The following is a 72,089-nucleotide window of genomic DNA, read 5'->3' as shown; positions in this document are numbered from 1 at the left end:
TGTTAACTTGGCAAACTACAGGTCACCAATTATTGCTTATTGCCTAGGTCCTGTCCTGCATTTCCACACACACAAGCATACCCCGTAGTGCTTGAATCCTAACATTAATCCAAATGGAATATTGAAAGCTACAGCAAATGAACCTGAGGTGATTAGGAGGCGCTGCACAAGGTCATTTTATTTGCTAGGGCAACGGGAGTTATTTGGGATTTTATTGTACTTTGTGTTTTCAAACTTGAATTTGTAAGCTCCCCTTGCAGGAACTTGGTAGCCCTACAGCAAATTTAGTGTGGCAAAGGCCTTTAAAGGGGCAGCAAAGAGTACTTAACAGTTAGGAACCAGCCTCTCTCTCATATTTTTTTCCGTAACATTAAAAATACAAGCCCTCATTGGCAATTGGCCTGATGGGAAGAAAACTGGTCCTGCCTGTGGAGAACCAGGCAACCTGAGGCAACATTAAGCTAGCTCAAAACATAATCAGGATTTTCTACCAACCTATCCCTACTCCCAGCATGACAATGTGCTTTTGGCCTTTGGAAATTTTCATGAGCAGTTTGTAATGTGACATAGGGGAGACCTTAAAAGAAGTGATCATGGGTTCATCTGCACACATAAGTCCCTATATGTTCCAAAAAGAACTCCATAGAACACCCAAGCTTCATAACATTCCATGGAAAATACAGGGGGCCCTTGGATACACAAACTATATATTATTTTCAGTAGGGGAAAACTAAAAATGCAGCTAGGCAAAATGTGAGAGGTATATTTTAAGGTTAAAAAGCAACTGCCGGGGCCCACAACAGAAACTCCCTCAAGGTGGTTTGAGCCCTAATAAGGGGAAAAGATGGGTCCCCATATTATAATAGTCTTTATTCCTTACCAGAGTTAACACGAGTTCAAGGAAGACAATTTCTATCAATAAAACAGCTTCATGGGAAATGCTGTCACCCCAATCCAAACAGCTGCCATTTAATTTTACAAAAATTCTGGAGAACTAATTAAAGATTTCCCACATTTCCTGTAGATACACCCAAACTATATGTCACTCTCAACATCAGGGCTGGCGCGCCTATGGAGGCCAGGTAGGCGGTGGCCTCGGGTGCGCGGGCACTGGAGGGGCGCTGGAGGGGGTGTTGGGGCCAGAGGCGCGCGCAGCGAAGCTGGCATGACTGGGCTGCAGCTACTGCTGCAGCCAGCCAGCCAGCCTCTTGCTGCCGCCGCCGCCGCCATACACCCCAGCCGGGCGCAGCCTCTGTGCGCCGCTCGAGCAGTGGCTCGCGCCTTCTGCACAGGGCCGGCACGCTGCCGCCGCCACATGCCCCAGCCGGGCGCAGCCTCTACGCACCGCCCCAGCAGCGGCTCGCAGCTTCGCTGGGGTGCGTGGTGGTGGAAGCACGGGGCTGGCTGGCTGGCTGCAGCAACTGCAGCCAGCCACGCCAGCTCTGTTGCGCGCTCCTCCGCCCCAGCGGAGTGCAGAAGCTGTGAGCTGCTGCTGGGGCGCACACCACTCCAGCAGCAGCTCACAGCTTCTGCGCTCGGCGGTCCTCCGCGCGCTGCCCAGCCCCACTGTGGCGCGTGATGACATCTGCGATGACGTCATCACGCAGTCCGTGGCGTGCGGGCACCCAAACCTCTGGCGCCGGCCCTGCTCAACATTCGACTACCCTTCATGAATTGTACATATGCAGAAATAAAATAGGAGACTGTGAGGATTTCCTAAGTTGCTATTCTCTGCTTTTATAGAATGCACTTAGATATATTATCTCTGCTTGCACATCCTTATAGAGACATGCATTCCAATGTAATGTGGGTGGTCAGGGCAATTACCCAAACAAAAGCCAGTTTTAAGAAAATCTAATGGGAGTCAGAAGGTCTGGCCACCTAACAAGAAGAGGCCATCAGAAACAGAGGCATTCAGCATATAGTACAAAGTTTACCCTTCAGACAGTACAAGGGCAGACTGTGCAGCAGAATTTAAAACTGATTGAAAGAAGAGCTTTTTCATCTCAAAGATCCCAGTGCTTGGGCAATAGCCAAGAACAAAAACTGACAAAGCATTTGTTTCATGTTTACATATATTTGTGGTATTATTTACATAACTGCATCAGCAAACACATTGAAGTATGTGCATACTTCACACACCCTTCCGTCTGTATATTCTCTTAAGTCATAATAATAATAATAACATTTGATTTATATACTGCCCTTCAGGACAACTTAATGTCCACTCAGAGCGGTTTACAAAGTATGTCATTATCCCCACAACAAACACTCTGTGAGGTGGGTGGGGCTGAGAGAGTTCCAGAGAACTGTGACTAGCCCAAGGTCACCTAAGCTGGCTTCAAGTGGAGGAGTGGGGAATCAAACCCGGCTCTCCAGATTACAGTCCTGTGCTCTTAACCACTACTCCAAACTGGCTCTCCATGTTTCTGTCTACAAGTATAGGTTGGCATAGGTACACTAATACCTTCACAAGCATAGCACACAGAAACAATTCATATTACATCTCACATGTAAAGATGCACATACATGAACAGATGTGTGTATGCATTTGTGCTTGCAGAAACCAGCATATAAGATCCATCTTTACTTCGATGTACAGGGGTGCACACACATGCTCTGACACACATATGCATACACATTTTTTAAGGAATGCTGGTCTTAAAAAGATAATACTGATAAAAAGTGAGGACTCTACATCTTTGCTCCCCGCAAATCTTCTATGGATCAGACCCAAGCGCAACAGGCTTTTGAATCACACAGTGCAGGAAAAGCTCATGTGTTGTGCATCAGCCCCAGTCCCTAGGCTGTTTCCATGCTCACAAAGTTTCTGAATGGAGCATGAAAATTCCTGAGCACTGCTTGTTAAGGACAAAGACAGAGGGAAAAGTTGCTGAAAGGGGAACAAATTACAAATACACGTACCACTTTTGTTCCTTCTGCCTAGAATGAAGAGGTAGTCCTCAGTGCTTCTCTAGTATCAGTGTGATGGGTCTGAAAAGCTTATAATGAGAGTGATGGGTAGGAAGGAAGGACATAAATATGTAAAAGAGATAGGTTGCAGGAGGGGCAAAGCTAAAAGGTGCAGCCAATCAGGGTAACAATTTTACCATCTGTCACAAAGCCGCTCCCTCCCCCTCTGCTGCTCCTCACAAATAACCATGCTCAATTAAAGCTTTTTTGCAAGAGGCCAACTTTGCTATTAGGATAGGATGCAGTGGGCCTTAAAGTAGTGAGTCCCCCACCCCCCACCATATGCTGTAGTTAAGCTCACTTTCGGGAGGAGGGGAGGGAGAAGGTGAGTAAAATGTGGAGATTATTCAAACCTACATTGAAAACCCATGTATGGGTTCTGCTCCTTGGAATCTTCTTCTAAGTTTCAAATGGGACTAGTTTATTAGGCTCCCGTTAAAGGCAATAAAGTGGGGTATGTAAAACTGTTTTCATCTTTGCTTTATTCAGTCATTTTTTACCATCAGATATACCAGTCTTTTAAAAATGAGCAAATTAGATTAGTTTAACATTACAAAAATAGAATTCCTCCTTCCTTTTTGATAGTTTTGAGTGGGTAGCTGTGTTGGTCTGTAGTAGAAGAGCAAGATTTGGGTCCAGTAGCATGTTAAAGACCAATTAGATTTTCAGAGTATGAGCTTTCAAAAGCCAGAGCTTTCTCTGACTCTCGAAAGCTCATATTCTGGAAATCTAGTTGGTCTTAAAGATGCTATCAGACCCAAATCTTGCCCTTTCTTTTTGCTTACTGATTTTTGAAATGTTAGGCATCTTAAAACTTATATCCTTCAATATCAGGATAAAAAGAGAAATAACATTAACTATCACATCTTGGGCAGTTGGGAAATCTCCCCAGTTCAGTATGTGCTCATATCCTACAACTGGTCATGACTCACGAAATGGGACAGGTGAGTCTCTCTGCCCAGATCCAAAAAAGGCCAGCCTATTTTGTGTAGGGCCTTAGCTACTTTCTTAGCAGTTTTAATGGCCATTCTTTTTCATGGAGTGTGCTGTTTTTCTTCAATGACTATTATGCAAAGTGACCAATTTCAGGAGCCATGTATTCTATTGTATTTGCATCTGGTTCTTTCTGTACCTTCTCAACTATTTTGGGGGCCAGGTCTTCCAACCAGTACCTCCGTTCACAGACTTGTAGAAGAAAAATAGGGGGCAGGACAGGGTGGCATGTATTGTCACTTCTGGTGATACATCAGAAGTGGCATCATTGCATCAGGGCAATGCTCTAGGATTCACTCAAGAGGCCAACTTGCCCCAGTCAAAGACAGCATGTATGGCAACATTACTTCCTCAGAACTTTCTCTTTGTTTTATTTAAGCCATGGCCTAGACAGAATATCAGCAAATATTAGCTCTTTCTCTGGTTTATATAACTGTTTGTGGTTGATATTTCTGTAATGATAGTTTTCATCTCTGGACTCTTCAAAGTAAATTATACAAAACCTGTGCTTTGCTGATGACAGCAGATGTAAAGAAATGGGCCACAGGGTCTATTTAGCTAAAAATAAGGAATTGCCTCTTACACTTTTGGCGTTGGATATTTATAAAGCGTTTGATTCGGTGGATTGGACGTATATGAAAAATATATTTCAAAAGTATAAATTTGGGGAGAAATTTCAAAATATGATTAAGACTATATATACCAAGTCTAAGGCGATGGTAGGAATTAGTGGAACAGTAGAGGGGTATGCTCAAGTCTTGGGTGGTACGAAACAGGGATGCCCTCTATCTCCTATGTTATTTATTTTAGCACTGGAGCCGTTGGTGCTTAAATTAAAAAGGAATAAAGGAATAGTTGGTTTTGAAGTCCCAGGAAAAGGGAAAGTAGATGGGAATTTGTTAACATTGTATGCAGATGATATGATGGTGACAATTAAGGATTTGGAGTCTGCAATGGCCCCGTTAAAAAAGGTATTACAAGAATTTGAAGAGGTGTCAGGGTTGAAAGTGAATTTTTCAAAATCTTCAATGATGTGTTTTAACGTTAAACCGAAAATACAATTAGCGGCTTCTAAAACTTTGGGGATCCCCATAGCAAATAAAATGGTGAAATATTTAGGGGTTAATATTCCTAGGAATGATAAAAAAGTATTTGAGTATAATTTTAAAAGAATTTGGAGTGGAACTCAAGATAAAATGAGAACTTGGGGAAGGAGGAAAGAATCAATTAGTACAAGGAATGCGATGGTTAAAACGTTTTTAGTTCCTAGGTTGACTTACCTCTTCTATGTACTACCTTGGCATATACCAGGATATATATATTGAAGAAGTGGCAAGGAGCTATAGATAGATTTGTGTTTGCATCCAAGAAACCAAGGACGGCTGGTAGGTATAGATATCATGGAATAAAAAAAAAATTTTTTATTGGGTTAGAACATTTTTATTTTTACATTACAATCAATTTTCCCCTAATTTTTCGTTTCTAACCCCCTCCCTTTCCCCCCCTTTTGTTGACTTCCAACAGCTTTCCCACCCTCTGTCCCTTTTCCCTTACTTCTATTAAATTCCTCTGTCTAAAACAGATATACATTCTCCATTATATTAAGCAGTGCATCATTAACTCCTTTAATTATTATACACCCAAACTATACGTCTTTAGATAAACAATTTATCCCATTTTCCAGTTTTGAATAATTCTATATAAACCTATATATCATAAACCATAAAAATTTCCCACATTTAAATCAAACAATTTGATTTGTTCTCTATATATTACTCATTTCAACTTTTTATGGTAATTCTATATAACTCCTCAGATACTCAATCAATTTAACTCTTCTATACATTCAGTTTGGTGCATATAAATCTTGTCAAAGAAAGAAAATATTGTTAGTTAGTCAATCCTCATGTTTAAACCTTATCATTAATTATTCTCTATCAGTTGACCTATACATATCTATATATATCTCAATCAATTAATCTAACTGCTTATAAATTCACATTTCTCTTCCTCCCCCGGTAAAGTCACCCCTCTCTTTTATACTTTTATTATATTTCAGTAGTTCTCAAACTGCCACAGTTTTCCTCCCACCTCCCATTTCTTCTCCAGGTATTGTTTCAGCTTCTCCCAGTCTGTGTTGAACTGCCCTGAGTCCAGATCTCTCAGTTTTCTTGTCATCTTGTCCATTTCAGCCATATACAGCAATTTGTAGATCCAATCTTCAATAGTTGGTACTTCTTGTACTTTCCATTTCTGCGCATACAAAAGTCTAGCTGCTGCAGTCATATAAAAAATCAACGTCCTATGATGGGCTGGAATTCCCTCCATTCCCAAGTTTAGCAGCAGGAGTTCTGGGTTCTTATTTATTTGAAACTGTAAAATTTCACTCATTTCTCTTATTATTTCCCCCCAGAACTGCCTAGCTACCTCACACGACCACCACATATGATAGAGGGAGCCCTCATGTTTCTTACATTTCCAGCATTTATTAGAAGTATTCAAATTCCCTAGCGCAATCTTCTTTGGTGTCATGTACCAACGATAAATCATTTTGAAAATGTTCTCTTTAATATTAATACATGTCGTTGTCTTCATTGTAGTTTTCCACAAGTATTCCCATGCCTCCATTGTTATTTCTTTATTGAAATTTATAGCCCATTTCACCATCTGTGTTTTAACTATCTCATCCTCAGTATACCATTTCAGCAATACTTGGTATACCTTGGATATTCTTTTCTTGTCTTCTTTAAGAAGGGTCTGCTCTAGTTCCGAGTTCTCTGTTCGTATGCCCCCTTTTGCAAAGTCTGAGTTGTATAAGTCTCTAATCTGTCTATACTGAAACCAATCATAGTTAGGTGATAGTTCCTCTTGCGTCTTTATTCTAAGTTTAGATACTTCAATCTTAGTTATTTCTTTATACGTTAAACATTGTTGTTCATTATCCACAGCTCTCGGATCTATCACCTCATATGGAACCACCCACAAGGGGGTTCCTTCTTGTAAGTAAGTTCTATACTTCTTCCAGATTGTAAATAGACTTCTCCTTACAAAATGATGCAGGAACATCGAGTTGACCTTTACTTTGTCATGCCATAGGTATGCGTGCCATCCAAAAATTTTTTTATATCCCTCTAGGGCTAATAGTTTCTTATTCTTTAATGTCATCCACTCTTTTAGCCAAACTAGGCAGATTGCATCATGGTAAAGTCTCAGATTGGGCAGTTGCATTCCGCCTCTCTCCTTTGCATCTTGTAAAACTTTTACTTTCACTCGAGGCTTCTTGCCTGCCCAAACAAAATCTGATATTTTCCTCTGCCATTTTTCAAATTGTTTAGAGTCTCTGATGATTGGTATTGTCTGTAACAAAAACATTACTCTTGGTAACACATTCATCTTAACTGCTGCAATCCTGCCCAACCATGACAGGTTCAATCTATTCCATTTGATCAAGTCTCTCTCTATCTGAATCCATAATTTTTCATAATTATTCTTGAACAAATCTATATTTTTTGCAGTCAGCTCAACTCCCAAGTATTTCACCTTACTAGTTACTTCACAATCCGTTGTTTCCATTAACAATTGTTGTTTCTGCTTAGTCATGTTTTTGCATAATATCTTTGACTTCTTTTTGTTAATGAAGAAACCTGCCAAATCTCCAAACTCCTTGATCTTGCCTATCACTTTTGGCATGTTCTCCAGTGGGTCTTCTACAATTAACATTATGTCGTCTGCAAATGCTCTGACCTTATATGAGTAGTCCTTTATTTTTATTCCTCGTATTTCCTCATCTTGTCGAATTTGTATCATCAGAATCTCCAATACTAAAATGAACAACAATGGAGATAACGGGCAACCTTGTCTTGTTCCTTTACTAATCGTCAATTTTTTGGTCAATTCATCATTCACTACAATTGCTGCAGTCTGGTCTCTATAGATTTCCTTGATTGCTCTGACGAATCTTTCTCCCAGTTGTAGCTTTTCCATAGTGGCAAACATAAAATCCCAGTTTAAATTGTCAAACGCTTTTTCAGCGTCTACAAAGAAGAAACCAACCTCTTTGTCACAACGCTTGTCGTAGTATTCAATAGCATTGATCACTGTCCTTAAGTTGTCTCTTATTTGTCTGTCTGGCAAAAAGCCTGCTTGTTCCTCCTCTATGACTTCCGAGAGCCACCCCTTCAATCTCTCCGCCAATATCTTCGCAAAAATTTTATAGTCATTATTGAGTAGTGATATAGGCCTATAATTTTTCACGCTAGTCAGATCTTGGCCCTCTTTTGGGATCAATGATATATTCGCTTCGCTCCAAGTGTCTGGAATTCTTTGATCCCTAAAAACTCCGTTCATCACCTCTTTTAGGAATGGTGCCAGTTCATTGGCCACTGTCTTATAAAATTTAGCCGTAAGTCCATCTGGCCCTGGCGCCTTTCCTAGATTTGCGGATTGTATTGCCATATTTATTTCCTCATCAGTTACTTCACTGTTCAACTTATTTCTCCAAGCTTCCGAGATCTCTGGAAGTTTGGTTTTCTCCAAATATGATGCTATTGATTCTTTGTTTACTTCTTTTTTATTATACAGCTTAGCGTAAAATTTATAAAAGGCTCTGCTAATGGTAGTCTGCTCCAAATACGTTTTGTTTTCTTCACAAATTTTATTTATTATTTTCTTTTCCCTTTTCTTCTTTAATTGCCATGCCAAATATTTCCCAGGTTTATTAGCACCCTCAAAAGCTTTTTGATTCAGTCTTTTAAGGTTCCACTCCAATTCTTTGTTACTCATTGCTGTTAACTGTTCTTGAAGAATTTTGATTTCCTGATGTATTTTCTTTTTCCCTGGTCTCTTTTTTAACTGTACTTCTTTGGCCTTTATTTTCTCCTCAATCTCTTGTCTTTTCTCCTCTTTCTTTTTCCTTGCTCTACCATTTAAGTCCATTAGTATGCCCCTTACAACCGCCTTGTACGCGTCCCAAACTTTACTGGTTGGTACTTCTTTATTCACGTTGTATTGTATAAAAAACTTAGTCTCTCTTCTCAGTGTTTCCATATTCTCACTTTCCTGTAACAGGTCCTCATTTATTCTCCAGGCTTTCCTTTTTCTCCTTTTTCCAAATTTCCACATAATTGGGTTGTGATCTGAGCCTACCATCGGCATTATTTCTACCTCCTTAGTCCATAGCGCTAAGTCCTTTGAGGCCCAGATCATATCAATTCTTGATAATGTAAGATGCCTTGCAGAATAAAAAGTAAACTGTTTGGTTTTAGGATATTCTCTCCTCCATACGTCTTCGAGAGTCTCTTGTTGAATCAACTCAAAAAAAAGCTTTGGCAATAGTCCTCTTTTCTTTTGTGCTTTTGTAGTCTTTTTGTCTAATTCCAAATCTGTCACTCCATTGAAATCTCCAGCAAGAATTATCTGGTCATATACAAGATCGTCTAGGTGCTTCCTTAAGTCCTCAAAGAAGCTTTCCTTTGCACCGTTAGGTGCATAAAGTCCGACTACCAACACTCTCTTTAAGTTCCAATTACATTCCACTGCTACAAATCTAGCTTCCACATCTCTCATAACAAATTTTGGCTGCAGCTCCTCTTTTATATACAACACCACTCCTCTTTTTTTCTTGTTGGAAGCCGCTACAAATTCTTTGCCCAATTTTCCAGATTTTAAATATTTTACATCCTGTTTTCTAATGTGGGTCTCCTGCAAACAAACAATATCACATTTTTGTTTTAGTAGCCAATGAAAAATATTTTTTCTCTTATTCGGTGAGTTTAGTCCATTTATATTCCAAGATAATACTTTACACTCCATATTCATGGTTTTGTTGGTAAGTCTTTTTCATTGTCCTTGATAAATCTCTCCATCTCCCGCTCAGATCTGATACGTTTTTTTGCCCCTCCAAACTCAAAGGACACTCCTTCCGGTAACTCCCATCTGTATCTGATATTCATGTCCTTCAAAGTCTGAATTAGCACTCTATATTTTTTCCTGTCCAATAACACTGATCTGGGCAGTTCCTTCATTATAATAATCGTCTTGCCATCAATCTCCAATGGATCTTGAAATTGTTTGGTCACAATCCTCTCTTTCATATTTCTAGTTGTAAACTGCACAATCACATCCCTTGGTAGTTTCCTCTGGGTTGCAATTCTCGAGTTCACACGATACGCCACATCTAGGATAGCCACAATTTCCTCCTCCTCCTTCCCCAGGTAATCAGCCAACACCTCAGTCATCTGTTCTTGCGCTGACTTCCCTTCCACTTCTGGCAGACCACGAAAACGAAGCTGCTTCTCCATGTGTTTAGTTTCTGCAACTGACATCCTCCCCTTCACCAGCCTCATCTCTGTTTGTTGCGTGTCTATTAAATTCTCCATCGCGTCTTCTACTGTTTTAACTCTCTGCTGCGTTCCTTGTAATTCACTGCTAATCGTTTCCACACCTTTTTTCACTTCTGACAGCTCCGACTTTACTGTCTGTGTAACTTCCTTGACCTCTTTAATAAGCTCCAATTTCGTGTCCTTAAGTTCTTTCATCATGTCTATAAGTTTTTTGTCCAAGTTTTCTATTGAGATATCATGGAATAAAAGATGGGGGATGGGGGATTCCCAATATTAGTCTTTATTACGATGCATATCAATTAAGGCATTTAATGATTTGGTTGTAGGGAGAGTCGGGAGAAGATCTTGGTTGGATAGAACGGGAAAATTTTGAGGTAGTAGGGGGAAAGTAAAGTCTGTTTGATAGGAGGAAAAGGAGGAAGAAGTTAGGTGATAAATTATCAACCTTTCATGGACCTTGTTGGGTATGGGAGAAGTGGAAAAAAGAGCTTGCCCCGGGGATATCACCTATTACCAAAATATGGTATTATGATAAATTTGCCCCGTTGAGGGGATCAATGTCAAAGGAGTTAGGAGATAAATTAAAGAAGATGACGATTATAGAGCTGAAAAAGGTGTGGGGAGCAGAAGGGAGGGTGGACGAGGAGAAGAATATTTTGAACAGGATTAATTGGCTGCAAAAAAAACCAAATTTCCTCATTGTTGAAGGAGGAAGAAATTAACAATATTGGTAAAAGATTAGCCACTCCCTTTGAAAAATTGGTGAAAGAGTATGGAGAAGATAAGGCAAAAATAGTTTCAAAACTGTATAAGGTCTTATTAGGTATAGGGGAATCACTGAGAGAGTTTTTGAAGGAGTATTGGGAAACAGATATTCAAAGTAATATTAGGGATGAAGAGTGGGAAAAGATCTTTAGGCTACCTCCTTTTGTTACTACTTCTAGGTTAATGCAGGAGCAAGGTTTGAAGATGATACAGAAATGGTACTATACACCGGTCAAGTTATATTATATTTCAAAATCGGGGAGTAAAAATTGTTGGAGGAAGTGTGGAGAATTGGGAACGTTCAGTCACATGTGGTGGGATTGTCCCTTAGTAAAGAAATTCTGGGATCAGATTGGGTTGGAAATGTCGAGGATAGTGGGAGGAAGGGTAAGAATATCTAAAGCAATGGCACTTATTAATTTGGATGGAATAGGGTTAAGGTCAAGAGAGGAATCTAAGTGGATAAATTTGATGTTAGTAGCAGCAAGACAGGTGATAGCAAGGAATTGGAAAGAAGCTGAGGAACTGATGATTAATCACTGGAGGGATAAAATGAATAATATAATAATTTTAGAGTACCTTACGATGAAGATACATAGAATGAATGGGTTAAAGGTTAGGGAACAAGAGGAGAATTGGTTTAGAAGGATAGTGAGGTATTTAGAATCGTTTCAACAATTTGGGGTGATTAGTCGGTTAATAGGAAATTGAGAAGTATATTTGATTGTAAAGTTATGTGGAATGATGTATAGGGCAATAGAGTTGTATTGGGAGTAATTGTGAATATGATACAATATGGTATGGAATAATATTTATGTAGCTACCACCTGGCTGTCCCTACACGGGTGTTGTGGTGACGGGTTTTTTTCTTGGAATATAACAATAAAGATTTTACAAAAAAAAAGAAAGAAATGGGCCACAGGGGCTAAAGGCACAAAGGTAGGGAGCGAGGGGAAGAGGAAAAGGGCTTCACCTTGTACCCATCTAGAGCCCCTTTGGACACCATCACAAGCATCAGCAGCACTAATAAGTGCCAAGTTTACCACAGTGGCTATTGAATGGTGCTAACCTGAAGAGCTGAACACTAGGCTTGTGGAGGGACGGGCGCTGACTCTCAATCCGGGCAATCGAGCCGCCGTCAATGGCCTGCTAGCCCCACTATCCGCCTCCCACCGTCCCTGGTGGGCGTGGCTCACACTCTCCGTCGCTGCCACCATTCACTGATTTGTACACCGCCTGACTGAGGGGCAGTGAGACCCCTTTGGCTGAATTTCCTTACTGGGAAGTGAATTACCCAATCTTTGGTTGGGCCCTGGAGAACTGGCAACCCACCAAGGTCTGGCCTGATCCGTTTCTCCTGGGCTCCCTCCCTCCTGGTAACGTGCCAAGTGGGGGAGGTTATGTAGTCAGAGCACCACAAGGTTCTTTATATTCAAAAAAGTATAATGTAATAACTATATACAGAGCACTATATACAAAGCAGGTAAAGGCACAACACATAGGGGTAGGACCCCCCCCCCCTGTTCAGAACTCATAGGGCAGAAAATCAAACTGAAGAGAACCGCTATCTGCTTTCCCTACCTCACTGTTCCCTACTCTACCTTGGGGTGGTAGTCTTAGGGAAGGTTCACCCTTTACTTCCTTTCTGCTGCCTCCCAGGCCCTCCACATTTAGGGCCCAGGCAACCAGGTTTCACCCAGCAGCAGGAGCCTCTCCTTCTTCAACCAAGAAGGCGACTAACTTTTTATTTCCTTTCTGCTGCCTCCCAGGCCCTCCACATTTAGGGCCTAGGCACCTGGGTTTCCCCCAGCAACAGGAGCCTCTCCTTCTTCAACCAAGAAGGCGACTCTTTCCCTCAGGATCGGCTGAGTATTTCCTCTTCAGGCTCTACCACTTATTTTTCCCGCACTTTCTTGGCCCCGGGGCAGCTGGGAGTTGTAGTCCAGGAAGAAGGGCGTCCCACACCAAGACTCGGGCAGGCCTCTCCCTGGCCCTACAGCCCATTAAACCTCATGGGGAACATTTTTCTCTTTTCTCTTTAAGACCGATTAATTGCTAGCAGCACTCATTTAACCCTTGGCAACCATTTTGTTACACCCTAGAGCCCCTTTGGACACCATCACAAGCATCAGCAGCACTAATAAGTGCCAAGTTTACCATAGTGGCTATTGAATGGCGCTAACCTGAAGAGTTGAACACTAGGCTCATTAGCTGGCCAAAGAACTGATATGGCTGATCAATGCTACTTTTGTCAGGGCTGCACTGTGAATTGTGAGGGATAAAAGGATGTGACAGCAGTGGGTAGGGCTCAATGGGGGAGGGGCTGGAAGGGGAATTGGGAAGAAGAAGCCTCATATTAGCTGTGCTGGCTCACCTTTTTTGAAGGTGTTATCTTAAGTTTGGGATCATCTTCATTTCAAGTAAACACAGTCTGAATTGGGTGGTGCCTCCAAACATTATTGCAGCACAACTTTCTTTTCTAAGCATACTTCTTTTCTGGGATGCTTCAAACCCACTGGCTCAGTTTGTGTCCCGCTTCCCAGTTATGACTGGATTGCAGTTGTTCATGTACATCTGAACAAATTCAGATATGTCTGTATGCAAGGAGTGGACTGGGAGGGGAAAACATCCTGGGAAAAGAGTCCTACCTCCCAAAAGGATGGGGAAAGTGTCAGCTGGGGAGTCACTGGCCCATTGGGTCTTTTTTCAGTGGCTTTAATGGCCAATCTGCCCCTGCTGTTTGCACAATTACAAAGTGATTTCTTGCAGCTACTGCCAAGATTCACACTTCAAATTCTGACTGATAATAAATAGTTGAAAGGGGGGAAAATCTGGGAGTTCTGCATAGGTATTTCTATGTGCCTTTTGTGCCTGCCCATGAACTCAGTTAATCTTTTAATCAGTTCCTTCAAGCACTTCTTGATAGATGCTGCTGATTGTATAGGGTTAGTTAAAAGATGCATCTGACTGAAAAGGCAAAAAGAGTGGGTAAACTGTGAGTGATTCCATGTTTTAAAATCAAAAAGAGTTTTTAAAGTATTTATTTTATTTAGAAAATTCATATTCTCCCTTTCCAGAAACTTCTCCAGCAGGTCAATTTAGTGACCTGACCATGAATCTGGGATATAAATGTATCTTCTCCACTAATCAAGAAGATTTAGTTTGCAGATTGTGTCGTGGGTCTGTATATCATTTTGCATACAGCACTACCAATACCTTCAAATTGTGTTAGGTCACCCTTTGACACATTCTAGAACTGAATAGATACCATAACATTCAGCAAACCTTTCTTGCCAAAAGGCACCACCTGGAATCTTTGTCATCCAGCCAAATTTTTCCAGATCAATTTCTGCTACTGGCATACAGAACTGTAGACTCCTGGAACTGACTTGTAATTTCACTTGCTTCTGCACTAGCCATTTAGTCTGGAAGAGACACCATTTTAACACTCTATTTTTATAGAAAATCCAGATGATGCCAACTTGATGTCTGGGAGCTTTGATAATTCTACGGCTTCTGGTTGCATTGGGCAGTCTTCTACAGTGCAATCCTAATCAAGCCCACTTAAATCTTACTGAAGTCTACCCAGCAGGGCTTATTTCCAGATTGCACTGTTAATTTTCAAAAAGTACTTTTCCATGGTTAGTTATCTCCCCCTCCCCTTCCCCTGCTAACTCAGCCTTTCCAGCTGCTTTCTAGTCACTCACTGTCTCTTAGTGTTGCCATTGCCAGCTCTGGGTTGGGAGATTCCTGGAGATTTGGAGGAAGAGATTGGGAATGCTGGGGTTTGGAGAGGGGATGGGCCTCAGTGGGATAGAACACCATAAAGTCCACCTTCCAAGCAGCCATTGTCTCCAGGTGAACAGACATGTGTAGTCTGGAGGTCACTAATACCAGGAAATCTCCAGGTTCCACCTAGAAGTTAACAACCCATCTTCTTCTATCTTGCATATATTTATTGTCTGCACCAGAGTAAAACCATTCATTCAGTAATCTGGATCTCAGTCTTTGTGATATCTGTGCCACATATTACAAGATCTTTAATAAATGATTCATGCAGCACCCCAAGTTCACTGGGTTGTGCTAGCAGCATTAAATCAATCACCTGTTTGTCTATGTTTCTTCTTACCTGAAGTCTGATGAAGAATGCATCTTTCATATGAAATATTTCTTCTGGGGAACACAGTATGCTTCAGATTTATTCATCAAAACTTCAATTTTTCCTTCTCTGCATTGCCATCAAACTGCCACATGAAGGATTTGTGCTGACTGAAGCCTCTCACCTTTCTTATCTGATCCATTTGCAATGCAGTACAACTCCAATATTTTTTCCACCTCAATTACTCTGCAGCATTTCCTTCAAACATTAGAATTCTTAGAAGCTTTGCTTTTCTATTTTACTTTCTGGGTTTTTTTCATGTAGCTGTTATAAACTTCATAAAATGACTTTGCAGGACATTAAAAGGTGGAATAAACAAAGTTTATTCAAAACTATGCAGTCTTAGAATAACTTGATGTAAGCATGGCTCTACCCTAGGTTTTATATTCTTACTTATGTTCCCAAGAACTGCTTCCCTCTATGCATTCATTCACCGGATACATTCCTATTATCTTCAATTCCCTTTCTGTGGCCAAATGAATATCCAACATGGTATCTTATCCTGAAGAACTTTGCACTGTTAATATTTTGTAAAGTGAATTGAGGAGGCATCCAGATTATGAATGCTGTGTGCATAACATGGATAGAGTTGCCGGATCCCCTCTGCCAGCCAGCAGGAGGTTGGGGGAACTTACAGAGTGCACATGATGATTTTCCTTCTGGCATGACCTGGAAGCTACAGCATCAGGCTGGGACCAATTCTTTTAAAAATAGCCCCAAACATAGAATTTTTGCTATGTTTTTGGCCAATTTTTAAAAAATTGCCCCCAGCACAACACCATCACTTACAGGTTGCATGCTACTACATATGGATGATGGGCACATACCCCCATTTCCCCAACCTGCCTCTTCCCACCAATCAATTGGTGATTGGTGGGCGGCGGAACAGATTGACAGAAGATTGGCTGTCATAAGCAGGCTCCTGGCAAAGCTATGGATGCATCTAGGTAAGCTGTGAACTCTTGAGTGCATCAGAGACAGGGTGAGGGCATTAATGGCATTAAATATATCTTGACTGTTTTTGGCTGCAATCCTAATAACACTTTCTTTGGAGTAAGCCCCAAAGAATAAGATGGGACTTAATTCTGTGTAGACATACTTAGAATGGTTCCCTACATCTATTTGTAGAGTTAATCAGTCTAAGTTCATTCACATTGATGGACTTAGACTAGAGTATCTCTTCATAGAATTGCATTGTTGTACCTTGGGCCACTTGGCTATGACAGCAATACACAAGCTACTGCAAACCCTTCTTCCCTAGATCACTCTCCAGGAATTATAGCAATTACAAGAGAGGCCAGCTGGTGATTACTGCTAGTAAAAGGCCTTAATAACTTTGAAAAGGCAGGTCAATCTCTGCCAGTCTACTTGTGGCAACAGATGGTGAAAGAAGTCTGTGCCAGCCAGTTCCTAAATAGCTATTCAGGTTTTGTAGATCATCTTCAATAATCCTGCAGACAGTTTCATACTTTGCTTTATGAACTCAGGTACAAAAAGTACTGAAATGTGAATGGCAAGGTGCACTAGAGCTGTCATCAATTACGGATGGTGTACATGAGCATGAAAGGGCAGTGTTTAATTGTACGGGGCCCAATTGCCACATCTGTCTTAAAAGCAGGAAAATGTTGTCATTTAACTGCATGCTCTACACCATTCACAACTGATAGTACTTCATGTGTGTTTTGCTATATCTTTTCTCAGGTATCTTATAAGAACTCCTGTTTATCTTGTAAGTTGATTGTGATTGAATTGCTGCACAAGCAGTCCATGGAACAGCAAAGGACACCCGAAGATAATTCACAGATACAGATGCTACCTCCGCGCCCCCCCCCCCCCAATATGGCTTCTATGCCTTTGACAGATGCAATGCAGGTAGAAATTCAGCAGGGAAAGCTTTACTCATCACTGCCATCTCGGTGCCAGGAAAAATGCTAGGTTTCTGCCTGCCAGGGAGTTCTTAAAGGCACAGAAATCATGCCAGAAAAAGATGGCAACCATATTTATGAGTCATCTTAAATTATCCCTCACCATCCTGAAGACAACCACCTTGAGGTATGGAGCATTATATAGGCAATGGAATATGACTGGATCACTGAACTCACTGGGACTTCTGAGGAAAAATACACAGAACTGGGCTGTTGGTTTTGAAAGGAGCTGGTGAAATAGTGTGTGCTCTGCTATCTCTGTAGTGTGTGGAACAGCCCTGAGAAGCACCTCATGCAGCAGAAGACAAGTGTTGCAATCTTCCTTGAGAGGAGGAGAATTTCTTTGAAGACCTCTTGTCTCTTTACAGAACACAAACAAAGGAATTCAACTCTGTTTCCCTTCTCTTGGATGAAATCTCTCTGGCATACGAAATACTAGAAGCTAAAGAAAAAGTAGAGAAATGGACAGTAATGTACTTTAGGTAAAGGTAAAGGTAGTCCCCTGTGCAAGCACTGAGTCATTACTGACCCATGGGGGGATGTTGTATCACAACATTTTCTTGGCAGACTTTTTCCGGGGTGGTTTGCCATTGCCTTCCCCAGTCATCTACACTTTACCCCCAGGAAACTGGGTACTCATTTTACCAACCTCGGAAGGATGGAAGGCTGAGTCAACCTTGAGCCGGCTACCTGAACTCAGCTTCCACCAGGATTGAACTCAGGCCATGAGCAGAGCTTGGGCTGCAGTACTGCAGCTTACCACTCTGTGCCACAGGGCTTTACCTCCTTAAATTTGTTTACATTTTATTTCTTTAAAAGAAAACACTCTAACATATAACCACATAAGTACAAAAGAACAGACCAACGGTCTATCTAGTTCAGCATTCTGTTTACAGAAGTGGCCAATGAGATGCCTGTGGGAAGGAAGTCCATGCATTGGCATAAAGGCAATACCCTTTCTCTGGGGGTTGCCAACAACATAGAGAAAAATTGTCTTACCCTTTTAATTGAGGCTTAATATGTAGAAATGGGCAACTTTTCATGGCATGGAGGTAAATAACACCAGCAGGGGTAAATAATACCCCATTGAGTCTCTGTTAAAGGGACATGACTTTTTTCCCCGGGCTGTTGGCAACCCTACTCTTCTATGTTGTATGGTTCCAGCATCTGATGGTCAGTGGTATACTGTCTGTAAACATGGAGGCTCTGTTGAACTTGCAATACTATTGTCCATTAACCAGCTGGGAACTCATGAAGAATCACAGGGATGCAATAAGCAACTTGGAAATTCCCTCCCAACCCCGTTCTCTCCCTCCAGGATTCCTGTTCTTAGGGGCTCAAACAGGTCGAAATCTCCATCCCATCTCACCCATCCCCTCTTTCTATCTCCAAGGCATGCCCAATATTCTGGAGGCAATAAACATGCTTGGTCAACGAGGGTTGGGGTGTTCTTTTAAAATTCACAAAATAATATTTTTCTGCATGTCTAGAGAATCTCCTGAGTATGCAGAAATCCTAACTTTCTCTGCAGATGTATTTTTCTGCCTTTGTCATAGGCATTTGCCCATGCAATTTGCCATTAGAAGCAACAAGATGAGCTGAAGAAATCACAGAAGGAGAAAAATAAGCAATTCAGAAAATTCCCCATGCTCACTTCCCTCCACAATGATATTATGTGTGTCTTAAAAGCTGAGGAGGACTGTTTTCCTATCCTCTATTTTTTTTACTTTAACTAGTTTTCTTCTGCTGCCAACATTCCGTGCCACCTGCAGCATGTTCAGTCCTGTTGTACTGGAATAGGTTTTGGAAAACACAGTCACATTAAAATTAATTTTTCCCAAAGAACTTTGCTTACATGACCTAATGTGACACTTACTGTGCAAAACAGAATTGAATAAAAGAAGATATAAATGTGAATGCTGTAGATATGTGCTTGATCATGTTCTCTCCTGACTGCCTACTAGAATGCATGGAAAATTCAGCATCAGTGCAAGTAACATCCTCCAGAATACATGACCAAATAATTTCATGCTTCATGCTTTAAAAATGGCATGCATCGAATGTTATGTATATACTGAATTGAGCTGTGATTCAAACGCCTGTTGGGATTCTCTAAGATGCAAAAAGGCCATTGAAATGTATTGAAACAGGATAGGGGAGACTGCAAATTAGTAAAACCAGTTTCTCCCAAAAGTCCTGTTTACATGACTAAAAGTGCAGTCCTCTGCAGAGTTATTCTTCAGGGCGTTTCTATGCCACTTTCCCCCAAAGGGAACCAAAGTGGCTTACAGAAATTTCCGAAGAACAAAATAACTATTTTAAACAATACAGTTTATGTAAGCAAAATAATAAAACCCCAAACACAGCCTGGGTAGGCGGTGATTCACTGGGCTGGCTAGTGCAAGGCCCAAGAGCCTTTTAGCTTGTGTCTCTGGCCACATCCAGACTTAAGTACTTGTAAGCAGAGGAAAAAACAAACTCAGCCCAGATGTGTTGAGCTGCTGCTGCTTGCAAGTTGCAAGATATTCCATGCTTCCTCCCCTGCTAGCTACTCCGCTCTAAGCCCATTGTAAAACTTGCTGGGAGGCTGATAATTCTATAAATGGCAAAATATGTATTAAATGTATGTGCTAGATGATGCTATGGGTCCATTCAAATGCATCAAAACAGATTTTGGACATCATGACATCAACACATCTATTACCTCACCCAATACCTTGTTTTCTTGGCCAGATATGTTTGTTTAGGTGTTTGTAACCTGTTTTTCCCCTAGTAGAGAGTGGCTTATTACAACATCATTCTCCCCTTCTGCATTTTATCCTCTCAAAAATCCTTTGTGGTTAGACAAAGTGGGAGAGTTACAGTGCAATCATAAGAACCCTTTCCTGGGAGTAAGCCCCTCAGTAGGATTTTTTTGAGTAATATCAACAACAAGAAGAAGATTTGATTTATATACTGCCCTTCAGGACAACTTAATGCCCACTCAGAGCGGTTTGCAAAGTATGTTACTATTATCCCCACAACAAAACATCCTATGAGGTGGGTGGGGCTGAGAGAGCTCTGAGAAGTGACCCAAGGTCACCCAGCTGGCTTCAAGTGGAGGAGTGGGGAATCAAACCCGGCTCTCCAGATTAGAGTCCTGCAGCTCTTAACCATTATACTAAACTGCCTCTCTTGAGACTTGCTTAGGAGTGCTCTGAATATGACCAATGGGAATCCAGCAAGCTCGCATGGCAGAGTGGTGATTTGAAACTGGACCTCCCAGATTGCAGTACAGCATCATATATTCTAATAGTCAAATGCAGTCCCATCTGTGGATGTAAGCCACAGATTGGGGCCACACTAACACTAAACATTTAGTTCAGCAAATTTGGGGGAAACCCACAGGTTTGCAGAAAAATCTCAAAGCCTGAAAAAAAATACATTGGGGTTTTAAATCCCCCCCCACAAAAAAAAGAGCATCGTCTGTGCTTGTTTACCTCATCCTCTGTCAGTGAAACTGCAGGTGGGTACTGGAGTTGCCACCAGGCCCTGTGGGGAAGTGCCAAGGCAAAGTTGGGGGGTTTAGATGGGGGGATCCATTGCTGTGACAAATCTGGTGGCAGGCTGGACAGGGGGGAGAGGAAGAAAAGCAGAGCAGAGAGAATGGAATCCCCCACCCTTGCAGTCCCCCCCCCCCAACTTGTTCTATCTAATCACTACATCAGGGTGGCTGAAACTTGCTGGGAGAGAACTCAATAAATGGGAAAATATAAGCCTAGTAGGTTGTATGTATGTGCTTATTTGTCATGATTTTTAATCCTTCTTGAATTTTTATTAAGGTTACCCATTTGGAGATAGCCCCTAAAGATGACCTTGCAAGCAACCAATCTCCTTTGTTATGTATTCCTATGATAATTCAGAAGGAACCAGTATATCCCAACACCCATTCTCTGTCATTCCTTTTTAGCATCTCCCAACAAAAAGCTGACACTTGGAAACATGTTTCCTACTTAAAGCAATGGAAATAATACATACGGTGTGGAATGTGGATGAGTTCAAGTTGTTTTGCCTGAATTACATAATTTTTGGACTACATCCAAAGTATATCGTATCAGTGGTTAGCTTGCTATTGAAGCACAATCATCAAATTTACAACACACATGGTATGTTCTCCCCAAAACAATCTTAGGGGAATTTTTTTTCTTCCAGTTTAAGCAGGAGCTGGATTTATACTGGGCTGATTGGCCAGTCATTAATTACAAAGCCACTTTCCCCATTTCTCAAAGCAGGGCTGAGTACAGCACTGATTGGCTAGTGCTTTTGTCAGTCACAAATGCTTCCTCCCTCACTCAGAAGATAACCATGCAATGTGAGTATGTAAGGTGCTATCAAGTTGCAGCAGACTTATGGCAAATTCTCATGGGGTTTTAAAGGCGAAAGACAAACAAAGGTTAGTTTGCTATTGCCTACCTCTGTATAGCAATCCTGGAGTTCCTTGGTGGCCTCCCATCTTAGTACTAACCAGGGCCAACCCTGCTTAGTTTCTGAGATCTGACAGAATTAGGCTAGCCTGGACCATCCAAACCAAGGTAACCATGCAATAGCTTTAAAAATGGCAAAACAGACAGCTTGCTTGAAGTAGGAAAATGATCATTGTACAAGTATCAGGGCAGTAGCTGCAGGTGGTGAAAGCAAAACACCCCACAGCAAAAATTCCTACCATGCCTGTCTGTTCTTTTTCACATCAGTCACTAGTTATTGCTTTTTGTGTTTATGGAGGTACAGTAAGACATGAAGCAATATGGTGATAGCTGCTGGAGTCTGCAGACAGTCTGAAATGCTCTCCCTGATAAGGGTAAACACCCCAGTCTCATCTGGTTTCGAAGCTACTCATTTAGTTCTCCCTGACTCTACATGTAGCCATGAAATGGATTCTATGTATTTTAAAGGGAGTGAATGAAAAGAAGTTAATCCATTGTAAATGGTTTACAATCTATGCATCTTTGAGTTTTTCCCTAGAACCTCTTGCTAGCCCTGGGAAAGGAGAGAAAGTGTGTGTGGGGGATGGGGGGGAATCAATTGGCTGCTGTAGTATGTCTATTGATATACCAGGAAATGAAAATTGCATTCTACAAACACAGATGAATGTTCTAGCTACTACTGGCACCCTGCCCCAGGCTACAGCCAAGCCAAGCTTAAAGATGCAACAGAATTCTCACACCAAGATTTTATCTTCTGTACAGTTTGGTGTACTCTGTGCAGGAACAGTGACCTCTGTTATTAGGTAGAATTGTGACCGGATGACTATTAATTGCAAAAAATATTACATTGTCAGAGCTATCTTGTAATCAATGTAATTTAAACTGGGGGTATAACAAAATTCAGTTTTCTGAAAGTGATAACTTCCACAGTAGCTGGAGAAGCCATGGACATAGGCATTATAGGCCAGTAAAGGATGGAATCAGTTTGATCACATTATTAGGAGCTTTCTTTTTATTTGAAGAAAGTCTTTTTTTAATTTGACAACTATTTTTCATGCTTGTCCTTGGTTGAAACACTGGAAAATAGCTATCAATGATAGCAGAGAATAATTGTACTGCAATTAATGAATTAATATCAATTTATGTAATGTTCACGCAGACTTTTCTGCTGTTAAGTAGAGGAGGAACTAAAGGTTTACTATGAGGGCTTGCATCTCTTACTAGGGCTGCTTCCTGTACCTTTAAGAGCAGCCACCTAGGGCCAAACTAGATATAACAGCTGGCACAGGTTTAAAGCATGTCCTCTGATGCCATTTTTATATTGATTTGTAGCTTTTTAAATACAGAGCTGTGAAGCCCCATATAGAACAGGTGCATAGTGAGGCTTGCCTGAAGCCACTGCAAAGCCAGAGAAGAGCAGAAAGAAGAAAGTGGCAGCAGAGCTGTGCGACCAGCTCGCCCGGTGGCTTAGACTCGCCCCAGCATGCCAGGTGGGAAGAAGGAGAGGGATTGCCCCTCAGCCCTCCACCTGGATGCTGCTGCCTCCACTGGCTGTTTGCCTATCTCCCCCACCCCCCCACCCCCACTCCAGGTGGTGATGCAGCAGTGGCCATGTGTCTGGTGGTGCAGGCAATCCCCCACCGCTACCATATTCTCCCTTGCTCCTTTCTCAGAAGGAAGATGGCGACCTGGCTGGTGAGTCTGAGCAGTCCCACCACCACTGTCTTCTTCTTGCACTTGCCTGGCTTTCCACACCTTCAGGCAGGCCGCACCTTTTCTGGATGGGGCCTTGAGGTTCTGTGTTTATAAAAAAACACCCTACAAATCCATAAAAAATGGTGTCAGAGGACACTGGTATAAACCTATGCCAGCCATCAAAACTAGCTTGCCCCTACTCAGCTATTGAGCCAGTGAATTTCATCCTGCCTTTTAATATCTATAGGCTAGGAGGAGCTTAGTTTCAGAGTCAGACAAAAGCAGAGGGAGTAGGACCTACGGTTGCCGTCCCCCCGCCTGGGGCAGGGGATCCCCCGATCCCACCCTTCCCACCCGGCTCCCACTTACCCACCTGGCGGGGGGGGCACTCTCCCTGGGGTGTCCCCTCCCTAGGGGGCGCAGCATGCCCCTGGGTGAGGGGCGCGCTTCCACACCACGAGAGCAGGTGATGGTGGCAGTGAAAGCAGGCCGCTCTTGATGCCACTGCTGCTGCCAGTGTCTCCTGCTTATGCCGCCGCCACTTGCTCTCGCGGTGCGGGAGCCGCAGTGCTGGCAAAACCAGCTTGCTGCGGCAAGAGCAAGCAGCGGCGACAGCAAGAGTGGCTCGCTGTCACCAGCACCAGTTCCTCTCACTGCCGCAGCTGCTTGCTCTTGCTGCTGAAGGCCACTTTCGCCAGCATGGCAGCAGAGGCTGCGGGTGACGCTGGCGACAGCGAGCCGTTCTCACTGCTGCTGCTGTCACTGCCACCCCTGCTGCCACAAGCGAGCTGGGAGAAAGGGGACACAAGCACCCTGTCTCCCGTGCGCACGGTAACGCCAGTCCCGGAAGTGCCGCCTTCACGCACCTGCATGATGACATCACTTCCGTGAGTGATGTCATCATGCACACCCAGAAGTTAAAAAAGAAAAAAAAGGTAGGGTGGGTGCCAGGATCCCAGTCCCCTGCTGGGGGACACGAGGTACCTGGCAACGCTAACAGGACCAGTAAAAACGCTGACAATCTCACAGTCCGATTAGTGGTGCATCCTTCAAATAATCTGTTTCTCCCCAAGATCTTTCTCACTTGCATGCATGTGTGCATGCACTCGCACACACACACACACACAGACACAATCTTGTTTTCTATTCATCGGCCAGGCTGCTGCCACTGGGGATGCCAACTTTTCTTTGGCAGAACTCCTGTACCTGTAACAACTACATGATGAATCAAATTCTATTGATCAATTTTTTTATCACTTCCTTTTAGGAAAGGTTTCTCTTACTAAATTTCTACAGCTGTTACAGGAGATCAAACAGATAAATAGATGACAATCTTAAGAGGTCCATCCCCCTGGGGCGCAAGATAAAATCTTCGGGGGGGGGGGAATCACTCACAAAATAGAAACATGCAAACATTTTGAGATTTTTTAAAAAAATCAAACAAAATAGACAATTACACAACAGATTTAATAGGATATTAAAAGAACCCAGCAAACAATATTCCAGATAGCATAAATCCAGAGTAATTCAACTCTGGTGTAACAGAAGGCCAAATAGGGCCCACCAGATATATAGATAGATTAAATTAAAAGCAAGTTTCATGCCTGCATTACTATTAAAATGTGATCCCAAGTATGCCCAACCCCAACATGGGCACCATGGGATATGCTGAGTTTTATCAGGGAGTGTGTCCAATGGACTGAGGTCGTTTGGTCATTAGGGATATAATCATTCCAGAGTCGCCTGCTGACTTCCATGGGTTATGGATCAAAGCCCCACCCGACCCATACAGTGGTTTGAAGAGAACAGATTGAGATCTCAAAGGGGAAGAGAATAAGTTGTATATGTTGTTGGTTACAGAGCTCCATTTACTTCTAGAATGGTTGACATCAATGGTGGTTTTGTAGAGCCAAAGGCAAAAGTGAGAAGAAGCAGCAAGAGAAAATCATGCAGGATTTTGAGAATGAAACACTCCTGAATTTTCATGCCAAAAGAAGAGGGATAAAGAGCAAATACCGCAACAGTTTTGTTCTAGAGGCTTTAAGGGAAAGAGACAGACCAGCACAAAGAGTTTCTTTAAAGTCAAAACAGCCTTGTATAGGGAACTTGGAATCAAAGAGAGTCTAGCTATATATCATCTACCCTCCAGGTGGAAGAGCAAGTACATTGCTGTCTTACAGGGAAATCCTAAGTGGAGTTGCACTCTTCTAAGACTATTGACGACATTGGTTTTAGAAGGGTGTAACTTTGCTTAGGATGGCATTGTGAATTACTATGAATGTCCAACTGACGAGCAGTCAGAGTTTTTAATACATTCTCAATGTTCCTTAATATTTTCCAGCTAGCTGAGCATCTCTGTGCAACAGCTGAATGTAATGCCAATAGGGATGTGATGCCCTCATGGCTAAGGGGAGTGACAGAGAAACAGTTTGGAGCCGGTTTTGTAATTTGAATTAGGAGAGACGGGGGGGGGGGGGGGGAGGAGACAACTGTGGGTTGTCTAAAGGAACAGGGTTAAAAGTTTTGTTTCCTGATGCAGGAGTGACTATTTTCATTATGTTCTGCTTATAAATATTACAAAGGCACCAGAAGTCTCTAGAACTCTTATCCAAAATAAACGAAGTGATGTGGCAATGCCTTTGGATTTCTCAAACCTCAGAGAAGGTACCTTCAAAGCAGAGAGAGAGAGAGAGAGAGAGAGAGGAGAGAGAGAGAGAGAGAGAGAGAGAGAGAGAGAAAGAAAGACCACAAACCAAATCCTCATCCCTTCTGAGTCAGCAGAAGTTCATTAAAGCTCTTAGAACTGCAGGCAGAAACGTGGAAATGGATTAAGGCCTCAGATGGAGAAATTACATGTTAGTAGAGCCCAGTGTTCTTCCAAGAAACTCTCACTGAGCTTCACTTAGCTGCAGACATACAAACAATAGATTTGTTTAGCAAGAAAGGATTTTTCCAAACATGCAGCGAGGAACCCGACTCTTGAGGCAGAGCAAATCATGAGCCTTCAAAAGAGCTTAGAGTAATGGAAGTGACTTGACCAAATACAACTCAACAGGTATCAAGTGATCAGGCTGTGGGAACAGGGTTCATCATGAGTCACACAGCTTAAGGGAACAGAAAAATCTGGCCACCATTTACTCAGTGGGATCCCTTTCTGATTCAATGTTCTATGCTCAAAGATGGATATTTTAATATGAGCACTTACACATGGAAATGTTACCTGGGGACAGTCACAAAATCTTAGCTTCATGTTATGCTCCGTTCATGGACACAGCTCTGGAAAAGATGTATGGATGACTAGAATAATCATCACAAAACATTTCTACATGGGAAATCATGCAAAAATCATTTTTAAAAGGCTTCTGTTCTCATAGCTAGACATGTCAGAAGAAGTTGTCCTGGGAAAAAGAGAGGCCCATGCTTGCCTCTCGACTTCATAGGTGAGGTCCAGTGACTACAGTATTGGAGGTGAGTGGCCACTTGTCAGTTCCTCATCTGTAAAATGGCAATAATGATCTATCTCACGTTTGTTATGAGGTTATGAATTTAAAACACTATGATCACTAAAACTACTATTGAGCTACTAATAAATATTGGTACTTAGTGCAAAAACCCGTTTCCGTTGAAATGTGGAGTACTAGACAAGGAAACCCATTATTAGCTTGGATGGAAGAAAGGTATGGTAATGTGTGGGGGAAAGGTAAAAAGGACCAAAACACTTGTTTTTAAAAGGGGAGTCTATAAATTGTTTGCATTTCCAGAGCAAATGATGAGGGAACAAGACAGATGCTCAAATAGTAAATGGGGGATTAGCTGAGGACTTGAGCAAATGGGTGGAATCAACGGGACAGATTACATGAGGCACACAGTAGCTATGTGGGCGATGGTTTTGTTGTGAGGCACAATGAATTTAAAACTCTATCAAGGAGGAAATAATCAGGCACAGAAGTTAATGGATAAATAACACTACAGGAAATAAACTACAGATATTTGGAAGTAGAGCAAAAGAAAACTTGTTTAGAGATCTCACCGTTCAATTCTGAAAGTGGGGTGCCTATTTTTCTTAATAAAAACAAGTCACTTGTAGCACTTTAAGAATAAACAAACATTTTCACAGATTAAGTCTACTTCATTAGATAGATGAAACATTTAACTGGCATATAGAGAAAAAATTAAAAACAGTAGGGCCATAAACTATCAGTTGTGTTTCATTACCTTTTGACCTCATTGCTTACATTTTTTCACCTTTTATCCTCATGTACACACTTCTGCCAACTGAGAACACACTTCCTACATCTGATAAACTGGGCTCTAGTCCATGAATATTCATGCTGCAATAAATCTTTAAGATGTCAGAAGACTCCTTTTGGGTTTTGCTGCAACTATTCTGAAGATTATTTTTCTAACTCAGTTCTGCCTCAAGGCAGTTTCATATATGCATTTTTTATTTCAAGGCTTGATATCAATAATTTCACGAACCCCCCCCCCCTTATATTAAAGTGTTTATGTTCTTCTGGACTCTGTTTTATGCAATATACTCACTAGATCCTGAGAAAGAGGCCAACATATTGAACCAGAGATGTCCAAGGCAAGGTGTGGTTTGGTTTGTGCTTCATTGCCTCTTATTCAGCATTCCTGTTCCTTGCTGCTCTTTGTATGTTCGCAACAACCAAAGTGGACAACCACAACTAAGGGGCAAGACAAAAGCCAATGAAAAATTGCAAAAGTATATTAGGTGATTATTGGTAATATAAAGTGGCACAGTGTCAGATTTGGCCGCACAGCCAAAAAGAAAGGGGTGCGTCAATCTGCCGCCTGAGATATTGTAAGCGGCAATGAGGCTTTGGAGATGCATGGGGAGAAGGTCTGTTGACCCCTGATGCAGTCTGGAAACAAGTGTTAGCAATGACCGGTTCCTTGTCGGGTCTTCGGTCCTTTGAAGTTCACCATCTCCTTGTTTCATCTGGAAAGAGAAAGCAACATGCAAGAGACTATTTAATGTTTACAACAGGAACAGTGTTGTTCCGTGCTCTTCTATGCACTGACTTTGTCATCTCTGTTTGAGCTTCCACCTTGTTGAAAGAAGCAAATTTACTACAGTTGACCAGATATTGTATAATATTGTATACGAGAATTGGATATATATAGCCTGGAAGTGTTTAGAATTAGGTAAGTCATGCACTGTGCCACTTTATATTACCAATATTCACCTAATATACGTTTGCAATTTTTCATTGGCTTTTGCCTTGTTCCTTAGTTGTGGTTGTCCACTTTGGTTGTTGCAGTTGTATCTAAGGGCACTTCTCCTATTGGTGGTGACAGCTCTTTGTATGTTTGCAGAACAAAGAACAGTACAATGACAGAAAAGATTATGAAAAACAAAGCAAAATAATGGAGCTGGAAACTGGCTTAAGTGTGTGCTTCTAAACATCTCCACAGTGAAGGGGCTTATAAATCCTTCAGAGCCATAGGTCTATTGTCGAAGGCTTTCACGGCCGGAGAACGATGGTTGTTGTGGGTTTTCCGGGCTGCATTGCCGTGGTCTTGGCATTGTAGTTCCTGACGTTTCGCCAGCAGCTGTGGCTGGCATCTTCAGAGGTGTAGCACCAAAAGACAGAGATCTCTCAGTGTCACAGTGTGGAAAAGATGTTGGCAGGTAATCCACACTTTTCCACACTGTGACACTGAGAGATCTCTGTCTTTTGGTGCTACACCTCTGAAGATGCCAGTCACAGCTGCTGGCGAAACGTCAGGAACTACAATGCCAAGACCACGGCAATACAGCCCGGAAAACCCACAACAACCATAGGTCTCCTTGATACCTTTGCTGGTTGCTGCTGCTTAGAGATTAGGTGAGGCAGAGTTGCCCCTTTAAACAGGGAGCCCCAGTGTGGGAGCTATGGCACTCACCAACATCTTTCCTGCCACCTGCCAAGTGATTTTAAAAGTTGCCTCATCAACAGTTGTCACCATAGCTCAAGGATCTTCATGGTGTTACTCTTTGTGTGTGTGTGTGTGTATAATGTTCATTTTAAAAGGCAATCTGTTAAACAGAGTTTAAATGTAATGTTGAAGAGCTACTTAGAGCTATGTATCACCTCAATATTTTTAGTTGTCTCTGCCTCCTGTGGCAGTCATTTTGTGGTGGCACCCATCACTCTGTGTTAGAATTCCAAAGGCTCCAGCAGCCTTGAAAAGGTTGGGGTCCCCTGTCTTAAAACATGCCTCTCCTTAAGTACATTTTTATTCATTCTTGCTCCTCTTCTCAGTATTTTGGCTGCGCAAACATTATCTTCTAAAATTAATTGGCTCTTCTTACTTAAGAAGAAGAGTCTTTCACATCAGCTGCTATCTGATCCTTTTAGATGCAGATGGCAAGGATTAATCTAGAGCCTTCTTTCACTGTTACTGATCCAGAGACTCTTATTTGAAAGCTTCAAGGAGCCATATCTTGAAGAACTGGAGATGCTTTCCCTTGTGACATCTGCACAGAAATCGCTGAGGCACTACTCATTTAAAAAAAAGGATAGTGGAACTGACACAAAACCATGATATGGTACCAGTTGGGGCATATCATGCAAAAGAAAATGTCAGAACAGCTTTGTCTAGCCAATGCTAACCTATCTAGTGCCAAATTCTCTCTAATTCAAACAAACTGTTAAGTGTTGAAGACGCAAAATGATTCACAGCACCATAGTGACTCTGGAACTCAGTTGTGGGAAATAAGTTGAACAACAATTTCCCTTTGACTCAGTGCTTTTCAAGCACTCTGGGTGCTGGAGCTCACATTAATTCTTATTATTCAGTACATTCCTGCAGTTTTGTTGTGGCATCATCATCTGTACTATGCCAAAGAGCAAAACCAGGAAGAGTATCAATTCCTAATCTCTTTCCATTGTATTCACAATATACCTTGCCCGATTCCATGGGATTTATGTACTCAATAGTACTTCATACAGGATAGGGCTTCTACTTATGTTGCACTTACAATTGCCACCTAACAAGTCTGACTATTCCTTTTATCAAAATCATTGCTAGACAAAGGGCATTCTGAAATGAAATTGCATTTACTTTTTCTTTCCGGGAGTTATGCAAAACATAATTTCTTTTATAAGCTTGTTATCATCATGGTGGGGAGGCAATAATTCTATGTAAAGCTCAAGACAGCAAGGCAATATCACAAACGCTGCAAATGCTGTGTATATGCCGTTCTCTACATTTGATATCAGTTAAAAGATAGGAGGTGCCAGATTTACTGTAACTTGTGGCTATTTTGTGGATACAAGTTGGGCAACATCCTAGGACATTTATAAGATGCTGCATAGGGAGGGGCTGCGCTGAAAACAAAAAGTTTCTGCAGCCAAGAGAGTAAGAAGCAGAATGGAGGAGAAAAAAGAAGGCACTGGTGAGGTAAGGTGAGAGAGAGATGACAGAATACATTCCCCATGTCTAACATAGACTGGAATCAAGTCACTGCACAAAGCCAAAGTCCCAGGAGAGTAGCAATTGCTACAAGGCTTAGAAAATAACAGACTGCAACAGTCGGAAACACATCATCAGGTCCAAGGGGATGGGTGGCTTCAGGTGGTTGCCATCTAGGCGCAGGTAGCGAAGATGGGGCACCTTGTCGAGGTCTGAGGATGGTTCTCGGAAAGCAAACAGAGAAATTGGGCATATCTGAGTTCCATTGACAGCTATGGGAGGAAAAGAAAGCATGGCATTAGTTTTGGAAAATCTGCATATTTTTTACCCTGTGGACATCCCATTGTTCTTTCAACTGCCAGGTTTATTAAAATATGAGGCTGTGTAACTGTGGTGCACCCTTGAAGCTTTAAGCTGTATGGATCTATCCATCAATGCAAAACAACATAAGAAACTTCCAGCCCATTTGGAACAAAAGCCTTCCTTCCTTGCTCATTTCTCAACTCCTGCAGTATGCTATCATCAGCTAGAAATATATCTATACAACTGGGAGGACCCGTATGTATTTGTAGGGGGAATTTCATCCCCCCTCCCCCACTATTCTTTCCCTACTCTGAAAACCCCCATAAACCGGCCCCTGTTTTTTGCTTCCTTTTCTCCTGTCAGCCACCCTTTGGTTACCTGTCCCCAGCTTTCCCTCCCACCCCTGCCCCCAGCAGCCTTTACCTGGGAAAACTATGGTCCTGTTACATGGTTCTAGCCAGGCCCAGTTGCACTGCAGGGAACCAGCAAGGACTTAGGAGCACCTCACTTTCCCCTGTATCCCCTTCCCTACTCTTTCCTCTTTCCCTCATTCTGGCAACCCCCATATCCCCACCTTTCCCTGCCTCCTTCTCTCCTTCTCACCCACCAACTAGCCTATCTTCTAAGCCCCCATCTTGAAGTATATTTATTAACCCCCATCTTGAAGTATATTTATTAACTTCATTTATCACATGACTTCCTCCACAGTTGGGACTCAAAACAGCTCACATCATTCTGCTCTCCTTCATTTTATCCTCACAACAATCCTGTGAGGTAGGCTAGACTGTGAATGTGTGACGGGCCCAAGGTCACCAAGTGAGCTTTTATGACAGAGTGGGCTTTCAAACTTAGGTCTGCCAGATCCTAGTCTGAAACTCTAAGGACTACACCACACTGGTTTTCAAAGGATGACTACTGATGAACAGTAGCAAGCAGCTGGGCCTGGGCAAGTCATGCGAATTGCATGGTAACAAGTTGCCTGGTGGTTCGTGCCAGGCCTGACCCTGATTCGTCCTCCATCAAATTACAAAAGCGGCCTCCCCCTGCCTCTCACTGACAGAAATCAAATCTTGAAGTCTAGTAATAATGTGGTTGCCTAAGCATGGCCCCCGAGGGCATCCTTTTCTTAAAGCTACAGGCATTCATTTTATATTGTCGAAGGCTTTCACGGCCGGAGAACGTTAGTTGTTGTAGATTTTCTGGGCTGTATGGTCGTGGTCATGGCATTGTAGTTCCTGACGTTTCGCCAGCAGCTGTGACTGGCATCTTCAGAGGTGTAGCACCGAAAGACAGAATTCTCTCAGTGTTAATGTGTGGAGAGGATGTTAGCAGGTAATTTATATCTACTCAGGAAGGTTAGTTTGAGCTGAACCCAAACCCACCTTCCTGAGTAGATATAAATTACCTGCTAACATTTTCTCCACACGTTTATATCTACTCAGGAAGGTAGGTTTGGGTTCAGCCCAAACCCACCTTTCTGAGTAGATATAAATTACCTGCTAACATTTTCTCCATACATTGACTCTGAGAGAATTCTGTCTTTCAGTGCTACACCTCTGAAGATGCCATTCACAGCTGCTGGCAAAACATCAGGAACTACAATGCTGAGACCACGGCCATACAGCCCGGAAATCTACAACAACTAAAATTCCTTTTATAATTTGAGGTTTTAAAAATCCCCCTAATTTTTCTTTTAGAATCCAGATTCTTCTGCAAACCTGTGCCATCTTTCAGGTTTGTAGAAAGATCCGTCTTGTCTGTTCATAGTGCCAGTCTCTGGACTGAAATATGCACAGATTTGGCCACATTGAGAATTAGATATATTGAAAACTGATGCAGATCTTCCAAGGGACTTTGATACCAATTATGTTGTGTTCCCACACTATAAGACTAAGTATATCACTTTAAAGGCATGTAGAAATGAAATGTTAGAAGGGGTGGTGTGGTACACCTAACATTGCGGGTTGCCTAGCAAAGTAATTAATATAACCTAACCTGGGTCCTTTAGTACTTGTTAGCTACCGATTTCAGTCTTCTACAGGGTCATATCCTCATCATCCCTGTATTATTAGACAAGTACAGAATGCCTTGGGTTGTAGGTTATATTGCAGCATTGAATGGCTGTGATGTAGTTAGATGCTTGTTAAATGTGCAACATTTAAATGGTAGGTGTATAGATATATAATTTCAGTCACATTTAGTTATTGCTTGCTATAATTGTGAGATGTCTAACTTTGTCTCATTACAGTAATTGCTAATGGTGAAGGCTCTGAAACACAGCAATCTGCATTTGGTTTCCTGTGTGGAAGTCAAGCAGACCATTGTATAATAAACTAATACCAACTTGTAGTTTCCATTGTGCAGTTTGGGGCAAATAAAAGCAGTCTCTCATGAGAAACCCAGGCTGGGATCTGAGATTTTTCTTCATGGGAGCTATGTTATGTCAGTTTTACTATAACATCAATATACAATCTCTTACAGCCTTGCCTTTTCATATGCATGCATTATTCCTCATGGAAAATTTGCACTAGTCCTCCAAACTATTTGATTGTGGGCAACCAGTCTGGTAAGAGAAGCTAATCTACAATGATTTTTTAAACTATTTGACACTTGATGGGAAACATACCAGATCTGAAATTTGGAGTAATGAAGTTTAGTCATCCACAACAAACCCATTCAGCAACCATGGGCTAATCAAGGCTATTATTCTCATTTTTTAACATCACTAATCTCACTTTCCACTTGTTTCTCAGACATGGATATGCAGTAAACACTGTAGAGGAATTTCCTGGCAGGCCATCTCAAAAGGGGTGGATGAGGCAGAAATCATGTAGCCACCATTATTTTTCCCTGAAAGACCATACTTGAGATGTTGCTAAGCAGAAGTTTCACTGTGTTCAAATATATGACATCATATGTCTTTCCTAAGCTTGGTTGGCTTTGTTCAAGCTCCAAGCCCTCCCTTTGGACTTCTCAGCCAGCTAGGGTCGCCAGCTCCAAGTTGGGAAATTCCTGGAGATCTAGGGGGTAAAAGCTGGAGAAACCTGGAGAAAGTGGGGTTTGGGGAGGGAAAGGACCTTGTCATGGCATAATTCCATAGAGTCCACCCCCCAAAGTAACCATTTTCTCCAGGTGAACTGATCTCTGTGGCCTGGAGACCAGTTGTGATTCCAGGAGATCTCCAGCCACTACCTGGAGGCTGGTAATTCTACAGCCAGCTATTGGTCTACATCACAGAAAAGGGAGATCTTCTGATTTCTCACTACTGAAAGTTTTCAATATTAAAGAGCAGAACTTTGATTCCCTTGAAGATCCACCTTGAGTTTTCTGATGAACTAGATTTAGGGTTTGTACTATTATAAGAAAATATGCTGATGGCCAGCATTCTAGGCTCTGGCTGCAGCACCAGGGAACGGAAAGAACAAACCTCCTGAAATTTTGTAACAATGCATATAAGTATGACCTTTTAAAACCATCTTTTATGCCCATGGAGTTGGATCCCATGGAAACAATCTGCTTGTGCAAGGGTGGAAGGCAACTTTGGCTAATTTCCCCTCCTCTGTAGCAGCTCTTGAACTCACCCCTCATGCTGTCACCTAGGAGCAGTATTGCGGGGAGGGTGCATTTCAGGATGCAGTGGGAAGGGGCAGGCAGGGAAGTCACACTTCTTTGCATGGCATATGGACAGAATCCAACTCAAAGAAAGCATGTTCTAAATCAAACCTCCCTTTTCTTTTGTGTATGAATGCCAGCTGAATCTGACGGCTTATCAATAAACTATTTTTCCGGTTTTATTAATTTTTTATGAATATTTCTATATTACCTCTTCATCTGCTCAAGGTGGCTTACTATTAAAACCACCACACTATGGCTGTTTCCATACATCCTTATATGCACAGCCCACCCATGGAACTCTGGCAGCTTATTCTCAGGCTTCCTCACATCTACGTTCACAAAACAGATGCATGCTGTTTTGTTACTGCCTTTTCTCTAGTGCTTTCTTCTGCTGCAGGTTGACAGAGCAGTTTCCCCCGTTCTTTGGTATATGAACACTTAAAGCACTCTAAAGAATCCTCCTATCTCTGCCCAGTCCCTCCCCCAAAGCTCTTTCTCTTTCAGTTCAGCCATGGAAGCCTCCTTTCAAAATGAGATGAAGGCACTCATGCAGGTGCCAAGTTCAAAAGAGACAAAAACGAAAGCGAGGCTGGCAATTTCAGGCTACAATGACGAAAGTGCCCGACCTCCTCTCCAAAACTGTTTTTCTTAGGGACTGTTTGGAGGCTGTCCTGCAATCTCACAGTGAAACATAAGCACTTGTGGGGAGTGTGTGTGGAGGATGAGTTGTCAGGGCAACTCAGCAAAACAGACACCTAAAGGGGGAAAAGGGTGGGAATGACGGGCTCTGTGGAAATGGCCTATTACAGAATTTACTGCATCACTGTGTGGATTTAACTTATTTGACTGCCCATGCTTAACTATTTTGTTCTCTGTATACTAATGAGATGTGTTTGTCTTTTGTAACAGATGTTGAAGCACCCTCCCAATGCCTAGAAAATTTGGGATGGCTTTTTGTAAGGACTTTCTAAGGGAATAAGCTGAGCTGGTCAAAAACCTTTACCTGCCCCAGTGCTCCAGTTCTGCAAAAAAGCATTATAACTTTTGTGCACATTATAAGAACTGCAGGTATGTTTAGTCTTAATAATAAGAGTTCATGAATCAAAATTAATATTCTGTTGCAAAAGCACCAGTCACATGCACACTATTGATCTAGGTGCACTTTTATGCTACTGTTCCTTCAAGAATTTTCTGTACAGGAAGTATTCTGCCTTAAGCAGCAAAATCTCCCCCCCCCCCCAGTCATTTATCATCCCACATGCTGATGCACAAACTCTACATCTTTCGTGTTCTTGCATATCCTAACTACAGGCATAACTGGTATTTTGTTCAGCCAATTCCTTATTAGCTGCACACAAATTCTGATCCTTCTGTGTGTTTACAACAGAAGTTTACAGCACTTTTGGAAGCTCCTCATAGAAACTGGAGATCTGGTAGACTTATAGTTTAATCCTAAATAGATTCACTCTTGTAAGCCAGGACTTAAACGGATGTAATTCTGCAACAGCACAAGATCAAATCGACAGGTTGTTAGAGTATAGCAATCTCTAGTGTACACAGAAGAGAAGAACGTCCTGTGCCCGGGGGGGGGGGGAGCAGGCTGTAAATAGACAAGACTGTAAAGTATACTTTCTTTCGGACTTTTCCTCTCCTGTCTGCAGAATGCTATTCTTAGGCTTTTTTTCTAGGAACTCTGAACACACACTCTCAGCTAGCAAGGCAGCTAATTAATTTCATCTCTTTCCTATCCTGTGTGTTAGTTCTATTAGGAAAGCTTTTGTTACTTTCAATCAGTTCAGACAGTCATTATCCTGACTGTCATGTACACACTCTGCCAACACTGGTAACACCAAAATCTAGCAAACTCAGCTTCAAAGTAACAAAGCAAGCCCAATCTTAAATTAATAAACCCTCTTCCTTCGTTCTAGTCACAATTAAGGAAGGCTGAAAATGGACAAGAGGCAAGTACCCTTACACCAGTATGAAGCTGTAAAGAAGAGTTCTATGCTTTTCTGATGGTCAGTGCTGTCGCTGATGGGCCCAATGATATCCTAAAACAGATGTATCACTAGTGCAACTATCTTGCACCTTGCTGTATATGAGCTGGGAATTGGATGACCATGGAAGCTGAAAATTATATTTATTTTCTTGCTATTTTCTTCTTTATTTTTTCTGTTATTTTGAGACTACTGTGGGAGGGATCTAGGATGCTTTCACATGCTAGACAACTCACGTTCAACAGGCTAAACACCCATGCTGGCATGCCACATCAGTGGCCTCTTCCTTGGAGTGCCCCTCTCACTGAAATAACTGAACTGAAGATTTCCCATTTCCCATTAGTTATGGGCACACCCACAGGCATCATGCTTTTGCTGAGAGGAGATGAAATCACTGAAGCACAGAAACCCATGCATGACTTTCAAAATAAATGTTAAATCTTTGAAGTCTAACTCTGAAAAACATAGGTCAGATTTCAATATTAAGTCGTGGGAGAGATAACCATCATTTTGAATGTTGTAGTGTTAGCAAGGAAACAATCTAAATGAAGCTCAGCTTCATGGTTTGCCCCTGGCAGTAGGTCTCCTGCCTTTGTACTTGCAGAGAAAAGATTTTCAGTCTGACCTTAGAATAACCTCAGACTTGATAGTGTGAATCTAAGTGATTAATTTAAAAGAAAGCTGTATAATTTTACAATCAAGAGTTACTTGTCTAGAATCCTGCCTGGGTGGTGTTCAGCATTAGAGTTATCAATGTAGTATCAATGAGCTGTCCTCATTCCAAAGAAAAGTTTTTGCCTTGCGTATCAGATGTGCATAAAGTTACTTGGTTTCTACATCCTTTGAGGCCATCCTTAAACAGGCTTCAGTGATCTATCTGCTGCTCCTCTGGAGGTTTAATATCTTCTGAAAGTTTAACCCACAGTGTAAAAAATTACACACTAGGACTTGTTTTTAAGTGTCATGACTTATTGTTTCCTTTCTTTGCAAAAAAATGGAAGGAATTCTGCATTCTTGCTCCCCTGCAGATGTTTTTAATAAAGGCAGCAGGTGGTGGGAGCTCCAGCGGTACAAGCATCTGAGGCAAAATGGAAGAGGTTTTTGTTATTCCTACAGCTGTACTTGCACATTTTGTGGGATGACATCTATCCTGTAAAATAAGTATGGCTTTGCTGAAACTTCACAAAGAACTGATAGAATTACAGGAGAGATCTCCATCTCTCAATTTCACATGCTATTCCCCGATCATACATGCACCTAAAAATAAAGATAATTATCATTCTGCTCTATATGTATGCTGCCCAATTTACATATATAAAAGGCCCTTCCTCTTCAAAGTTTTAAGTCAGAAGATAACGTCAGAGAACCTCTGTAACCAGAATTTTGAGAGGCTTCCAAAAAGCAGAGCAAGAGACTAGGATGCTCATCATTTATGCCAATTTGATGCTTCAGTGCAAGCAGTATTCTTCTGGTTTTGATTATGGACACTGAACCATTAATTATAAGACTGATCTTGAGCAGGTTAGTCTCCCCCAACCCAAACAAACAAAAGATGGTCTCCTTGTGATACCTCCTGTAAACCTAACCAATTTTCAGTCCACACTTGACTCACTTTCAATTAAATTATCATTCAAGTAGAGATGCTCCAGGTTGGGGCTGATGTAGGGGATGTTCGTAAGCTTGTTGTGTGCCAGATGCAAGACCAGCAAGTTAGTGATATTGAAAGAGTTCCTGGGAAGCCCTTTATCAGTGAGGCCATTGTAGTTAAGCCTGAGGAATGCCAAGTTGGCAAAGTCTTTGAAGTAATTTTCAGGGATGTCAGTAATGTTGTTCTTATCTAGGAAAAGCTGGTGGACTGCAGTGGGAAGTCCAGGTGGCATCTTCCTTAGTATGTTGCGAGCTAAGTTGAGTTGCATGAGATTCTTGAGCCCCTTGAAAGTGTTCTTGTTGAAGACTGCATCATTTAGTTCATTGTTATGGAGATCTAGGAGGATGAGGTGCTCCAGCTTGTTGAAGGCACCAGGGGGTATCTTGGAGATTCTGTTTCTGCTCAGCCGAAGCTGCTCCAGATTCGAAGGCAGATTGTTAGGTATTTCCCTAAGATGGTTCTTCTCCAGGTACAGAAAGACAAGGCTCTCTAACTTATCCAGTACCCTCTTGTCCACCCTCTTGATACGATTGTTGTCCAGATTGATCCACCTCAGCTCTGTGGCATTCTTGAAGGATTCTTCAGGAAGGTCTTCAATGAAGTTGTTCTGAAGGTAAAGGTAATGGGTCCTAGATGGGATGATGGGCACTTTCCGTAGGTTGCGGCTGTCACAGTACAAGGCTGAAGGGAAATCTGGAGGGCAAAAGCATTCTCTGGGGCAGTCTGGGAAAACTGAGGGGGGGCCGGGAGGCAAAGGTGGAGGCAACTCTGTAGGCTCAACAGGTTCAATAGGTGGAGGAGTAACACGCTTCTTTGGAGGTCTGCGCCTCTGCCCATTTACTTCACAGAGAAGAACAAGAATGAGTGGGAAAATCAGGCTGGTAACCACCTTCATGGTCTAAATAGTTTATCTGAGGGAAGACAAAAAGAAAGTATTAAAAAGAGATCTGTGTGACTCATAAATATGTCCTCAACCCTGGAAAATCTTGTTGGTCTTTAAGGTGCTGCTGGACTCGAATCTTGCTCATCTATTGCAGACAGCAACCAACCTGAAACAGCATTTCATTGTTTCTCTCTGGCACCCAGAGTATCTCTTGGTGCTACAGTTGCTGCTGATTTTTGTTTCATGTTTTAATTGGCCCTAAATTGATGCACCTTTTTATTCACTGAACCCATTTAATTCCATTTAAGCTATTTAAAGATTTTCTTTTGCTGTTCCTTAAAGCTCCGAGCAGCTTTCAAAATTAAAAACAGGTTTTCACAGCAAACTAACACTGTATCATAGTAAAACAACAAGAATTGTCCACAAAAATACAGCTGTCCAGAACAATAAGAAATTAGAATCCAAGCTCTCAGCAGAAGGTCCCCTAAAATGAGCTATTTTGGTAACTTCACTTCCACATTCCCAGGCACATCAGTAGCTCTGCCACTTGGGGTTGACAGGACTCCTGGGGGCCAGATTGGGTGATGGAGGGTGACGGGGGTGAGGGGCAGTGGGTATTTATGTCATTTGGTAATGTAATTTCCAATGCAATGTGGAAGTGACAGGTTACACTGGGGGCTGATTCTCTTGCATGTGGAAAGCCTCAGACTGAGTCTCTAGTTAAAGAATCTCAAGTCAGCAAAAGGAAGCAAAAGGCCTTTCTTTATCTCAGTCTCTGTTGACTTTCTGCTAGTCAGACTAGATATTACTGAGCTAAATGAATTAATGATGTGATGCAATATAAGGCTGCTTCTTATGTTCATGTGTGACCAGTGTTTTGCTGTGTGTGTAATGGAGAAAATATTTATTGGTATCTTGCTTTTCCTCTGAGGAGTTGGAGTCACCAGGCATATGCCTGCAACCCCTGGGAGACTTGGAGGGGTAGGGCATAGAGGAAAAAACCATTGTGTATGTGTGGACATCACTTCCAGCTAAAACCAGTTCTGGGTCTTAGTTTGATGTCTTTCCCCTCCTATCTGCAAATGAGCATCTGGGACTGGGAGGTGGTGGCAAGAGGGTGAGTTGTCAAGCCTATGAGGAACCCAGAGCAGCAAACATGGCTCTCCAGTCTCCACTCCTTGTTTTTTACCCCCACAGTAGCTCTACAAGTTTGGTTAAACTGAGAGGTAATGACTAGGATTGCCAGCCCAGCTCTGGCAACCCGCAGGCATATTTTCAGGCAGGGAGTGATGTTGCCTGTTTGCACTCAACAAGTGAAGTCATGACATTCCAGGAATTCACTAATCTCTATGGTTTTTACCATAGATGCAGGCAAATTCCTAGAGCACTGGGACATCACTCCTGGACACAAACCAGAAGTGCCCATGCAGTGTTGTGCAACATTGCTCCCCATTCTCACTCTTTGCTTCCACTGGGGCAAAGAACCCTAGCGGGGCCTGGAGGGAGCCCAGGGGTAGGAGACACTCCTGAACAAATGGCGAGCCTAGTAATGATGGCCCTGATATTAGCCCGTGAGATTTTTGATTGGGGAGGAGGTGAAGTGAGGCAGCAGTCCATGCACTGGCTCTTGTCTGCAGAGATGCAGGTGTGGGCAGCAATGAAGGACAACAAGTCTGCATTTTGCTGCTGCCTGAATGGAGCAGGGGTGCTTCTAAATGGGCGCCACTTTTTCTAGGGAAGATGCTGCTTTACAGACGGATTTTGTTTGTCTGGGTGCCTTTCTGCTCCTTTAGGCACAAGTATAATCCTCCTATCCTGAACATTGTTTACCTTCTCAGTGATAGTGAAGAGTACCCTCATTCAGCCTGGAAATTATTTTAAAAACAGAGATACATCTGCAAAGACCCACACACCCTATTTCATGATCTGTTCCCTTTCCCCCTTGTTCAGTTTGATTCCTCCAGTTGCCAGTGCTCTGCAATCTTCCAGTGCTGCTGCACACGTGTATCCTAACAGGCAAAGTCAATGGATGTAAATGGGGCCACTCCCTGCAGCCGGACTGCCTCCTGCCCCCCCCCTTACTTGAAGTTGAGATTCTACATTGCAGCTGCTGCTTCAGGATTAGCACAAATGCTGCATGAAGAATAAAATAGTCTTTAAAAATGATCTGGAAAAGGCTCTTATTCTCAAGAGTGTCAAACTTCATTTAGAAAAATAAGTGAGCCTCCCATGGTCACAGCTGTGAAGAAACTGTGAGCATTTGCAACCAATACAGCAACGTCCTTGAAAACTGCAGACAACCTGTGTTTTCTGGAGCTTCCTGGCAGAGGTGAAGTGAATGGCTGACTTCCTCTTGCCTCAAAGCTGACTTGAATGCCCACTGAGGGAAAGAAAGAGGCCACAAGGCTTTTCTTATCAAGGAAGAAATGAGGGTCACACACCTCTACATTCTAACTGAGTATGTGACAGTATTTTTAAAACTTATACCAGCTAATGAGAAGTACTTCTTATCCTATCATCTTGATCTGTCTGAATCCAGTGCAAAACATACGGGTTCTGTCCTGACTATCTAAACATACATCTTATATAGAAGCTATTGTTTACCTTCTAGAGCTAAAAATAGACTTAATTTTACATGGGAGATCTATGGCTGGTTCTGATTTTTTAAAAACAGCTTTAGTAAGGCAGTGCTTTGTCTTTTTTCCATACTGAGGGGTTTCAATGAGGCGTGAAACTGTTCAAAGAGTGAATGGGTTGACATCCCCCCCCCGCTGCTGTCCCCCTCCATACTGAACCCTCACACCCACTGCTGCTTTGTAATGTTAAACAAAATATTGATGGCTACAAGCACCTATGGATATATAGCACCTATAAGACCTTCAGGTATCTGAAGAAGTGAGCTGTGACTCACAAAAGCTCATACCCTACCACAAATTTTGTTAGTCTTATAGGTGCTACTGGATTCTTGCTCTTTTCTACTGCTAGACAGATTAACACGGCTACCCATCTTGATCTAACTCCCAAGAAAATTACCTTTATTGTCTCATCTGCATTTGCTCATGGTAAATTCTAACAAAAATTTGATTATTCTGGGTCTAAGTGTGCATCATGTAAGGGTGGGATTTTGTCAATTCTTTGTTTTGCAGATTGTTGGACTAAATGTCTTGGTGACCTTTTTATTTTGCTATACATGAGACTCTGTATAAACTGGAACTCCAGCTCTACTGGAAATATCATTTTGCTGGCTGTCATTTGTCATTCAGTTCATGGAATTAAGCTCTCTCTCTCTCCCCCCCCCCCGCCCCCCTCCAATTCCTGCCTCAGATTTTCCAAAGTGCTCCATTCACATTTAGGGACCCAAATAAGAGGTGTATTTTTAGGCAAACCAAAACATAGACCCCCAACTCTTTCAAAAGAATGCGACCTGCAGGGAAGGGAGGAGCGGTCTGGATGTCTGATACTGACATGAGCTACTAACAAACCCAGTGGCTGCCATCATTACAGAGGCAACGACTGGGCCTCTCTGACGTGATGTCACAACCATTAGCTTCATAGCAAGGGAGAAACTATGCCAAGGATCTGGGGCTGGGGACAGTCTAACATTATGCATGTGGCAAATGAGAATGCAGATCACACGAACATATGGAGAGGGAAGGGAAAGTATGTATATTGCCTAGCTGGATGCGGTGAGTTGAGTGAAGTTTCTTGCTTGACTTCCCATCCTTCTTCTACTGAGTACGGATAAATCCTGATCATTTTGAACCCCAGTATTTCATACTGACACAAGCAGATATTTTAACAGCACTGCCACCAAGTGTTTGCACTGAAATCTACACTCAGCCTTCTAGATCAGTTGTAAGAATGCACAAACAGAGCCTACTTAACTTAGGAGACTCAAATAGTATTGCTGGAGGCGGGGGCAGGGGGCTGTGTGCCTCTGGAGCCATTAGAAGTTCTGCCAGAAAGGTTTATTGCACCTTTGGAATACGTTCAGAGGAAATATTGCCTTGGTAATCTATGCTTAATATGGAAGCTGACTCACAAGACAATGAATCAGTAGCAAGCAGTCTAAGAGGTACTGTTAGACACTCAAAAGCAGCAGCTAGCAAAATAAAATAGACCTTTCAGTAGGGCAGTGAAGAAAGGGAATTGGATCCATATTCCATCAGATTCCCTTTGTAACCATTTGCTTGATTCAGATGTCATGTGAAACCATGGTTTATTTCAACTATGAGTTGTTTATGAAACCAGGATTTGGCTCACAAACAGTCATTCAGATTTTGGTTTGCCTCAACAAAATGTTTTCATTGCTTTCACTCATTTCTCCACCTCCTTTTCAGATACACATCTGGTATCCTTGCTTGCATTTTGGCAAGGGTGGTATGGGAGAACAAGCCAGGATTAAGCCAGGTTTTCCATGTTTGTATGTCATGCAGAAGCACTGAAGTAATGGGAAAAGCAACCCTTCAAACTCAGCTATATTCTGGTTTAAATTTGTATCCATTTTCTAACTAGATTTTTCATTTTGTATTTCATTGTTTGCGGGTGAAGGTTGTGTTTCTCTTAGTGTGGTCACTGGTCACACATTTTTAAAAATAGGTGTATGCCAAGCAAAACCATAAAACTGCTATCAGTAAACCAAACCTGGTTTGATGGATCAGAACTAACCATAGTTAGTGTAGTGGCACCATTCCATAGGTGGTTTAATTTTAAAGCATGCATTTACATGACGCCTGAGCTAAGCCACTTTGTCTTTCCATTAAAAAAAAACTGGCCACATATGGTGGAACCATTCACCCTCTGAAGGAGGTTCTGACTTTTTCAATTTTGCTGCTATTGCCAGTTTAGGAGAGGTAAGTGAACACAAGTCCAGTTCTGAACCTGAAAGGGCAATGTGCCCTTTTAAATAAACCAAAAGAATAACTTTTTGACCAAGAAGTATATCCCAAAAAGATAGTTTCAGGTGGTCTGTAGAAGCACCTTAAAGACCAACTAGATTTCCAAGGTATGAGCTTTTGAGAGTCAAAGCTCCCTTTGTCAGATACAAGGAATGAAGAAGGAGGAGTCTTTATAATCCAAGCAGAGGATGTGAGGGATATTGTAAATTAGAATGTCAGGAAGGTACTGCTAGCTATAATACATGTAACTTAATAGAGCAGGGGTGCGAAGTGCAGAAAATTAGCATCTGTAATGCAAGGAAAATCCTACATCTCGATTCAACCCTGTGGGATCCATTATTCCAAATCTGCAAATCTGCAAAACTTAATTACAAATTTCCAAGAGGTTTAATTTTTGAATATGACCAAAGCAAGCTAGAAATCTGTGATAGAAGTGCCACACTGCCAGCACAGATCCCATGCACTTCTGTGTATAGTGGTTAACTTGTGTGGAGTGAGATATTATACAAATGTTTAAAGCGATTTTCTTTTAGACTTGTAGAAATAAATTTGGATACTACACAATTCATAACTGACAGTAGCCAGATCTCTTTTTATGGTTATGGAGTACATGGCATATCAGCCAAACCTGCTAACAGCCACTTTGAGATAACTACCATCTGATGTCCAGCAGTGCTGGGTCCAAGGCAACACACTTTGTCCTTTAGAAAATTTGTGAATGATTCTGGAAAAGGCACGTTTAATTAACTGATCCACCAAATTCCCCACCAGTCTCAATACTGTTTTACTGAGATTAACCTTAAACTTATTCACAGTAATCCAGTCCTTTAGTGACCCCAGGCACATATTCATAACTATCACACTCACAACCTCATCTGGATTTCATTAAAAGAAAAAAGAAAAACACTGGATGTCATCAGAATATCTAAGGCTTCCATCCTCCAGATGAGGCTTGGATTTCTCCCAGAATAACAACTGATCACCAGATTAGTTGCCCTGGAGAAAATGGCATCTTCAGAGGGCAGACTCTAGGGTTTACAATAGATTTTAGTTGAAATCCCTCCCCAAATTCCTCCCTCCACAGACATCTCCCCCAAATCTCCAGGAATTTCCCAGCCTGGAGCTGGTAAACCTACCCATATCCCTGGAAATCTCTGCTAGCAGTTTCATGTAGCTGATAAAAGCATGAGAGACAAAATTGAACTCTCATAGGACAACTCTCATTGGGTAGAACAATGTTTTCCATCACTTCAATCTGGAACATGTCCTCCAAAAAGATGCCCCAAGATGCCCCAAATTTCCAGCCCAGATAAGAAACCTATAATGATATGGTCAATGGTACTGAAACCGATTGACAGGTTTAGGATAATCCACTTGGGTCATATTTAGGGGTGTGACTCAATAAGAATTTCATTATAATTTCAGATCTGGGCTTGAGAGGGGATTTTTACCATGATTGCTTATTTCCAGATAGGACATGATCAGTTCAGAATTCAAACTTGTGTGGGTTTGGGGGGTTCTGGAGTTTGGGACAATTATTTTCAATGGGGAATGTATACAAGGGTCTGGGGCAACTGTTTATAAAGATAATGGCTCCAATTTTACACAGAACTCAGTCCTCTGTTTAATCTAAATGGTGGTGGAGAGTGCCCTCAAATCAAAGCTGACTTATGGCAACCCCTGGTGGGGTTTTCATGGCAAATGACTAACAGAAGTGGTTTGCCATTGCCTGCCTCTGCAACCCTGGTCTTCATTGGAGGTCTCCCATCCAATTACTCACCCAGGAAATCAATAGAATCAAAGAAAAACAACTTGCCTGCTGCATGATGGTAAGCACCTGAACACAAAAACCAACACCAATTTTTTTTTCAGGCACAGGGATTTCATAATACCTTGATTTATGTTATCATTCTGGGAAGTTACTATAACAACCCAAAGCAATGATTTTTGTGTATATTTTGATATATATTTTGTGTATATTGTAATGCATGCCCCTATTCATAATCTTGTCCACTTTCTTAAAATCCACATGGATTTAAAATATCTTGAATTTAATACATTTCATAACATGGCAGGAAGAATTAAATAGCTACTAGAGATGGGCATTTGAGGGGCAGGGAGGCCGTTTTCGGCCTCCTCCGCCGCCCTGCGGGCCCACACAGTGGTGGAAGAGGCCAAAAATGGCTTTCCCGCCCCTTGCAGGAGGAGGGGGAGGACACTGCAGGCCCGCAGGGCAAGGTAAGTGTGTGGCTGAGGCTGGGGGTGGGTGGGGGTGGGATTTGAGCAGTTTAAAGGGCCCTGCTGCTTGCAAGTGGCAGGTCCCTTTAAACTATCAGTTGGCAGGCAGCTGCTAGGCAGCCGGAAAGGGGCATTTAAATCCCACAAACCACGAACTGGTTCGTAAACTGGCCCCAGTTCATTCCAGTTCATGGTTCATGGTTCATGAAAACCCATGAACCACGAACCTCACGGTTCGGTTTTTTTGTGGTTCATGCCCATCTCTAATAGCTACTCATCCCTTGCAGCAGAAAGAAGGAGAGGGAAATTGTGAGTTTGTGTGACATTAAACTGACGCAAAAGAAATTTTTTTTAAATTAGAAGCTCTGATGATATCTTTGCTGCAACTCCCCCGGTTGGACCAAAAACGATGTATTTCAAAATTATTAAACTGGATAAAATGAGTAGAAAACAACAGGACCCATACAATCATTATGGCTTATTTAGTCCAGCAATTACTCTATTTCCAAATATCTCATTGAACAGAGATGAGCTTTGGAAGCTTATGTTGGTTAAAGAGGATTTCCTCTGTGTCAAAAAAATTCCAAATGCAAGGCATTTTTTTCACTGAACCAACATGATTACATAGTGACATGTCCAAAAAAAATCAATAATTTGTTATTATAAATACTTAACTCAAGGGAGTAATAAGTTTGTGTTTAAGATAATACCCATGATTTCTGATATATGACCTTCTTTGAACAGAATTATAAAGTCAACAAGAGAGCTTCTAGAAGCAGAGATATTAGAGGTTGCAGCTGTGCTTTAAGTGGTGCAGAGCTGTGGGTGACACTTTGACAAGACTGTAGGATAGTCATCTCATTCTCTCCTAGATAAACCCTTAGATTTCTGCAGAGGTCAGCTTTTGTGATTTGATTGCATTGGCTTTCCCCTCTGTTCTTTCTTAATAACTTCAGTGACATGGGTTTAAAAAACACACAAATGACATGCAATGTATCCTGGCACTGTAAATCTGATGCCACTCAGATTTACACCTTTACCTAGGCTATTACTCTACTTCTTGCAGCTGCCACTGCTGCATATTGTGATAGTGTGGAAATGTCCAGTCAAATACATTAAATGGTGGACATGGCACTGGATAATGTTCTGCATGACACATTGAAGGCTCTCCAGGATATGGAGGCTTCATGTATGGGTAAGATCTGACTGCTGTAAGTTATTTGAGGAGGGGGTGATTTGCATCAGGGGAAAGATGGAAAGAAAGTCCTTATTTATCCCTCTGCCTGTTTCTCTCCTTCTGAAGCTTTTTACAATCTGCTTTCACTCCCTCAGGATTAGACTTTGGGATTTGTATTTATGCCATTTTTGTGCCATTGGGAATAATCTGTGGATTGTAACAGAAGGTTCTTAAACTATCTGGAAACCTTCAAAAACTTCCATTCTTCATAGTCAAGCCTGGTTTACTATTTTTCAAACATGGAGCATATTGCATCTTTGCCATGTAGGGTGATTCCCAGCAGAGACATTTCTCTTCATCAAATAGTCTAACCCTCCACAACTAGGAGTCCAGTTGCTGGTGATATCATATTCATAGTTAGCCAGCCCCTGTCAGACAGCTCTTGCCCATTAACAAATAACGCTGTATGGCTTTCAGTTTTCCATTTGGTCTGTGGTGAGGAAATGTCAACAGTGTTAGGCTAACAAGCAAACACCAATAGCCAACAGTACACAGAGACAGAATGTGAAAAGTCCTCTCAGAAATCGTTCAGGAAATCAAGGAACCTGCCAGTAAGCAAGCCTGGTTTCTTCACTGTCTGCTGATACTTTCCTTGGAAACTCTCTTATACATGATGGCCTGACAGCTTCCTGATTGGATGTTGCACTGAGGAATAATAATCTGCCTGTGTCCTGTCCAAGGATGAGGATGAAAAGTGGTAGGGCAAAGGGAAAGATTCTGTATCATGGAGCTGTTTGTACGTTGGGTTTTCAGAAAGCTTGGCTTCCTTTGAGAAGTCTCAGTAGAGCTGACCAAAACATTCATGGGCATCTGAGGAACAAACTCTTTCCCTTAAGGGATTCTGTGCCCTTTTCTCCATATTCCTTGCCTTCTAACTTTTTATTCATGATGTAACTCTTCACTTCTTGTGGGTTTTTAGTCAAAATTATAGTGCCTTGAGGGATGGAACAAATGCTATCTCCAACAGAGGAATGGCAGGATATTAGACTCAGCGATAACAGTGCAATCTTAAGGACACTTTCCTGGAATGAGTAACCACAATGAGTAACATGGGACTTACTTCTGAGTAGCCCTGCTTAGGCTTACCCCCATTGTCTTTAATGCCCAAATTGTAAAAAGATAAGAGAGAATGTCTCAGAGAATTGATTCTTAAAAAATCAAAGTGGTCTTTTGTATAACCAACTTTTCTCTCAAAGTAAATCACCTCCTTTTCATTTGAACTCCCTTCCCCCTTTCCTCTATAGTTTATCTCAGACATTGGGGAGAAGAAAAAAACATTCAAATAAGCTTCCTGTAAGAAGGGAGGATGGGAATTAATTCAAATCAGGAATTGTTCACTCTGAAGGTGAACAAACAGCTGCATGATTCTTTTCGCTCAGGGGCAACATTCATAAGAGAGCTGCCAATCTGTTTGAAATTAGCTTTCAGCTTTACAATTTCTGATGATGTCATTTGTGTCTATATTTATGTAGCTGGGCTTTCAACAATATAATACATATTATTTGCTAGTTCAATGCTGAAATAACATACTGAGAAGTCACAAATTATAAAGGTGGAATGGCAAGATTAAAAACGCAAGCAAACAAGCTTTATATATACTAACAGACCAATCCTAAGAATTACTCCAGTCTAAATCCATTAACTTCAATGGGCTTAGACTGTAGTAACTCTGTTTAGGATTACACTGCAAGCTTATCAGAGTGAAATTCACAGGAAGTTAGATGTATCTAAATCCTATTGCTTATATCACGGATCTGGCCCACAAGGCAGCTTTATCTGGCCCCAGCGACTATTAAATTTCTGTCAAGGTACAGCAAAAAGCTTGAATGCAGATTCACTCTCAAGAAAAAGAGAGTGAATGACTGGCACTTATAATAGGGATTTTTCAGCAGCGACTCCAGGCTGTAGAACTACATCCCCTTGGACTTATACTTATCCTGTTCTTGCTCAGCTTTCTAATGTAACTTGAAAACTTGACTTTTTTGGAAGACATTTGAAATCAGCTGAAATTTTATGTGCACTGGAATCTGTTTGGGCTTTTGAAAAATGGCACAGGTGGAGAAGGGAGCCCATGTGAATGTAGTTCCAAACAGCCTACATACTGTTTGTTTGTAGAACATGGAACTGATTAGAAACAACAACTGAGACAATGGGAAAATTTTTTTTTACGGAAAGTGGGAGACAATGGGAGTGTCTGTGTAGTGCATTTTTGCCCCCCCCCCAATAAGCTCAGGGGGGTGTTTGTGGCTCTCCCTTCCTCATTTTATCCTGACAACAACTCTGTTAAGTGGGTTTGGATGAGTGAGTGCAAAGGTCATCTTTCCTTCCATCTTTAGCTTGTTGAACTCAGTTGGGAATCTGAGATGGGTAGGATTTCCCAGGATACAGGAACAGATTTTCCTTGCTTATTTAACTGCAGGAAAGCGGGTGGCCTGAATCCTATCTGCCAGGCCTTGAGCTGCTTTTCTTGCTTTGCAGAGGTGACTATTATTATTAGGCTCACTATAGTTAATTTGGAAACTACAAAGTCCCATCACCTGAAAGGAAACATATTTCTTTCTCTCTCTTGTTGTGTTTCTGGGTATCATCATTAGACATGGGCATGAACCGCATTACGAATGCAAAAAAAGCCACGAACTGCCTAATCGTCTGTTCGCGATCCAGCAGTTCGTGAGGGTCCATGGCCAACGAATGAGCGTTCGTAACAAGACCATTTGTTGCATTTGTTCGCGGTTCGTGAAGCCAGACAGTCAGGCACCATCAATCAATTCCCTTGGAAACGGAACCGGGGGGATGCCTGAACTCTGTCTGCTGCACTCCTTCTGTCACCCTAGAAACCCAAATCGAAGCCCAGCTTACCTTGATGGGCAGGTCTTCCTTCCAACCATGGAGCTGCAAATTGGTTACAATTGGTTACATGGGAGAAGACACCTGGGGGAGGGGGAGGGTGGTGTTCTGTAGCCATGGGCACTCCAATCTCATCCATGCAAATCTTGATAGGCAGCTCTGATGGCCAACCACAGACCTCCTGTGTTGCTCTATGGGATCTGTGCTTATAAAAAGCACTGGGCTCCCAGGCTGTGTTTCACTTTCAGCAAGCAGTGGAGTGTGACAGAGCTGTTGCTTGCTACTTGCTAGCCTTTGGGGAGAGAGACAGAGAGAGTATAATTGAGCTTGGATTTTTGGGATAGGGATCTATCTCCTCTGGTTCCAGGGCTGCTCCTGGCTCTGGGGCCAAGCTCAGTGGGCCCCTCAGCTGAGGCCTACAGTATTATTAGTGCCTGATTTGGTCAGGTCTGTGGGAATGTTGAGTTAGGGCTCTAGCCCCTCCCTCCCTCTGGTTCCAGTGTTGCTGCCAGGCTCTGGGGCCAAGCTCAGTGGGCACCTCAGCTGAGGGCTCACAGTATTATTAGTGCTTGATCTGGTCAGGTCTGTGGGAGTGGTGGGCTAGGGCTCTAGTCCCTCCCTCCCTCTGGTTCCAGGGCTGCTGCCAGGCCCTGAGCCCAAGCTCAATGGGCACCTTGGCTGAGGTCTCACACCGTATTATTAGTGCCTGATCTGGTCAGGTCTGTGGGAGTGGTGGGCTAGGGCTCTAGTCCCTCCCTCCCTCTGCTTCCAGGGCTGCTGCCATACCCCCCGCCCCCTAGAGGGGAGGTGGCCTGCCTTCAAGTACACCCCTTGTACACTGGGCCAACATCAACTGGTGGCTCTAATTGTATCAAGTGGGAGTTTCCTGGGGGCCTCAGGTCGGAGAGGGTATAACTCCAAGATCCCTATTGCAATCTTGGCCAAACTTGGGTGCTGGCTGGAGTAGAGCCTGCTAAACACTTCCCGTGAATATGGGCTCTCTAAGTCCAACGGGGGCCATTCTGACCCCCATGAACCACAAATCCTGAACAAGTTCGTCAGTGGGAAATGTTCACCACGGTTCATGAGTTCGCGTTCGGTGGCAGCAACGAACCACGAACTGAGGGTTCATTATTTTTTTTTGGTTCGTGCCCATGTCTAATCATCATACCTCCTCCTAAATTGAAATCAAGGAGACATAATTCATACAGTAGTTTAAACTTTCCTTCCTGACCCAGTTGAGTTAGGGGTCAACAAAATAGGTCAAAGAGTACTTTCCACCTTTGTGATCATAAGGCAAGAAAAACCAAGATGTGGGTGGGAGTTGTAGTTCAGCTCTATTTTTCATTAGAAGCTCTACCTCTGCCAGATTAATACCCTGATTCTAAACCCAATTCTTCCTGTGGGATTTGCATCTATGCAATGTGTTTCTGGAAAACTCTTAGGACCAAATTGCATGTTACAGGGTTATAGTTGTCTGGAAATGTGTGTCTTCCCCAATGACATGTTACTTAGTTGGGAGGGTTGGTGAAAATGCAAAAGAGGCATGTAAACAGGGAGTGCTGTGCCCTTTCCCTTGCAGTCTGTTCTGCAAGGTCATTTTTTCTCCTGCCAGGTTCTGATTCTGAAATTGAGCTTAGTTGGGAGAAAAGCAGACAGAACTTCTTTTTCATTTTAAATGGCAATCCCAACTCCTGCTTCATAGGCAAGTGAGGAATTCCCATATTTAAAGTCCACCACGTCATGGAACTTTTAATGGTCCAGGTTGGAAGTTCCTGGTTGGAACTTTCAATGGTCCAGGACTGTGCCTCTTAACTCAGCACAGATAGCAGCTCCTTGCCATGACAGTCTGCTTGACCTTTTCTTTCCCTACTTCTCTTGCCTTCCAATGTTTTATGAGTCATAAGCCTTTTTCTTCTCCAGCCTATCATACAAACATTCACATTCAGGGAGTTGGCGAGGGAATCCCACAAACTAAACATACTCTGAAGTCCGAGTACAATATGCAGATCCATATATATCTATATATATATCCATATATATATATCTATATATATAGATCCACACACACACACACACACACACACCAGAGTGAGCTGGGCTATCCTGTTCTGCTTCCCATCTCTTGAGAACTACAATACAGTCCAAATAGGGTGTTAGATTTGAAACATTATTTAATAGAAGCAGGGAGATTCTGTCCTAGGGAGAAAACTAGGATAGCTGTACACAGTCAAATGCACTTTTGCTGCTGTCCAAAAGATTTTTAAGAGGAAAGAGCTAATGCTGAAGACCATCTCTCCACACAGGTTCTGGACTGAAAAGTTAAGCAGCGGAATGTTTACCTTGGTCTAGAGCCATCATACCATTAGCAAATCCAAATTATTTGTGGGGTAGGGGAAGGATAGAGACTCGCCTGCCATAGTTTTTTTCTGCAGAGAGAGCTTTCTGCTCAGGCATACAGATGGGGTGTGACCAGCAGAGAAAACATCTGGAATCAACTGGCTGGCTAATTCCTGTGAACATGCAAAAATCTTTGCTTAATGCTTGTGCTCATTTTCTTCTCTTCAGAGATCACTCTGTGTCTCCATCGGCCCAGATTTCAAAAGCAGCACGCAAAATACAAATATGCATTTGGATTCAGATACAATTCCAAGCTGGACATACAAATCTGATGAAAGATTTTGTCTTTTCCCCATTCAACTGCATAGAATACAATGGGAACCAGTCAAATGTCAGTACCTCTCCATATATTTCCAACAGAGAATTGCAGTTGAGGACAAATGGAATCTTCCATCTGCTAGACTTGCATTACCATTGCAGCACACAGTTAGAAAGATAGGTAATGCCCTGAGACATTCTGCACAACTCAGTGCTAAAAGCCTTTGTACAGCTTATACTGGACTAGTTTCCATCCAGCACTAGTTTCCATCCACTGCTCGAATCTACAAAAGACCAGCACAGGCTGAAGCAGCGAGCATGTGCAATCCCTGGTGATGCTGAAACAAGGTGCCTGATCACTATCCCTACGTGCTGCTGGATACGTTGTAAGAGACACAGGAAGAGCTCACAAGAAAAGCAACAAGAACAAACACTTATAACACTCATTTCAGATGTTCAAAGTAATTCATGTACATGATCTCAATAATTCTTGCAACAGTCTCAAAAGCTGGTAGGTTTGCATTATTGCAGAAGGCTGAAGCTGTGGAAATAGGTGAGATTTGAACCATGGATTTGTGGCTCACCTCATTAACCATTACATGACACTAGCTACTTTATACAGTTTGCCACCATCGTATTGTTGCCACTGATTGTTGCATCTGTCAGTTGCCTTTGACTCTCCTTTGAAAGCTAGTTGGTTCCAATTCTTTGGCCTTTTTTACCCTGTCAAATGCAGCTGATCAGACTTCAGACTTTCCAACACAGTACTTCTAATTTGTTTGCACTGTGTTTTTTTTAATGCTCCCCTTTCCTGCAGGGAATAAGTGCCAACCAACATATTTTTTCTCATGATTGCTCATTTTCTCATCCCCCCCCACCCTCTTTTGCAGTGGTGAGAAAAGCTTCCAGCCTGCCCTTCTGTACTTCTAATCTCTGATAAAATCACATGAGTTGCATTCCAGTGGGACTGGCAATGTAAAAAGTACACAGTCTCACACTGCATGAAAGCCTTTCCCCAGGCAGACACATGACATTCTAAATCCTCCAAGAATGGAGATGTTGCTGATTGACAGGGGGCATTGAAAACAGTGCCACAAAAGCCAGCTCCTGTGGGCTTTTTGTCCACTATGGTAGAGAATGTGAATCCCTAGTGTTCATACTCAGGTTTCTTAGAAAATCTCTGGGTACCAATGAGGCCATATCTCACCCAAGCCCCTTATTCAAGATCAGGTTCTAAAGAAGTCTGTATGGATCCATACTGAGTTACCTGAAATCTACCCTCTTCTTTTCTCTATGTGAAAGCTAAGAATTTTTTGTCCCAAATTAGGAAGATTCTGCAATCCAAGACACAGCATCTAAAGTATTGCTACCTGTGGAACTTCTTTTCAAGTAAAGATACTAATGCCGGAGTACAAGTCTGTTAAATGCCACTGATTATCAAAAGTATTCTTCCCTGTAGCCTTCTATGTTGAAATGAATATTTCATCTCTGAGTATAAAAATGCTTTGTTCTTCCTTCTGAAATGCATCTGGCTGTGGCAACAGAAACTAGAATACTCCTTCATTGCAACCCAATTTTTTCTTCCTCTCAGAATGAAAACAAACATCACATTTTCCCAGCAACCAGATTTCAAAGGAGGATTAAATCTTCATTACTGACTATACCCCCAGACCTTTCCCAAATTTGATATGAGATAGCAAAATAATGCTTTACAGAATACAAACAATATTAGCAAATCCTGAGGGGGGGGGGTGAGAAACCCCTTAATATTTTAACTTTCTCAGAGTAAAACTCAGACTTTTACATCTGTTCCCTTTCAATGATCTACTTCTCCTCAGAAGCCTTCTGAGATGCCCATCATGCACATGTGGGTTATAAGCATCAGAAATGTAGGTGGGTGTGCACATCATGGGAGACCAAAGTCAGTTCCCGAAGCTCTGTTTCCATGGAGACAACTTCAGTAGTTTGACCACTGTAACATGCAACTTTTCCCTCTTTCTTGCTTGACTCAGTTCTGATAAGTTGAAATAAAAGCTGGCTTTGAAGAACCAGATATGAACTATCACTTGACTGATATATGACAAAAGTTAGATAGTAAAAGGTCTCAGTAAGGAACAATCTGACCAAGGAGAAGGCACCCCCTTTTTTAGGTGAGGCCATTTCCAAAGAAGGTACCTGCCCAGGTCTTACCTGTTGCCACCTGGCCTTCTTCCTCCTATGTGTTTTTAACTTCCAGGACTTTTCCTCCCCCTCTTCCTCTTCCTTACTCCAGTCTGGTTCTGAAATAAATGAGCCTCTTCCAAGCTGTGTGTGTTTTCTCTGGTTCCGTTCCTTTGAGATTCTCTCCGAGAGGGTGGGTGGGAGCTCAGGAAGGAGGGGAAAGTCACAACAATAACGTCTTTCTCTGGCAGCCAAACTCCGCGTTTAATCCACACACATGTCCTGCCTGCCTGCTGAAAGGCTCATGTGTAATAACATTTCCTTCTGCTGGGGCAAGAAAGTTCCCGGCCAGTGTTTTAAAACAAATTGCTTCTTTTTTCTCAAGTAGTTTTCACTCTCTTGAAGCCTGAGTTGTCTAACTCTGCAGTAAATCAGCATGTCTAGGTTTTTGTTTCAAAAAAGCAGGAAGGGGCTGCCAGGCTGCCAGGCTCTATGGGTCATAAACGGGATTCTTGTGTTTTAAAATGAAAGTAGCACATATGCCATGACCCTTCTAAATATACTTATTTTACAATGTTAGGTTTCCCTTTGTGGTACCCTTATCCATTTGACACCAATTTTGCCTGTGAGGTTTTAGAAGCCCTCCTGGGTACCTTGTCAATTAAAGGGTTGGCTCCCATGGGAGCCAATTATAGTCACATTTAATAACCCTTGAAAATAGTATATGAACATATACATGAAGCTGCCCTCTACTGAGTCAGACCATTGGGCCTGTCATGGTCAGTACTGCCAACTCTGACTGGCAGCTAGGGTTGTCAACACTGTGTTGGGAAGTTCTTGGAGATATGGGGGTAGAGTCTGGGGAGGGCAAGGTTTGGGGAGTAGAGGGACCTCAGTGGGGTATAATGCAATAGCCTTCATCCTACAAAGCAGCCATTTTATCTATGGAACTGATTTGTTAGTCTGGAGGTCAGTTGTAATTCCAGGGGACCCCTAAGCCCCACCTGGAGGTTGGCAACCCTACTAGCAATAGCTCTCCAGGGTTTCAGGCAGCTATCTTCCACTTAACATACTGATTCTTAACTAGAGAATCCAGGGGTAGAACCTGGGGTAGCTCTAGGGTAGCTCTAGGAATCATCAGAAACTCTGTGGTTTTACCAGTTTCCGGTGATTCCTAGAGCTACCTTTTGCCGCCTCCAAGTTGTTCCCAGAGCAATGTAGCAATATCAGTAATGTTGAAGATCTCATATGCCCCCAGCCCTGCTGCTGGTTTTTAGACTCAGCCTACCATAGCCCCTCCCTGTGAGGAAACATTCCTCATGGCAGTCTGGTCTAGTCAGCTTTATAAACCAATATAATGTTCTAATGTGAGCTGAGTGGATGGGTGTCACATTGTTCTTTCTACTTGTGCCGATCAGTTTAGACAATCTATTCACCACATGCAAACTGTAATCCAGACAGGAAATGCAGAGTGTTAATTTGAATCAATCTTTAACATCATCCAAATAGCATGAGCAAAAGACAGATTATTGAATATATTGTTACTATATTCTATGCTGAAGGGCTTTGTAGATTATAGATTTTGCACCCAATATGTACCCAGCTGATTCTTGGTGACAATCCAAGAATTTTTCTTCAAGGTGTGTTGTGGTTATTGTTATATACCATCCATGTTCATATTCTACCTTTTAGCTTTACCAGGCCCTGAAGGGAGCTCACAAAATAACACTAAAACATAAAATTTGAAACAACAGTAAAAACATTTACACCAGTTCAATAAAAACCAATAACAACAACACTAAAACAGCAGTGAGATCAGCAAGAAGAACAGTAGAGAAGCAGTAAAATAAGGCCAGCCTAAAAATTAGCTCACTCAGGAGCCGTTTGAAATGAAAATAAACTTTGACACTCTTCTAAGGATCAACAAGTAACAGGCCAAGCAAGAGTCTCTTGGGAGGGAGGCTACCACTGCCAAGAAGCCTCTGCCTCTTGCAGCAACTAGCCAGGATTCAGAGGGCCATGGTATTCAGAACAGATCTGATAAACTGATCTAAATTGAAGTTCATAGTGTTGAACTGCATTCAGTGGTATTCAGCCCATAACATTTTAAACCAGCGTGATGAGCCAGAGTGATATAGTGCTTAGAATGTCAGACTGAGGAGACCTGGGTTCAGATTCTCACCCACTTGTAGTGCAAGCCTATGCAGAGTTATTCCAGTCTAAGGCCATTGAAATTAATGCACTGTAGGGTGACCTTGTCTAACTGTTCAGCCTAATTTACCTCACATGGTTGTTGCAAGAATAAAATTAAAGAGAATAGAACCATATATGCCTCTGTTGGAACAAGGGTAGGTGTCAGTTCCTGGCAGGTAGATCCCTCAAGTGCATCTGCAGTGAACACATGTTGGTTCCATAAGAAGTAGCTTTATTAGAATCCATACAGTTTGGGTCTGCACTCCATCATGGAGTTTGACAGAAGTGGCAATTCAAATTAGGCAATCTCTGTTATACTTCTTTTTCCCGAGCTTCAGACAACAGAGTTTTGGCGAGCAAGTTTACACAAGTTCTGTGAGAATCAACTTAGTTATGACTATGAATCAGATAGACAACAACTTATTCCCAGCATCTGGGGAGAGTAGCTGAACTGGCATTTAGACACTTCAAGGTTACAGCTAGCCGAGACTCACATATTTCTCTAAGATAAGGGAGAGGCCCTTGCTTGGATCCCGTAACATCTGCACTACAGTTATGCAGGGAGAGAGAGAGTGCATATTAATTAACACACATTAATACAGTAGATAGCTCTATCATAATGTCAGCAGTAGTGGGTAAGAAATGTCAACAACACAATTATGGCATGTATGTAGACAGACAGACATGACATTAGGTTAAAAATGTAATAGTGTGTATAGAAATGGAATTAAGGAGCAATATTAATCCTGGATTAATAAATCCAAAATAAACAGTGTGATCCTGTGAGCCCAATCTAAACTATTAATCCCCAAAGAGAGCATCATAATCTGTAGGTAATTTACAGCAACAAAAACAAAAAGCTCCCAACCAAAAGAAAATTATAGGAAGCATGATTCAGTAGTTAGAATCTATTTGGGATCTCAGGAATAAAAATTTAAATTCTACTACACACCTGGATGGGGCAGGGTTGCCTGATTTAGAGCCGGACCACACGTTACTAAATACACGCGAATGACACGCAAACCAACTTACACGGGTCTCCCCTGTATACTCGCCAGTCTTTCAGCACCATAATCAAACTCATGTCTGCCTTTGCACGGGTTCTCTTGGCATTCCTCCGAGATGGGCGAACGGTATCCCATCATGCATCCGTTCCATTTCCTCATAAATTGAATCAGTGTTAGGAATTGTTCCTCAAGTGGTCAGCAGGGGGAGTAATGATAAATTTTATGTTTGTCATTATGTTTGCTTATCAATTGCTTTGTAGTCGGCTGTAATTTGTACTCAACATATGTGGTGTAACTCAATAATAGTTTTCCGTTGATTACAAGTAAGCTAGACTATAAAGTCCGGACCCATCGATGGGCACACATAAACCTCACTTAATTTTCCCTGTTAAGGAGGTTAGCATCTCCTAATATAATACCATAGTAATATAGGGAAAAAGAATTATCATGAGCTTTGGCATTTATGGTTGCTATGATTTTTGCTGTGAGCTAGTGCCTGTTGGTAGCTGAGGACAGTGTGACCAGTATTGTTGCTTGGGGGGGAGGGGTGGAATATAAGCAGCGGTCAAATGGTGGGGAAAAAACCCGGGGAAATTACCTACTGTGATGAGAGAGTACTTCGGGTAGAACTGGGCAATGGCGGGCAAAAAAATGAGTTGCACGACTGACATCCAAAATAAATTCTTGACGTTCCCTCACGTAAACGTGAGCACCATCTATCTGCGATATTGAGAGCACGGATGACTGTGCCGAGGGTGGGAAGCAGAAGAAAATGGAGATGGAAACTCTACACTGCCGACTTGATGATCGAGGCCGCGTACACTCGCCACTGAAAACAGATGATCTGAACGCGTGGCCAGACAAGGACACATACTCATCTAGGCACGGGAACATGGGGTGAGGCATGAATATTGAAACTCGCTCAGTCTCGTGTATTTAGTAATGTGTGGTCCGGCTCTTAGTCAGATCATGGCAGCTAGGCAGGGTCAACGCTGGTTAGTAGCTGGATGGGAGACCACCAAGGAAGTATAGGATCCCTATGCAGAGGCAGGCAATGGCAAACTTCCTCTGTTAGTCTCTTACCTTGAAAACCCTATGGGATTGCCATTAAGTCAGCTGTGATTTGGTAGCACTATCTACTACCACCACCACACACTTGATAGCAAATGAAGTTAGATCTATTCAAGGCTACTACATACCACAAATGAAGACCTCTATAGCGTACAAGACCTGACTCTGTCCTGTCCTGTGCTGGCCGTCCCTGCTCACTCCCCCACTATGGGGTAGATTTTTCCCTCCAAAACCAATGAGGTTGTTTACTGGGGCAGAGAAACCTTTGGTAGTGTGTATTTAGATGTATCTTAGAATTCCTTCAAGTATGTATATATAGTTGGTTTATTATCCTGCCCAAGTTTAAGTAGATGAAAAGCAGAGGCCCTCAATTTCTTTAAAATGAAATGGCACTAGAGGCTAAAAAAAGTTTAAAAGATAACAGTAGATGTAATTTCTGAGCTTCTGTCCATTATTTTTAAGAATTCTTGGAGACCAGGCGAAGTGCCAGAAGATTGGAGGTAGGCAAAGGTTGTCCTCATCTTCAAGAAGAGGAGAAAGGAGGACCCGGGTAACTACTGACCCGTCAGCTTGACATCTATACCTGGAAAAGTTTTAGACCAAATTATCAAACAGTCAGTCCTTGAGCATTTAGAAAGGATGGCTGTGATTACTAAGGGCCAAGCTACACATGACGAATGACACTTGAACGGCAAGTGGATTGAGTGGAGGGCAAGTGAACAGGGAGAAATACACTTGCCGTTCAAGTGTCATTCGTCATGTGTAGCTTGGCCCTAAGAGCCAGCATGGGTTTCTTAAGAACAAGTCATGTCAGACTAACCTTATCTCTTTTGTTAAGAAAGTTACTACCTTGCTGGATCAGGGGTTCCTTTGCCAACCACATACTCCCAGTTCTAGCTTGTCTGAGTAATATTAGTGCTGGCTTTCCCACTTTACTTCTTCAACGAAAAGCTTTCTATCAATCAAAAGCTGTCACTGTAAGGGCAAACTTTTCTCCCTCCTTTTCCTCACACAGAGGAATCTCAGAGCGGAACTACAAGTGACAAAAGGCACAGATTGGACACTTGTCAGCTTCCCTCAAGTTTTGATGGGAAATGTAGGCAGCTTGGCGGAATGTTGGACAAGTGACAGTTGAAAAGTCCATTGGACAGCAGTCGGAGAGTCAAGCTGCAAGACCAGGATGCCTACATTTCCCATCAAAACTTGAGGGAAGCTGACAAGTGTCCAATCTGTGCCTTTTGTCACTTGTAGTTCCGCTCTCAGTCTGACCTTCCCTGGTCAGATTCCAAGCATAGAACCCCTCCTGACAATTCTGTTAACTCCAATTTGTTACCTTCTTACTGGCCAATCACAGAGAAGGGGGAACAGCATGCCAATCATCCTCCCTTCAGGCAGTTGTTTTAACCCTTTACCTGCCTTTCTCTCTGGATGCAGTAGTTGGTAATCCTTGCATTTAATGCCCATTCCATCACAGCATCAGACAATGAAAGCTGAGGTCTATTCATTATTTACAGCAACCTGCAATTTATTAACTTTAATTTTATTTGTGCAGATTTCCTAAGAGGCTACCCAGCAGGTTTGTCAGTGTTTGAAAAGAACTACGCTGCTCAAACCTTGGAATGGTGCTATAACCATGCCTTTCTTTTCTTTGCCTGCACACAAAAATGTGTTGAGAGATATTGTTCCCAGGACCACACAATGATGTCACTTTGGGTCAGCTGGAACAAGGGGGGAGTTTTTAAAAGTTTATATCACCCTTGGCAAAAATGGTCACTTGGCCAGTGGCCCCGCCCCCTGATCTCCAGACAGAGGGGAGTTTAGATTGCCTTCTGATATCTCTGTCTGGAGATCAGGGGGTGGGGCCACTGGCCATGTGACCATTTTCAAGAGGTGCCGGAACTCCGTTCCACTGTTTTCCAGCTGAAAAAAAGCCATGGCTTTACCCCACTGAGGTCTCTCCCCTCCCTAACTCCCCCCTCAGGTTCCACCCCCAAATATCCAGGAACTTTCCAACCCAGAGTTGATAGCCCTACCTCTCATGCACAAACAGCATGGAACAGACAAAAAGGGGAACTTCTCCAAGCTGATTTTTGAAGAACTCTTAAAAATTCCTGCTCAGCCCCAATAAGACCAGCTAATTCCACACAGTTTTATAAAGGGTCAGTGGGTGGTTCAGTTTTGACCAGGAGACAACTAGCTCTGACACATGATTAAAGGCTTTCTCTTTACCCACTTTGATTGTCCAGAGGAGAAGACAGAGTTCACTTGCCAGAAGTGTAAGCTGGTCAGAGTTTTGGAAGAAAAGGTTCAGAGCCTGGAGAAAAGGATCACCACCCTTCAGGAGATCAAGGAGGGAGACAATTTTATTGACAACAGCCTGGGGGCTCCGCACAGCCAAGAAGAGGAAAGTCAAGGAGGAGGGGAAAGAGCCGATCTCCCTTCTGAGCCTCCTCTCAGATCTACAGTACAAACCCGAAGGCGTCAACGAAGAAGATGCTCTGGTCCACTTGAGCTCAAGAATTGCTTTGAAGTGCTAGGGATGGTGACAGAGGTGACAGTGGAAGGAGAACCGCAAAGATCTGGAAGAGGGAGTGCAGAAGACATGGGGCCTCATGGAAGTGGAAAAAAACGGAAGGTGGTAGTCGTCGGGGACTCCTTGCTCAGGGGTATGGAACGCCATGTCTCTGGGCCAGATCCCCTATTCCGAGAGATGTGTTGCTTGCCGGGAGCCAGAATTCAGGATATTACCGACCGGCTGCCAAAACTCATCAAGCCTGCTGATAAGTACCCGTTTGTGCTGATTCATGTGGGAACGAACGACACAGCTTCGAATACTGTTGCAAGAATTAAAGAGGATTACGAAGCCCTTGGAAGTCAGTTGAAGACATTGGGGGCTCAGGTGGTATTCTCTTCTATCCTTCCAGTCACAGGAAGAGGAGCACGCCGGGAGCGGGTGAGGTGAATCGCTGGCTGAGATGGTGGTGCCGGCAGGAGCGCTTTGGGTTCTGGGACCATGGGATAGGTTTTCTTAGAGAAGGTCTTCTAGCACATGATGGGCTTCACCTCTCAAGGGCAGGGAAGAAAACGTTTGGAACGAACCTGGAGAACTTCATCAGGAGAGCTTTAAACTGATGCCGCAAGGGGCAGGGGACGATCGACATGGCGACTTCAATGATGAAGTGAACACAGTGGGGACCCACCTGGGTAGGAAAGGTCAAACAAAGGTACAAGGCTACAAGTGTTTATATACCAATGCCCAAAGTATGGGCAATAAGAAAGAAGAGCTTGAGCTTCTATTGCAAACAGAGGGCTATGACATAGTAGGAATTACTGAGATTTGGTGGGATGATTCCCATGAATGGAATGTGCTAGTGGATGGGTATGAGTTGTTCAAGAAAAACCGGAAGAGAAGAAGAGGAGGTGGAGTGGCGTTGTATGTGAGGAGAGGGCTTGATTGTCAAGAAGTTATGGAGAATGGGGCGGACAGCCCGGTGGAAAGTATATGGGTAGAAATAAGGGGAGGAAGGACAAAGGGTATTGTTGTTAGAGTCTGCTACAGACCACCCGACCAGCTAGAAGAAATGGATGCTGCCCTCTTTGAACAAATTGGCAGAGTATCCAGACATCAGAACCTTGTAATTATGGGTGACTTCAACTTCCCCGATGTGTGCTGGGAGACAGGCTCAGCAAAGTGTCATGAATCACGCAATTTCCTGACCTGCCTGGCCGATAACTTCCTTTTTCTTTTTCTTTTTTTTTTAATAATTTTTTTTATTTTTCAATATCTAACATACAACTACTACATACATACATACCCTACAAAACAGTGACTACAAAAGACTACAGTAACACAAGGGATGGGAAAAAAGAGAGGAAAAAAAAGGGAGGGAGGGGTGGAAAAAAGGGGGAGGTGCCCTACAAACACTAAACACTACATTTCTGTTTTTCCTTCATACTGCCATTATTCAAAAGTTAAAGCTTTATATTATATTGATGGAGTGGTTGACCTTACTAAATGCAAATTACAATTTAATTTCAAGTTAAATTTTTCTTCCCCTCCTGGGTCCCGGACGCAGTTCTCTCTGAGCAACTGCAGCCGCAGTGCTCGTTTCCTCCCCTTCCCCCTCAGACTTCTCCTTTTCGTCTTGTTTGGTGCACTGGAATTCTGGGTTCCTGTCCTCAAAATCCCTTAGTTGATCTTCTGATAATATCTTAAAGGCTTGATCTTTATGGCTGAACCAGATTCCTTCCGGGAATAACCATTTGTACTTTATTCCCCGTTCTCTCAGAAGAGCTGCGAACTTTTTATACTTAAAACGTCTTTTCCGAGCTAGAAATGGGACGTCTTTCAATATCTTAATTTTGTTGCCCAAGAAGTCCAAATCCGCATTGTATGAATTGTATAGGATAGTGTCCCGGATCCTCTTAGATGAAAAATTGATGATGATCTCGCGCGGCAACTGACGCTTCATTGCATATTTTGAGGTAGCCCGACGGGCTTCCAAAATGGCGCTTTTTACTTCTTCTTTAGTTGCCCTCGTGGGTGTCACCAATAGTTCCGAGACAAGACCCCATAAATCCTCGTTTTCCTCCTCTTTCACATTCTGGAGGCGCAAAATTGTCTGTGTTCGTTCCACTTGTAGCCCGATCAACTGATTCTCCACCAGTTTAAGCTCTTTATTCGTAGCCTTCACGAGTGACGCACTTTCCCGAGCAGACTTCTCTGCCCCCCCCCCGCTGCTTCCTTGATGGTTTTCACTTCACTCTCAATTAAGCCCACCCTTTGATCTGTTTCATTCAGCTTGTCAACAAAGGGTTTTATAGCTTCACCAACCGCCCTCCGTATTATTTCCTCCAGCGATTCTCCCTTTAAGGCAGCCGAAACTGACTTGCCAAGGGCAGGACTTTGTTTTTTTGTTGCCATTTGGAGGGGGGGGCGCCAACCAAATTTTGGAACTCAGCAAAGGGGAAGAGTGAGCCTTCTTAGCTTCAGATCTCACCTCTCCTTCACGTGCGCTTGTAATAACAGAAGGAATTCGCTTGCTTGTAGGCTCTCACCTAGCTCTGCTCTTTGCCGTTTCTCATGGCCCGGCAGCACTCGAGGCGCCGCGCACGTCCGCCGGCCTCCGTAGGGACAAACGGGCAATTAACCCCCCGCATTGATTCCGGGGGGCTCTTCCCGCAGCGTCCCGGACCCAGCCTCCCTCACTGGGAGTTTTGGGGGCTAATCTTCGCAGATCAGCCGCCCGGACAGGGTGCTCGGCCGCTTCCTCTCGAGCCAGCGAGAGGAGCGTCCGACATGGCTGAGAAAACGAAACCAAATCCGATAACTTCCTTTTTCAAAAGGTGGAGGAAGCTACAAGGGGTTCAGCCATACTAGACTTGATATTAACCAACAGGGAAGAATTGGTAGATGAGATGAAGGTGGTGGGGACCTTAGGGGGAAGTGACCATGTCCTTCTTGAATTCCAGTGGCCACCTGTTCTTGCAACCTTGCAACCTTGGATGCCACCAACCAGCTATATTCTGGACCCTTCTGGCACCGTTTATCTTCTGGCGTCATGAGCAAAGTTTGAGAGAATTCTACTGTATTGGGACTTAATTCTCTCTCCGTGCATGTGCATTGGACTTGCTGTAGATAATTGAAGATTCATTGTAGATATATTGATTTACTCGTAGTGTGGTACAGATAATATAATTGTACTGAGACACTTTTTGGCATACTTCCTTTTTCCTTGTTGTTTACCAGTTTTCAAGAAGAGGCTGGATGAATCCTTGTCAGAGATGCTTTAGGCTGATCCTGCACTGGGCAGAGGGTTGGACTAGATGGTCTGTATGGCCCCTTCCAACTCTATGATTCTATGATTCTATGATGATTTACCAGCCTGGCAACAGATCTTCCCAATAACTTCATTCAGAGTCAGCAATTAATGGATCTCGGCTCAGAGTGGAATCCCCCTTTCTTTTGGAAGAAGCACTAGCTGGAAAAGATGCACTGCTGTTGTTTATCTAGATAATAATATGACTTCGATCTCAGCAGTGATCATTCCCATGTCCTTTACCAACATGGAATTCCCTGATAAGAATCAGGATAGCAGTAGCATAGACAGCTAAAGAGAGACTTGTTCTGCAAAATTAAGATCTAAACATTCAACCATGTTGGAATCTCTGCTTTTAACACTTAGGAAAAGTTCCAAAGCAATGTGAGTACATATTCTGCACATATACCTAGTTTTTTTCTGAGTTACCTTTATAGATAATTCCTCCACCAGATTCCTCTGTTCCTTCAAGTCCCCCGGGAAAAAAAATACCAGTATAGTATTATTGGGCAAGAGAACTATTTATTGTGGCACTGAGTGGGGAAAGTATGCATGCACTTGCAGCTTTTTCTCTTTGAAATTTCTCATGTCTAATTGCAGGTCTTGCTTTGGATCCCAAGACATACACATATTCCTACCATTTTTGGAGGCTCCATCAAAAAATTTATGTCAGCCTGCTGGTGGGTTTTGTTAATAGGCTTGCCAGTCCCTCTTAAGCTCCAGGTGGGGGACTGGCTCCCTGCACTTACCTCTTGGGGTGGAGGGTGTGCGTGCACTCCCACAAGCGTGATGATGTCACTTCTGGGAAGTGACGTCATCATGCAGCCCCCTGGGAGCATGCCCACGCTCCACAGGGCTTGGATTGGGACCGCTGTCGAGAGTGGGAGCACTCTTGCACTCCACAGCGGCCCCAGATGGGCCTCTTTTGGCCAAAATCGGGCTCATTTTGGGCCCATTTTGGTGTGGATTGGACCCATTTTGGCCTGGATCAGGGCCGCTGAGGAGCATGGGAGCTCTGCAGCACCTCAAAACGGTCTTGATCCATGTCAAAACGGGCCCAAAATGAGTCCGATTTGGGCCCAAACGAATGTGTTTTGAGCTGCTGTGGAGGGCAGGAGCACTCCGCAGCAGCCCCAATCCAAGCCCCTGTGGAGCATGGGCGTGTTCCCAGAGGCCGCGTGATGATGTCACTTCCCGGTTTGGGCCAAAACGGGTGCATTTTGGGCCTCCGTAGAGGGCAGGAGCGCTCTGCTGAGGCCTTAATCCAAGCCCCTGCGGAGCGTGGGTGCGCATCTCCCCACCAGAGGTAAGTGCCAGGAGCCAGTCCCCTGCCGGGAGGTTGAGAAGGCCTGGTAACCCTACCGGTGAACAATGTGGCCTCGTTGATGTTCCTGTGGAGGGCTTTCACTCACAGTCTGCACGCCATTGAAGAGTTTGGATGAGTTGAGGTTCTGGCACAGCATCACTGGAGACCCCACTTTGAGAAGAAGCTTGTGGGCTGGGAAGCCAGGAGGGTTGAGCATGTTGAGGAACTCCATGGCGTACTGGACCATGTCATCCATTTGCACCACTGAGTCCACAGATCTGTACTTCATTTCTGCCCCTTCGAGAGAGTTAAGTTGTGTTTCATTAATGAGGGCATCCTTGTCATTCTTGGGTCAGAATAGCACGCTTTCACAGCCAGGCCATGGACTTCTCCGTGATAGTGATGATATCGGGGTATCAGGGTTCTGCTACTGTGTCCAGGTCTGCAGGGATGGTCGCTGCTGAAAGTCTCCAGCCTGCAGCACGGCGACTCCTTCCATCACTCTCTCGTTGCCCCTGACATCTTTGAAGGTTATGCTCAGTGCCTTGAAACACCCCTTAAGCGCCATGGTGCTCTTATCTCCAACAATGAGCATACAGTTCTGTAGCACTTGGGCCATGTTGCTTTGTTTTGAGAAGCTGAACAGGGGTGTTTCTGCATGGATGTGGTTAAGAGGCAGCTTGAAGGTAGCAAAGGATCATCTGCCATGTCTGAGTGAGCCTTGACCTTCTATGAAAGTGAGCGCCTCTCTATTCGTCTTCCAGGATTGCTTTACTCATAGAGAGACTCTGCCGCTCTGCGCACCTCGGGGTGATCTTGCTGGTACTTGGCCACTGCTGCTTGGTGCACCACAGATATAGAAAGGAGCAGAATAAACTGCAAAGGGAGGGAAAATATATACAAACTCTATGGTACAAAGTCAATCCTGTAATAAAGTCAATAAATAGAAGGTTTTGACTTCGCTTTTGACTTCGCTTTTGATTTCTGTCTGACTACATGACTGATTTTTGACGGTGGATATTTGTACTGGTGATACTGGTTGCCATCCCTGAGGAGAAGCTCAGCATGAAACAACAGGCAACAGCCGTCCCTGGTTGTAGGGCGGAGGAGTGTGTATTCCTTGCCGTGCTGTTAAAAACAAGAAGAAATACGAATCACCATCTTGTGCTTTGTTGACCTTTGGTTTACATCCATTGTGTGAACTTACCTTTTCCACTTGCCTTTTGGATTCACTCCAGTAGAAACCGGTCACTCCATAGACTTCATTTATTGAAGGAGCGGCTTGCCTCCACTTGACTATTGCTTTACTTCATATTCACGACGACTTTATTTCTTGTATATATGTACTGTTGTAGTACTGTTTGGACGTGATTTTCTATTTATTGACTTTATTACAGGATTGACTTTGTACCATAGAGTTTGTATATATTTTTCCTCCCCTTGCAGTTTATTCTGCTCCTTTCTATATCAGTATTCCCTTGGAGGAGCCTCTTTATCTGATATTATGGTGCACTGCAGAAGCAGGATGTGCATATTTCTTTGCTGCATCTCTAAGTTGCTTCTTCCTTTTAGGGTCAGTGTATCTTGCACAACGTCTGCCAGAAGGCTTCTTGGTGGCAGTAAGAGGTGATGGCTGCAAGAGGTGTGGAGTTGGACTGAGGGAGGGGTGGTGTGGTGGGCATTTCGGCAGGTTCGTGTGAGAGGTTAACATTGAAATGGCCTCTAGAAAGGTTGTGCACCATCTCTCCACGAACATTTAAAAATTCAGTTGCCATATTGACTTTTTTATAAAATTCAGGAGTCTTGTACTGTCTTTCTTCAACTGTCTGCAGTTTCCTTGACCTCATTTTTACATGAGAACACAGAGTTCCACAGCTGACCAATCTGAGAGAGGGTGGGTGTGAGCAAGTAGGAGCCTGCCAGCCACACAGGAAAGCCAGTCCCCACAGGGAGAGTGGCAACCCTAGATTGGAAGACTGGGAGGTGTATTTTTACCTCAGGACACATTCAATGACTCCCAACAGCAACTGCATGCTGTTTAGAATGTTGGAGTGATGACCAATCAGGCCACATATGCAAATGACCTCAGGGAAGACTGGCTGAGTTGGCAGTTAGTAGGAGGGGGGAGGAGCAGCCTGCCAGCCACACAGGGAACCTGTATCCCTATGGGAAAACACATTTTACCCCCTTAGGGGGAGAATTTCTTAAAATCCCTTCTTAGTGAGTCTCTACATCATGAAAGGAATGTTCTTCCCAAATTTCACATTTCTAGGTCCGGGAGTTTGGGCTGGGCGTTGATGAGTCAGTCAGGAGTCAGGACACTTGTCTTTATGTATATAAATTGTGAAAAACAAAATATATTTTAAAAATATATTAATGTAACTGAATGCTTCCACAATACATTTCATACCAGCTACAAAGTTTAATGGTATCCCAATCCCTTTATAAGAAGTATCTGTCTACCCATGCAGTTCAGCTTCGCTTTTGGTGGTCTGACCTAGTATGACATGCCATGTCCTATAGCCTCAAAGAAGGAATTGTGGCAACCTCTAGACTAACCAGAAGTGATCCAGGCCAATGCAGAAGTGAACTGGTCCCAACAGGAAGGGATTCCATTTTTCAGTGTGCAAGTGCCTAATTGGGGGGCGGTGGTGATATATAGAGCAGGCATGCACTCCTTGATGCTAGGTGTGGGAAAGGGCTGACAAGCTCTTGTTCCCACTCTCAAAACAGGCTGTCCAAAGGCAGAGGAAGCACAGGGTTAGGGAAATGACAAGAGACCTGGAGGTAGTTGGTCTGGCATTGGGTTTAGCGACTCCATCTGAAGCATAGTGGTGTGATGCAACAGCTGCTGTCCACAGATTCCTGAAAGGGCCAGAGTGAAAAGGGCACAGATGGCCAGTGATGAGGTAGGCAAGCGCATGCTCTGCATTGGAGTTGCGGTTTCTGCACTCAACAGGTTTAGAGCCCTAGGACAGGACTTTGCCATCTACAGCCATCTAGTGCTGCTATCAAGCAGTTACTTCAGGGAAGAGAAGCAGACAGGCTGTCAAGTTTCTGGAGGGAGTTGTTCTAGTATAATAAATCAAGTATAATAGCAGTAGACCTGAGAGATGGTGATGGGTAGCACTGTATGAGAATGTGCAAGTGCAGAACATTTTTTATCTGATTCTAGACATTTGAATATTTTTTGCAAGGCTGGAGGGACAGTCTAAGGACAGTTTAAGATTTGTGATTTGTGATTAGGACAGTCTAAGATTTGTGGCTCCCGCTCAAATGTCCCACAACTACATCTCACTTTAAGTCAGGGTGCTTTCCAAAGGCTGATTGTTTTGCAAGCCTTTTTCAGGGCTGCAAGAAATATCTATGCTCTCAGTTGAAAGTTATAAACCCATGGGAGCATGGCCTAATTTGAATTAAGTATTTTTTGATCCCACGGATTTCGGAGGGAGAGTGGTCATGGTATTAGCACATCCTCAACAACTGCAAGAATAATTGGACCCGGAACATACATCAGCAGGTTACATGTTGTGAATGCATCTGACACCACTGCCAAAGGTGAATAATTTGTTGGACCCAGGAACCTATTTCAGCAGTAACTGTTGTTGGAAAACCCTGACTGCAAATTGAACAATGTGTTGGCCTTTGTGCCATTTTCACACAATTAAGAATTTCACAGAAGGATTGAGGGGGAGGGTAATCATAAATATGAAGGGAAGAAGGAAAAGACTGAAGACAGGGTTTGTTTGCCAGCTGGAGAGGCCTGGGCCAGAATTTCTACTCTGTTCACACACTGGGGCTCTTTTCTGTAGTACACCCATAGCAAATATTCCTGCTTTGTAGTGGAAATCACCCTTAATAATTGGACTGGGAGAACATGGGCTGGCTGGTAGTGCAGAGCAGCTGGTTCCCTGAGAGGAGATTACATCTTTCATGAGCTTTCACTTATTTTCTTGTACGCATCATTCTCATATACAGCTCTCAGCCCCAATAGGATCTTCGGCATGTTGAGGAAGCTGAAAGACATTCCTGTGGCATTGTCCTTGAAGCTTTATATAACTTGAGCCCAACTTGCTTTGATGATTCTCCCAAAGTGCTGACACGATCTTCTCTCTGCTCATTCCGTCCCCTGCTTTAGGACTAGCTTTCTCACTAGGTTTGCTGCTGTAGGAGGCAGTCCTTGCCAACAGCTGGACACATTTCTCCAAGCTAATAAACAATCTGGGCCATGTGAAGCCCAGCTCAGAAGTTTATTTGAAATTAGCCCTTATGCAGGGATGGCCATGGGGAAGGGAAACATTTATCTCTCTCCACCTAATGTGACTATTTGTCAATGGTATTTGTATTTCTGGCTAACACAGATTATTCAATCTAAATTATTTTATACATACATGGGCCTAAAATTTTGGATGTGGATTCCAAAAATACAGATCTCATTGCTCACAAAAGTATGCTGTTTTAATGCACTGCTTTGATATGGGGATCCCATCCAAGCAAGAATACTAATAGACAGGTAATCTCCCTTTAAACCTTCTGAGTGGGACTCAGAGACCTCATATCTTCTTCAGGGATAAGATTCAGTCTGTGGACTAGCAGCTGCCAAAACTGTTTTGCTACTGTTCAACAGCAGCCACCCCAAGAAAATCAGTATTGTCTGGCAGAATTTCAGATATGGATATGGGAGACCCATGTTTGAATCCCCACTTTGCTGGGCAAGCTCATTGGGTGGCTTTGGGTGACACACTCTCAGACTAACGTGCCTCACAGGGTTGTTGCGATAATAAAATGAAGGAGAGGAAAATGATATAAGCTGCTTTGGTCCCCCATTGTGGAAAAATGTGAGATATAAATAGGGTTGCCAGTCTCCTGGTGGGGATGGGAATCCCCTACTCCCCGCCTCCATCCCCTGCCACGACTCTCCTGGCCGTTGGGGGAAAGGGCAGGGCAACAGGCCTCCTGGGTGTGCTCCTGGTGCAGCATGATGACATCATTGTCTAGGCCCTGGGAGAGCTCCCACACTTTGCACCAGGCCAATTTGAGCAATTTAAGCACCAAACAGGCTGATTCTTTAAGAATCAGCCTGGTATGATGTGCATGAACGCTCTCGGGGCCTGTGCGATACTGTTACTCCTGGAGGGGCCAGGACCCCGCAGAACTGCATGCACAAGAAAACTCCAAAGGTTAAAAAAAACTTTCCAAAGGTGAGTACCAAGTCCCCTCCCACCACCCCCACCAGGAGGGTAAGGGAATCTGGCAACTCTAGATATAAATAAATGATAAACATAGCTGAAGATGGGGGCAGATAAAAAGTAGGTTGGGAAGGGATGAGAAAAGGAAGCAGTGAAAGGTGAAGATATGGGGGTTGCCAGGAGTAAGAAAATAGGAAATAGTGTGAGGAGAGGAATATAGGAGAAAGTGATCATCCCATTTTAAGTGAGGTGTCCCTTGCTTAAGGTTGCCAACTCCAGGATGG

General features: G+C 42.9%; 1 protein-coding gene across 1 annotated transcript; it reads right to left on the bottom strand.

Moving 5' to 3' along the window:
• Nucleotides 1-29,093: 29,093 nt before the first annotated feature.
• Nucleotides 29,094-55,371, bottom strand: PRELP (proline and arginine rich end leucine rich repeat protein). Its single transcript, XM_054980636.1, has 3 exons — nucleotides 55,251-55,371; nucleotides 38,264-39,210; nucleotides 29,094-31,008 (listed from the first exon to the last, which is right to left on the bottom strand). Exons 2-3 carry the CDS (start codon nucleotides 39,192-39,194, stop codon nucleotides 30,833-30,835), a joined length of 1,107 nt encoding a protein of 368 aa, XP_054836611.1. The 5' UTR covers nucleotides 39,195-39,210; nucleotides 55,251-55,371; the 3' UTR covers nucleotides 29,094-30,832.
• Between the last annotated feature and the right edge of the window lie 16,718 nt (nucleotides 55,372-72,089).

Source organism: Eublepharis macularius, chromosome 5, assembly GCF_028583425.1.
Source record: "Eublepharis macularius isolate TG4126 chromosome 5, MPM_Emac_v1.0, whole genome shotgun sequence".
Classification (NCBI taxonomy): Eukaryota; Metazoa; Chordata; class Lepidosauria; order Squamata; family Eublepharidae; genus Eublepharis; species Eublepharis macularius.
The sequence above is the reverse complement of the archived record's forward strand: the minus strand, read 5'-3'. Positions and strand labels throughout refer to the sequence as shown.

Coding starts and splice junctions, on each gene's coding strand:
- PRELP (XM_054980636.1), bottom strand. CDS start 39,194: ATGAAGGTGGTTACCAGCCTGATTTTCCCACTCATTCTTGTTCTTCTC. Junction 31,009..38,263: donor GAATGATAATTTAATTGAAA/GTGAGTCAAGTG, acceptor TTCCTCCCATAG/CTGTCAATGGAACTCAGATA.